Source organism: Coloeus monedula (genome assembly GCF_965178545.1).
Source record: "Coloeus monedula genome assembly, chromosome: 6".
Taxonomy (NCBI): Eukaryota; Metazoa; Chordata; class Aves; order Passeriformes; family Corvidae; genus Coloeus; species Coloeus monedula.
The window spans coordinates 26,921,802-26,993,890 of NC_138786.1; the positions used below are offsets into that span (position 1 = coordinate 26,921,802).

The window sequence follows — 72,089 nt, forward strand, 5'->3', positions numbered from 1 at the left end:
CCATACTTTTTATGGGGAGGTCTCAGTTCAAACATGACAAAGATAACTGATGTGTCAGAGCCTCATGAAGATATGTGCCAGGAAATCCTGTTTTCCTCAGAGAAAGCAGGGCTTTGGTCAGCATCTGCATATGCCTTCAGATCAGGCTGTATAGGAAAACATAAGGTTTATGTTTCTTATGTTTATGATCTTCATTTTCACTCTCCTCTACCACTATAAATTTGGAACCAGGTTTTTTTTGTTGTTGTTGTTGTTTTCTTTCCCCTCCTTTTAGCACAAATGGGTCAGTGAACTTCACAGCTTGAAACCTTGACAGAACCATCTGTTCTTCATTAAAAGCCATTAATGACAATGATAATGGGGCTAATTAGGCTGCATGCAAACATACACACGCTTCAAGGGCTCCAGGGCTACAAGCAATCAAAGATCCAAATTGAACCAGCTGCTGAACACTATTGATGAACACTAGGAACCCCCACCCCATCTTGTCCCAAAGAAGAGCAACAAGCAGTCAGCATTCCACTGGACATGTGGAGCAGGTTATTCTGATACACACATGGCTCAAGGTCTTTTGCCTTTGTTCCCATTGTCCTTCCACCATTTCCTCTTCACTGTGTGTTAAGAATGATTGGGAAACATCACCACAGCCTGGGAACACGTGTTCTCCATCACCATGGGCCAGTTTTAGTTCCCTGGTGGGCAGAGATGAGTGCGCATGCAGGGCTTGAAGAAGCCTGTCACCTGCAAACCATTCCCAACAAGTCCACTTGCTACTTCCTCCAAACCTGACTTCTGGAAGTCACTTTGTTATTACCTGCCTTGGTTTCTTAGTCTCTCAAAGTAGAGACAGAACCACTGCACAGGCACCTGCCACACCTGCATCAGAAAGGTTAGAGCTTGATGTGAACAGCATCTAGAACTTGGAGCTATACTAATAAGAGTCTCCTTTTAATGTAACAGCTCGATTACGATAACCAAATGATCCCCAAAAAACCTGATCCACAGAAACACCATCCATTGCAGCAAGGCCTGCTGGATCAAGTGGCATTCTTGCATGTGGAAAACTGAAAATCTAGAAAAGCAATGGCCAGGACTTGTTAACTCCAGTGAATCTTTAGCGTAAAGGACAGGGACTTCTTGGGAAAAAAATGGAGATTCTGTGAACATATCTGATAATGTCCCAGCTATGAAGACAAGAAGAACCTAGTCCCCTGTTTTAAAATATAAGAAAGGTTCTCTGACTTCTTGTATTACCATATTTATTTTACAATCTGGGGATTAACATCTCACCTACACCATCTTTCTGACAGAGGCCATTTCTTCAGCTTTTACTGCTTAGTCTGTAGTTTCACAGTCTTGCAACAGAAAGTCTCAAATAGGCTAATCCATTCCTACCACACTTGCATGATCATAATATCATATCAGCCAGGCTCACAACCCGCTCTTTTCAATTTCAGAGAATTCATGATTGGATAAGAAGTGGTTTCTTACCATTACAGTATCTGATAAGCAATGTTAGAAAGTTGTAAAAGACCACCAAGCTGGTTTGCAGAAATACCTAGTAATGAGATGTCTCTCCTGTGTACAAAACCCACTGACTGTAGAAAACCTGCAGTAGTACAGCCATAAAAAAAAAAAGAAGCTATGAAATTCCAAAAGCAATACACAGCTACATTACTGCTGCCTCATGGAAAGTAAAGTTTTGGTTTTACATTAGTCTTTTTTTTTTTTAAACACAAAATGTATCATAAACCACCTGAAAACTCAGCATGCACTGACTAGTGGTCTTAGAGGACAATATCGTATGAACTTTTCTCACAGCTGAGTACAACATATGTTTGCTAGAATCATTCCAAGTTAAATATGAAGCTGAAATAAAACTGATAAGTCAGTTTGAAAATCTTCATGTTCTGACCTCCGGGTAACACAAAATAGAATTTTTTTTTTTTAAACCAATTCTTTTAGAAAGCAGGAGCCAGGCACTGTCACTTTATCTATGTTTTAACAGCCTGGGTTTCCCAAAATGTATCAGTGTCATTTATTCCAGTGGTAATTTTGTATGCCCTCTGCTTCTTGGAAAGATACATCCATAAGCCTCCTGAATCTGTTTTCACCACACGCCATTGGCCCTGCTCTCCCTCAGCCCTGCCCCAACCCACAGCAATATTTCTTTTTAGTTGGACTTTAATAAAAATGTGTCCCTCCCTAGAAGCAACTCATTACCCAAGCAGGTTGAAGGAGGTTATCAGGAATTAGGTATTACTGCACAGTGACCTGTGAAAGTTATTACTCCAAGAGCAACCATGAGGAGCGGGTGCATGAGGAGGTGCATCAGCAGAGCCCTGTCACTATGCAGCCTATACCAGCTTTTGTACACTTCTGTTCCTCAATTCCCTTTCTTTCCTAGAGGGTCAGGATGAAGTTACCCATTGGCTTTTGGGGGATGTCTCCAAGCACACAGCAGCAGGGTACAAAAGGGCTAAATCCCCACAGGCAGCAAAAGGCAAGGTGTATGGCCAGAAAGACTGGCAGCACTCGCTGACAACATCAAGGATACAGGAGCAGTAGGGAACACCTGTGTGCCAGGTGAGCGGGGCTAAGCAAAGAGAGCTCTGCGACCAGACCACAAGCCACCATGATGCCTTGTGGTGAAAGGAACCAACCTCAGTTCTGTCCCTGTGGGCCTGGGGTCCCAGTTGTGAAAGGGCTGGGCTGGCTTAGGAGGAGGCTGGTGGGCTGGTATGTCAAAGGATGGTGATTCTGGGCCTGGGGAGCTGTCATAGGACAGGCTACACACAGATTGTACTGACGAGCTTTTCCTCTGGGTCCTGAGCTCTGTCTGGTATTGAGAGCACAAACAGAAAGAGCTGGAGAATAGAACTTACTGCCGTCATAGGACAACTGAGCTACCAGACAGGGGAGTGCTGAGGAACAAGCTCTCAGTCTCATCACTCTAATTTATTTGTGAATTTAGGGCTTTCAAACAACAAATCTAGTCAAAACACATCAGAAGATTCAAACTGACTAATGAAGATATTACAAAAGTTGCCTTCATTTTTTTTCAATTGACCCATTATACACAAAAAAGATTCCACACAGTTGAACTCAGGGCTTGGTTTCTCCCATTCCTTTTCTTTTTTGTTTGTCTTGACTACAAGAACTTCAGAACAAAAGTTTTCTTTTCCCAGCCTTCTCTGTAGTACTACATGCATTCAACACACTTAATCCGGAGAACTCCTGACTCTGACAGAAGTCCCCAGCCACCTCTGTAATCGAAGTATCTTTGTCAAGCAGCAGAAATTAAATGGAAGCAAAATCATACCCATTAATCTTGCAGAGGTTTGAACACACTGAAAGTACAGACCAGAAGGACCAGAAGGTGTTAAAATTCCTGTGGCACAACAGACTCAGTGATAGCCTCCTAAAATTTGTGTGTGGATTTAATATTTAACAGGAAAATTATGGATAGGAATCACTGCATAAGCATAGGATTCCTTTCAAGTGTGTAGGAAAGGGACTACCCTGCAACATTGGCCAGGGTTGCCATAAACTCAGGTGGCATTTGGAAACAGTTCACCCAGGGGAGCCTCCACTGAGTACAGCTGTCAGATGTTGAGCTCATTTTCACCTGTACTCTGAGACATTTCAACAATCTGGCAACTGCATTAGCATAGCACTGAGCTTGAATTAATTACCATCATTCTGGCTTTTAATTCAGGTTTTGGTTGGCAATACAGGAAACCTGAATTTTGGGTTCCTCATAGCAGGTTAGCAGTGGCACAACAGCATAATGCAAAATACTGAAGTGGTGTGGTATCATACTGCTGGTTCACATTTTATAGTGCTGAGACGCAGCAGGGTAAGAGATATAAACCACTCGAAGGGGAACCACAGATTCAGGCTCAGAACTGGCTAAGAGGGACATAATTCATTCAGCTTAGAGCACAGATAGTGTGTACTCATTTCAGGCCTAACAGAACACTGTACAGATATTCCCCAAAGTAGCAAAATGCCCATCCTGCTTGCATTGGAAAACTTTCCTCCTCCTGGAGGGACAGTGTAACCATCTACACAGAGTCTAATGAAACTAAGAAGGGAAGGCTCCTGGTAGGAGGAAGGATTCCAAAGCCTAATCTGCTGTAATGGATTAATGCTGTCCTGAAAATCTCGCTGGGCTGAGCTTTCAGACCCTTTCCCCTCAAATATCTAGGGCAGTGTTGAAAAATGCATGTGCCACCATCACTGAGACATGGACAACTTCTTTCCATTCCTCTTCCATTTGCTGGGTAAACAGGCCAATAGCAAAGTCAGCAGCCATGGCAATTTCTGAATCAATATTTATCAAGCCCTTCTCCAACTGCTATTTCATGCCTCATTGGTCAGAGAGCATCCTCTCCAAGTGAGCCAGAAAATCCTGACCTTGCAAATGACAGAGGAGCTGCTGCAGGATTACAAAGTAGAGCAGCTCCTCTAGCTAAAAAAAAAAAAAAAAAAAAAAGGACACTTCACATGAGTGTCCTCTTGGCATTATACATTCTTCTTCTGCCCTTTCCTTTCTCCCATCCCCTCTTTCAGCAGCAGCCCTTGAAGCTGAAGGTTCATTTAAGAGCCCTAAACAAACAACTCATTCATTAGCAAAATCAAGCTACATGTAAATGACATTAAAAGCCACAGATACCCTCAAGGGAATCTGGTTTGGATTGGGTTTTTTTGTCTGTACTTTTAATGACATAAAAGATGGATTTCTTCCAGTCCCTCCTCTAGGCATAGTAAGTGAGTTTGTAATTATTCCATCAAACAAAAGCAACTGCACCAATTAGGTGAAATAGACTGACAGAAATGTGTTTGGGGCACAAGGACACAATCCCTCCATCCTAGCACTCCACAGAGGAGGCTACAGAGAGCAGAGAAACCTGGGAGAGGCCAAGTGTTGTAAGATCACCTCTGGAAAAACAGATGGCTAAAAACTCAACCAAAAGCTCAGGGACATTTGAAAGGAAAGAAAGCATTGCCCTTCCTAGCCAGAGAAAATAACTTGTTAAGAAAACAAATATGTCCATGATCCTTTGAAGAGATGAAGTGGTGTTACTTACCAGCACAGCCTCTGAAGTGTATGGACTGCCTCCAGGAATCACTCAGGAAAATCAGCATGAACTGTGCACTTCAGTCCAGAGAGGACTTGCAGTGCCATGCAATCTGGTACCACAACATGTCCCTTTGCTGCAGCTTGACATGCCCGAGGTTTTCTGGGAAAATACATTTGTACCTGAACACCCCATCAAAATATAAACTGTAGGGGAGGTATTGTTCCAGCCAGAAAAGAATGAAAACAAACAAAAACCAAGTGCAAATGGGAGAGATCCAGGAGGAGTCACTGCTCTTCAAAGTTTTTTTATTCTCGAGTAGAAGCAAAGAATGCCTCCAAGCACATTCCACACAAGGAAATCGCATCTTTAAGTTTACTCCTAGTCTCAAGCTGATCAGTGAATTTCTGGAACTTTGGCTACTGTAGCATAAGATGCCTTAGGCCTTCTCAGTACAAACCCTTCATTCAAAACAAAACAACTAAAAGTAGGGATGGTTTCTGTGCACATTTTCCTACCATTAATCCCCACTACTCTTCTGGGAACACTTCTCCCCAGACAGTTTCTGTCTTTACTATTTCTCCTCTTCTTTTAGTTACAAGCTATTATAAAACTGCTCTTTTTATTTTATTATCATTATCTGTGTAGGGTCTAGCAATGACCTACTTTGTTCTTTTCAGCATTCCCAAATTGATCCTCACAGTTCTTCAGTATCTCTGACTCTTTTCTGAACTCTACCCAAAAGACCACATCACTGCATTTGAAATATTGCACTGGACTCCGAATTTGAAACTCTCTCTACTCATTCAGAGAGCAGCTTTTTTCAGGGGAGATTTGTCATGGAATGTCACTTGGGTGACAGCTCCAAATTTCATAAAATAACCCATCTTATTGGCACCTCAATCCCTTGGAAGAGACCACTGTGCACACCCAAACCCAACAACTTCAACTGGCACTTTGTTCCTAAGGAAGTCAAGCTGACCGTTCAACCTCTTTTTGTACAGGCTTATTTTTCTTAGTTAAGCCATGTTTCATATGATCTCTCTTGTTTGAATCCTGTTGTATTGACTTCTGTCCAGATTTCAACATTTTAGTTGCCTTTGTATTTATGTGGTATTCAACACCACTTTCCACATTAGCAGCATCAGTGAACTAATGGGCTATTTGCTGTTTCCCCAGTCATTATTCAAGGCCTTGCACACAGCAAGCCCTTCAGCAATACTCGTGCCTGCCCAGGACACTGCTCCTCAGCCTCATTGCTGCTATTTACCATTCCCTACATATGCATCCCTGACTTGGCAATTTCAGGCTGCCATGCCTTTCCTTGTTTTATGGAGGGGCACACCAGAAGAGCAGGATGCTCCTTGGCCAGTCTGGACTCACAGAGCCCCTGCCAGTAGGGATGCGTAACTGGCCAGCTGGCTCCAACCAGACTGAGCAGACACAGCAGAAATAGCAGAGCTGTTCTCTCAGCAGAGACACAAATAGATGCCCACTTCTCTTCTATTCACTTACCAGTTCCCACGGAACACATAGGTACTCCATACATTTGCTTTCTGTTCTGTTACATGGTTTCAGATTGACTGGATTGCAGGATTCCCCAAAACTCCCTCCTGAAGGAACAAGTCTATCAACATACTCGAGTTGGAATGCACTTGTGTGCACTTGCAGCAACAGTGACTTGGGAGTCAGTCATGGTGGCAGATTCACCTCATCAGGATCCTAAAGGCTGAGCAAGAGCAGTCCCTGCAGTCAGGCTCCATTAAAGGCCACGGATTTAAGTTTGAAAATACATTGGATTGAAAATATATATGAAAAAGCAAATTTTTGTTGAGGTGAGTATCAAATGATTTTTTTCAGGTATCTCAGCCTAAGAGTCACCAGAATGTCCAAAAGCTGTGAAGTCTGAACTTCCACAAAAGCAATGATGGGGCACTTGCACAGGGATTACTATCCCTCTGTCAATTGCTTCAGTGAGAGCTTAGGGAGCCACCTTGGCAGTTTTTGCTGTAGTTTCTCATCTGTCAAGCAGGAGAAAGAAGCAAACCATTTCAAACAGGCATCAAGTTACTCATTGCATTAGTGTTTATGGACTGCCTCGAGATACATTGGGCACAGTGGGAAACAAAAACTTGGCGAGGGTGGGCAAGTCAGTGATCAAATTTTGAAGCATCAACTTTAAAGGTGTTCCTCAGGGTTCAATTCCAGAAACACTTCTGTTCAATACATTTATCAAGAACATGGATGCAGGAGTTGAAGGCACTGTTAGCAGGTTTGCTGATGGTACCAAACTGGGAGGTGCTGTTGACTCCTGAAGGACAAGAGGCCTTGCAGGGGAATATACATAGATACCCTGCTGTATTCAGCACTGGTACAGACTCACCTTGAATTCTGTGCACAGTTCCAGGCTTCGTAATTTAAGAAGGAGGTGAAGGTCCTCAAATGTGTCCAGGACAGGGCAACAAAGTTGGTAAAGGGGCTGGAATGTCCTGAGGAGCAGCTGAGGACTTTGGGCTTATCTAGTTTGGAGAAGAACAGGCTGAAGGGTGACTGCATTGCTCTCTATAGCTTCCTGAGGAGGGGACACAGAGAGGAAGGTGCTAAGCACCTCTCCCTCTGATGCAGAGACAGGGACATGTGGGAATGGCTCAAAGCTGCACCAAAGGAGGCCTAGACCGGACATTAGAAAACACTGATTTATCAAGAGAGTTTGGTCAAACCCTGGAACAGCTTCCTAGAGAGGTGTTCAATGCCAAAAAGGCCTTTGGACAATGCCCTTAATAACCTGCTTTACTTTGGTCAACCCTGAATTGGCCAGGAAGTTGCATTACTCTGGTCTGTTCTAAACAGCAGAATGCACAGGTCACAGAATCTTGAAGCAAGCCTTTTCAAGTTTGTTGTGCCATCTCAGATCTGAGACAAGAAGTTTTCTCTAGACAAGTAGGCCTGGCTGACCTAATTTCCCCAGATGATTCAGAAACTCTGACAAATGTACAGTACCACCAGATATATTTTTATTTTGTGTACTTGGCTTCCTTCTCCACCCACCTCTTCATAAAGGACTGATTTGATGCTATATTTCACTACAAACTCATGCATCCCTTTTCACTGCTGGTGCCAACCAAGTCCCTCAAACAAGGCTGTTGCATTTGACCTTCAGAATCCATGAGTCAAACAGCATGGTGTGACCAACTCACCGTCTGCCATTCACAGGCACATCCGTGATGAGGCTACCCAGACTGCCAGCTAGCCATATAACTGCAGCATCCTAAATAGCTTCCAAATCAAATCAAAAGTAGTAATATATTGGGTGACTCGAGAGAGAAAAGCCTTTTGTTTCTCAACAGATTTATTTCTCTTTCAAATTAAGACCTTCTGATTTCAATTTCACCTCCTCTGCTGCTGCTTAAATGAAGCTGCTAAAAGCACGGATGACGCAGAGCCATGTCCTTTTTGGGCTAAGCAAAACTTCCTAATAAATAGATGGAAAGACTTGGCACAGCTCATTCATTGGGCACTCTGAAATAGGAGAGCATTTTCTGTTGTCCATTTTCTCCTGTCTCAGATAACATCTGGCAGGTTTCCTTGCTGCAGGCCAAACAGGCTGTTGACAGGAACCACAGGAATACACACTTTTGTGCTATCAAGCAGCACTACAGCAGGTGTGCTTTTGAGGGCAATGTGGAAATCTTCGGGCACATAAAAGGGTGTATGCAAGAGGGTGGGAATCAGATGGCCACACCACATAAACAATGAAGTTATGAGCCAGGTCCCAACTCTACCTCTGCTATAAAGGAGAAAACTGGCCAAGTTACATACAAGATGCCAAGAATAGTTGGGAAGGGGAGCTTCTTTAACCTGCTCACAAATGCCTTTTCAGAGCGCATCTACTGTGCCAGAAGGATTTTGCTTATACGAGGGTTTTACCAGAGTGGCTTTTAACATGGGTACACAAGCACACACAAACCAGCTACCTGTGACATGGTTAAAGCAGGACTGGCATGGTCTATGCACTCCTGCTACAGTTTGCTGTGGCTGCGGTTTTACAGTAAGGGGCAATGAGGGGCCCCACACGGAGGAGGCCATATAGCCAGAAAGATGAACTTACCCAGAAAAAATATTGAGAACTGAATACCCTCCTGATCAACCCAGGAATTAACTAATTTTCAGGCACAGATCAGTAAGCAGTTCTGTGCACAGCAGGAAATGAAAGATACACAAACTGCAAAATATTATTTACAGCTCCACTTTGGTCTGCCATGAAAAGGGAAAAACAAACCAAGATGATATTTCATAATAAAAACTTGTTAGAAACCTCCTCAGGCAAGGAATAGAGCAAGGACTAAAAGCTTTGATGGCATTTAGACTCCTGGCTACACAAATCTCTTCTAAAATAAAGCAGTCTCTAGAATAGATAGTCAGATCAGACAGTGACAGATCAGTAGTTTTAAGTTCATGGTCTTTCAGATGAGACATAAAACCAGGTCCTGACCTTGTATGATCATTAAAGATCTCATAAAGCTTTTTGCAAAAAGCGGGTTCTTAATCCCACTGGCCTGGAGACAATCCAATTTAGGTAACTACCTAAATCAATCTTGCAGATTTATCTAAATACAGCACTCTGTTCTCCAGGCTAAAATAGTGTGTGACATTTCTGTGTGCTGTAATACACTAAGAGAGTCCTCCCTATCTCAGCATTAGGTGAAGTGATCTTTTCATACACACTCACTGCCACTCCTACGTGGGGGTTGTGGACCTTGGTAGATGTTAAGGAACTTGGAGATGCAAAGTGCAGTGGTGTTCTAGTTTCAGCCAGAACAGTGTTAATTTTTTACAGCAGCCAGGAGTGTGGTGTGGCCAGACTCTACTGGTATTTGATACCAACTCATATAATTAGCAGGGTGGGAAAAGGGACTCTGGTTCACAGTAGGGAAGAGCCAGTTGTTATTTGTTGTTTCTTTGTCCTACCCCTTTTGTTATTAATATTGCCGCTGCTCGTGTTTGTTTTCTTATCTCATTGCAGTTTCTAGCATTGTTCTTATCTCAAACCATGATCTTTGCCTTTTGTGCTTTCAATCAGAGAGGGGAGGAAGGGGAACAAGCGGCATCTGGTTTGGGAAAGTCTTGGTGGGAGCACTAAATGGGGGAGTACCATTCCTAAACCACAACAAATGGAAAAGGCATTTATTACCATGTTTAACACAATTCAGTTTCCATTAAACCTTTTTCACACTAGAGTGGCTACTAGAGCTTCCCAGATTTTGAGAGCTAACAAAAAAATGAAAAAGCAGAAAAGCACAATGTTTATACCTGTGCCACTGAATAAGCCTGTGGGACAAAATTCAAAGAGAGACAGGGACAAGACTGGGACCGTTGGATATTGCCTGAATTATGACCACTGAATACACCAATGGTCAGCAGGTGAAAATAAAGGTGGTCCAAACCACTAAATTTTCAAAACATAAGGATAGAGTTCTTTGATCAGCATTTAAGGGAAACACACAGGTCCTTCCCAAGCAGAACTTCCAGCTTCCACCCAGAAGGATTCATAACATATCATGTTTTCAAAAGGTCTTTATAAACAGCAACACGAGATGTCCCAAAACTCCTTGGGGTGCATTCCATATGGATATCCATTAAAGTGGATGAGAGAGCAGACAAAACCAAACAAGAGGAGCATCAACTGTGCTGTTCAGTAAGGAGTTAGTCTCCCAAAACAGTCAATAATTACCTCTTAGATAATAAAGCAGCAATAAAACCCTGAAGGCATAGAGATCAAACCACAGAAGACTTAAAATATGGTTGTAGTAAAATAGTGTGGATTTTTACTGTAATAAAAATGTAAGAGGACAATCACATCTGTCACCAGAAAGATTAAGCTTTGAGAGACAGAGTGTCCTAACACGAGCATGCCTGCACACACATAACAGAGTGCCTGTGTCAGGGTGGGCCTCTGGGTACTAACAGTCAAGGTTTATTTTGAATTGAGCTCTCTGTTCACACCTATCTGTCAAGGCAAGTATGTTATTATTTTGCAGATGAAAAGGAAAGCTTCTTATCAAAGCAGCACTCAATTATGGTTACTTACAGCAGGTACCTCTCACAATCCTTGGGTTTACTAATCAGAGCCCATGATTCCATTCCCACTGAGATCTAAGAGTAGATTCCCTGGGAAAAAGATCAAGGCTAATATGCAGATGATTACAGAGATGTTCTCACCTGCATCTTGTCAAAGAAAAACATCTAAGTTTTCTTCACCAAAAAAGCCTACTAGGTTACCATTTTCCTGATCTTCATTATTTACTTGAGCAGTCTGACTACATAACCAAAAGCCAAATACAACTTATGAAAGAGGATCCAAGAAAAGTCATTTCTCATGGTGACACGTCTTTGATGAGCCTACAGAATAGGAGCACACAACAGCTTTTTTAATGCATGCAATGTTTTTCTGGTAAAACATTGTGCACTGGAGCTGAGAAAACACAACCCCAATAGGATTCATGGTCAGTCTTTCTTATTCCTCTCACCTTGGGGAAAAGTTAGCAAGCCAAAAAGGCACTGGTAAAGTTTAGCTTACAGGGTGCAGTAACGAGACTGTGCGAATATTCTCTAGTTACTGATTTAGTACAAGTTGTTGGAAGAGTATGTGGTTAACAAAAAAAGAAGCCTGAACTAAGCCACAAAATACATTTACCACACTCTAAAAACATTATTCCTATAAACAATTAGTTTTTCATAAATAGTCCGTTGAGGATGAACCAGAAAATAAGAATTCCATTTTGGATACAATTTTGTCAGTGACATGAGAAGTGAAAACCTCAGAAAATCTGGAAAAATTTTCACATTAGAAGAGCTGTTAACACAGTAATTGGGGTCTCCCACATAATGAAAAATTACCTTAACCTCGGGCTATTTGTCTTTCTGGAGTGCCTCATATTTTCTCCATGACCATCCAGGCAATTCCTTATCCACCAGATGGTCCATCCATCAAATCCATGCCTCTCCAGTTTAGAGACAAGGATGCCATGAGGGACAGTGTCAAATGTTTTGCACAAGTCCAAGTGGATGATGTCAGTTGCTCTTCTCTTAATCCACCAATGCTGTAACCACACCGTAGACCTCCAAGTTTGTTAGGCACCATCTGCCTTTAGTGAAGTTGTGTTGGCTGTCACTAATCATGCACTTAATATCCCACGTACCTTAACATTGCTCCCAGGAGGATCTGTTCCTGGAAAAGGTTTAGTCTGACTATAAAATAGCATTTTCTATTTAAATCGAGGCCAAGAATTCCATGCTAGCTGTAGAATTATTGCTTCTTTCTTCCATTTGCAGCTAGGATAGGAACTACCAAAGTAAGTAACTACAGAAAGCAGTAAGCAAAGACTGCTGGTTCAAAGGGAAAGCTAAGTAGCAAAATTCAGAAGTTTCCTAATCCCATGAGTATCTTGGAAGCAGAAGAGACTCATACAAGAAGACAATTTATTGTCCCTGAAGCAACATTGGCATTTATATACTGAATCTAGAGGAGCTCTGCAAGTGCAGGTGGGCACCTGCTAACTTTCCCAACAGCACAGTGGTTGGCCTTTGTGGCACCTGTGCATGCTGAGAATGAAAACCTCTGACCCGCATTGCACAGGAGCAGTTATTTAGTCACTGCTGAATACAAACACCCAAAGTTCTGCATCCTAATTTTAACTTGCAAATTGTACTGCTACCAAAAAAATATAAGCCCAGAGAAGGCTATAAAATGTAAAACTTGATGATAAGAGCTCATTGCAAGGAAGCATGGTCAGCAAGCCCACACTCTCCTCCATAAATATTTTAAGTGTTAATAAAACAGTACCAAAGAGAGAAAGACACGAAAAAGTATTTCTTACATCTCCCTTCCTCCCACTTCTTTTAACAGTGGACAGACAGGAGGAGAGCAATGGCAGCTCCTGCCCAAATAATTTCATCGATCCAAACATGATCAATCTTGCAGCAGACAAGAGGAACAAAAACGAGCCACCATCTGTGGTGTCTTCTGGGTGGCAGCACAACTAGCATTTTCTGAGTGAGCTGACACTCATGTCAGAGACAAGAGATACATGATGGTTTTAAGAAACTTTTGTATCATTCTAAATTTGTGTTTTATCATCTATATTGAAAGATACATTGATGCCAGGAGTAGCAAGCTGCTTTTTTCTGAACTATGCTAACAACATACCTTCACAGTGGCTGTCATTGTATCCTCATGGTGTGTTACACCCTCTGAAACTAAAATTCACCGCCAGCAATGCAATACCTGAACTTAATTCAGAGCTCTTTGCACTTCCTGCTGCTTGGAAGATATTAAAGAGCTGCCCTGAACATGCATTGTGCTGAAAGCTGCTAAGAAAAGTCCACGTGCAGTGAGGAAACTTGGAATACTGTTTTGGAGATAAGTTCATTCATTTTTGAGGCAAAAATTTACCATGGTTGAAGCAGTAACAGTAAATAGTCACTTGATACACAAGTGTCAGTCTCCCTTTCAGAAGACAGATCCAATACATTAATTGCTAAAGTGTCATCAAATATCCGACAGATCAGACCCAAATGGTGTGGTGTGCTTACACCAGACGGCAATCTGAGTCTTAAAAGTAAAGTTACAGTCTTCTTTGCTGTAAGGTTTCCAAATAGACATGTTGTACATGTTATTTATGGACATCTGCCCAGACCCTCAGATGAACAACTCAAGAGATGTGAGCTTCCACCTCAAACTCTCAGCTCTCCAGTTTAACTGTTGAATTACCAATTGCTTCTGCAAACAGCCAAAACACTGAACTTTTAATAAAAATAAAAATAAAAGTAAAAAGGCAAACAGAGGGAAGGAGTCTAGTGAAGAACATGAAAGACATGGAACACATGGAGTCCTGAAGAAAGGGAGGAAGAAGAGAGGGGAGGAACCACAAAATTCCTCTCAACCTGAGAGACCCAGAAGCAAAAGCTGAGCTACCCTCCGAGCCCATTGGCTCACTCAGTCCTTCCCTTTGTCCCTTTGCAAAGCTTCAGACTCGTCACTATGGTCAGGGAACAAGGTTGTGCTGTACCTCCAGCACCTGCACTCCTGTTCCCTCAGTTACCACAAAGATTGGGTTTCTCCAACCTCCTGTTTCCACAGCAAGCAGTCCTGCCAGAGCCCCCTCATTGCATCCAGGGCCTCACAAACCACCCCAAAGCGCGGCCTTGCTGAGGGCAGGATGGCCACGAGGCTCAAGACTCGGGCAGCCCTCCCTCTTTCCCGGGGATAAACCTGACGCAGTGCTGTCAGCAGAGACCCAAAAAGAGAGCAAGCACATCAGTCCCAGCACAAGAAACACATGGATACTCTACCAACCTGATCTGTGTCCTCAACAGCCCTTAGGCAGACACCCCCGCTCCAGAGAAGCAGATAAAAGGCATGAAACGCAGTGTTTGCCTCCCGCTGCTGTTGCCGCCCCTCCCCGCGCTCCATGAGGGCCGGTGCTGGGCCCAGGTGTTCCCTGTTACCTGTACAGCCCCTGAGCTGCTGCCCCTCAGGACGGGCTCCCAGCACCCAGATGGTTCCACAAAACTTCCCTCCAGCCTTAGTCATCAACTAATGCCTCAGATTTCAGCATACACTGACACCTATGTGGCTGTGCTTTGACATCAGTGGTATTTCTACATCACAGACCTCCTGTTTTCGTTGTGGCCAGGACAAGCTGCTGCTTTGTAATGAGCAGTAACATCACTGCTCTGGTTTGTCATCCATCCGCAGATCAGGGCAGGGTGATGCAGAGGGTGGGTGACTCAAGCCTTCTCCATATGCCTTAGACTGCATTCTAATGTCCATATACAGTACTTTCTGGGAATATTCATCACCCTGACTGGGCTTATGAGCTGGATGCTCAACAGACAGCAACATACTGCAGAAAAGTCGCCCAGAGACAGCTTAGAGGACATTCATCTGTCTCTGGAGCCACAGGTGTCTGCTGGTATGTGCCGATTACAGCCCACCTACAAATAAAGAACTGAACCTGAAGATGGGCCAAGTGTCACTCTGTCTAAAATATCCTCTGTTCACTTAACCTGCAAAGAGCTGCTGCTGGGGCCAGGGGTGGCTGGAGGTTCACAACACAGCTGGTGCAATGCCTGCTCCTTTAGCACAGTCCTCAGGTTGAGCTGGAGATCTTTATGCTGGGGCTGGCTAGAAGCCTAAACACAGCATTGCTGAGCTGTTTTGAGACTCAAAATTATAAAGGGACGGAGGGGAAAGCACTGTGGCAAATTTACCTCTGCTTACAACCACCACTCACCATGCAAAACACAGCAGTTCTGTGAGCAGGGCTTCACAGCACATTCTCCATTAAAAGGGCAGGATGGAAGCCAGTTTTTAAAAACTAGGGCAAAGGCCAGTAAATTACCACAACGTTATTTAAACAAGGAACACCAGAAAGCCAGCTTTGTGAACGTAAAGCTTATGTGAGCTTCTGTAAACTGAGGAGAATAAACATGATTTGCCTCCCAAATATGACCATCAGCTGGAGGCAGCAGCACTTCATCAGTGAGAAGTTTCCAAAAACTTTGTAAAACTAGGAAGAAGCAAAAGCAATGATTAACATGCCTTTCTGCTCTTCTTTATGTCTGACACCAAAAGAAACGTGTTTGTCTGACCCACAGTATATTTATACATCCCCATCTTATGGCTTGCTCTGTCCATGACTTCATCAGCAAAAGGTGTTTAGGGTTTGCCTGGCATTAAGTGGCCAGACAGAATGCATTAGTCTAGAAATGGATTATTAAATTCCACTGTCAAGCTGAAGTAGTCAATAAATACAGTGGAATTAGTCCTTCAATTATATAATGCTCTGTGTGAACTGTTAAAAAGTTCCCATACAGTATGATTTCAGTCCTGTTTTGATTTCTTCCTTGCCTAACCCTTTACTTTCTTTGGTCAGGTCTTATCCTACCTCAGTGTGTAGTACTGCCAGCTACTGAGTTGCCTACATCTTTTTGGGAACCGTCCCTACTCAGCAAAGTGAGCCAAGTCACCACATTTGGATTCTAAACTCCAGGACTTCAAACCACTCACGCAGTTGAGGGATCACAAACCCCATTTCTTCCTGGCAGACAAGAATGAGCTTCCAAGCTGATGGAAGAGCTCTCTGTTCCCTTTCAAAATGCAAAGGAAAATTCAGTAGAATGCCATCAAAGTCATAGGATGCAAAACTGTGACAGCCCCACCCTCCCACTTGCCTACTCAACAGCAATGCTAAAAGGATTATCTTCAACTCATCTTCAGTCCAATCAACCATTTGTTTTTAAAACCACATTGCTCCTGCCTTTCAGCACACTCCATGCTAAATTTGTATCAACAGAGATCCCACTGTTATCCACATGGGACATCATCACTAACTTGGATGAAAAGAAGCATATTCTAGCCACAAAGGACCAGAAGATGGGGTGCTCTTTTTAAGAATTAGAAGACAGGCAGGAATTGTTGTAGCTGGTTTTGTTGACTTCTGATGAGAGTTATCAGAAAACGTATGTTCTTCTGAGTTAGAATCCCTTCAACACCAGAAACCTATCTGAGGGTCTTATTACAGCAGAATTATTTTCTTCTCAAAGAAATATTAAGGCTTCAGTAAGAAGTTAAGAAGTCATTCCCACTTTTTTGGACAGTTTTAATTTTCTTCATCTCCTCACTTACCCTGACCAGGATTAAACTGGATTAACAGAATGGGCATGCTTTGGTCCTGCCTCAGACTGCATTCAGCTTAAGTTTAAATCTTACGTTCAATGTACTATAATTTTTCAAAATTGCTCCTGCTGGCAAAACACTGTATGGTTCTTAGCAACCCATCAATAAAATATTTAATTCTCCACACTTGCCTCAAAAGTATATGCAAAAATAAAAAATGCAGAAAATTCAAACGATGTATAAGGGTTGGTTAGTTTTTTGTTTGTTTGTTTTTCAGGTCCCAATAGCACTGAAGCTGAGAAATCTTGCATTTAAACTAGATAAAGCAATGCCCTCTAGCGTTCTGTGGAGAAATCCCATACAAGGCTGCCAAAAGCCTTAAAAAATTCATGTACCATCTCAAGTGACAGTCAACGTTTTGAAATCTTACAGCTCACACGCAGCATCCTTTGAATTTTCTACTTATGACTGTGGCCTGCAGAACTACTTGGGATCCTTTCTTTTCCTTCCCTCCACTGCTGATACTTGCATTATAATTTCAAATACCATCTGTGGACAGTCTTCCACCCGGGGCATGTGTCAAATCACATCACACCACCCTGCACCTTCCCACACAGCATTTGGTACCCTGTATTACTGACCCATCACACAAGCAGGCTGTTATTTTTGGCTTGAGGAGCTTTCTTACAGAGCTCCAAAATTTAGTAGATTTCTTTAAGGTGGCAGCTGTTCCAAGATATTGATAAACTGCAAACAGAACTATGCAAATACAAGAAAGACTCAAAGGACAGCATTCTCATAGTTCAAAAAAACTCCTGCAGAACTATCAAAATATTTATTTACATCCTGTACACATTACAAAACTCAACTTTGCATCCCACAAAGGATTGGAAGAGATTTTATAAGTAGAGGTCTGAAAAGCAAAATGTAAAGTCCTTGATGAAGGCTGCTCTTAAATGGCCAGCTAGGGGTCCTTAAATTTTACTATCCATTGCTCTTGAAAGACAACTGCTGGGCTCTCACTATCTAGACAAATTAAAACTAGAATGACTTTGATTAAATTTTTAATCACATCAAATACTTTTAAAATAATTAGCAACAATAAAAAAATCCTGTTAGACTACCGTGCTTTTGTTATTTTGCGTGCCATTGATCTGCTGCAGACAGAAATCAGAGATCAAAAGGGAAGGAAAAAAAAAAAGAGAGATTGGAAGGAAACACCAGTTCTGCCCACATCCTCTCTGAAATAAAGGGGGAAAAAGATGAAACTGACTATTTTTTGGCAACCTAAGGGGACTGGTACACTTAGAAAACTGCCAATACAAAGACAGCATCAGCCACAAATGCCCTAAGCCCTATGTGATTGTGCGGGCATTTGAGGGGGCAGCAACACTTGACTGTCAGGTGAAAGAAAGATACTGTATTAGGGTTGGCCACAAGGTCTTTTCTTCTCCTAACTAAATGATTCTTTGATGCTATTAAGTTGCTGTCTGGAATTTGTTTCTTGTCTGAACAATTTCAGTAATTACAAGTAGGCCTATTAACAGTGATTCACACGCCTGTTGGGACATTCACTGGAGCAAGGCTAATACAGGCGTGGTCTCTTCAGAGGGAAGCTAGCTTGGCCTGCTTGACAGGTAAAGACAGGGGCTTAGGTCTTCAGACCAGGCATCACCCTGCGCCTTCCAGAGGAATTTATTCCTAAGAACAAAACATCAGAAATTTCTTTAAAAAGTTTTCTTCATGAAAGTCAATTTCTCCAAACAAAAGCCTGCCAGAGTGACCACACAAAAATTACTGGATATAAAGAAAACATCTGGTGAGATCATACACCTAGAGTAAATTCTGGGCTTGATGTGGCACTTGCGATGAGCCTTTTAGGCGCCTGTATTTGCAGCCCTTGTGTCTGAGGCTGCAATTCAGAATTTGGATATAGAAGTGGAATCAAATTAGACATTTTAAAAATTATGTTTGAGCTAGGAAACTCCACTTCCAAATTTAAATTGCATTCTCCTGAGAGGGCAACCAATACATACACTAGCTAAACAAGCAGATACTTTTTTTTTTTTTCTCTAATGAGGGGTGGTTACTGCTAAGCATTCTGGCCTGCAAAGAAATTATTTTTAATCTTGTTATACATGTAACCAAATTAAGGGAGAAAAGAAAGCAGTTTAGAGACCATCCAAAAGACAGCCAAGAGAGGATATTCACTGTTTGTACCTCTGCACTAGGAACTCGTATTTCTTAGAGGTCTGATACAATACATCTGTGTTACTGAGTGTATGCACAGAACACCATCTTTCAGAAACTTCTTGTATGTATGCTTATACATAAAAAAAAAAGACTCTCAGGATCAGATTCCTCCCTGTCGCACCGTCATTCTATTTGCAGGGTACAGTGTGAGGAAAGGACCATTCAAAATCCAAGGTACAAAAAAAGCAATGGAAGGATCTGGGGAAAACAGACACTATCTGGAGAACCCAGTTTCCAGCCTGACTGACCAAAACAGCTTTTCCACTTCCTTCAGTTTATTCAACAGTCCAGGGCCTTGCAGACACATTCTCACCTTCTCTGGGAAGAAGCAGAACAACTTGAAGGAGAATGAAGGAAAATGCTCCAGCATCCATCACAGAGAGGCCACACACACACATGCTGTTATATCTTGACAACATGTCTGTTGTTCTGCAGGGCTGGGAGCATTCTACTAGTGCTTCACTAGGCAAAGATGCCAAGAATGTCCAGGTAAGACATTAAATCATCTGAACTGCAAGTAGTTTCATCAGTGAAGTACAAACTGAGCTCTTCCATTCTTCACCTTGGCCCTCTTCTTGCACAAGTGCTCTGCTATGAGTCTACTGCTGGTGCATTCTCCATAATTTCCTTCTGTGTCACTATCTGGAGGTACTTCAGTCGCATGGGAGGGAGCTGCTCATAAAGGTCAAATCCCAAAGGACTCTCTGCATTCAGTAGTCTGTAGTACAGCAGGTGCTTTTTCAAGTTCTGAAGAAAGAAAGGTATCCAATCTTTTCCACTGTCTCAAACACAACACAGCAAATCCGCAAATAGTACAATTCCATCATGCCCATGATATTTAATCATATCATCTTCAATAGAAGAGCTATAAAAGGCAAATTTCTTCCAATAAAATTCACCTTTTTTGGAATGAGAATTCCTCTTCTAAACACAGCTCCATTGTCTCAACAGCCCCTCCAAGGACTTCTTGCCAGAAACCCAAGTGGATTTTTGAGTGTGATCTAATAATTTACCCTGGACACTAATCACCCAGGGCCAAATGATCCAGCTCTGTCCCACAAAGGATAGATCTTGGCAAGCTCCTTGAAAAAAAGAGAAACCTTACATCTGTCCTGTTCTTTTCAGGGGTAGCATCCAACTAAGATTTAAGACAGATCACTGCTAGCCACCTATTCATAACTGTGCTATAATCATTCCTCTAGTATTGCTAGCTATCCAGATATAATGCTGCTTGGACAAGAGGCATGGACAACACAGTACAGGAGATTAATCTAGGTTCCAATGGGCTCAGTGTTCTGAGGTCAATTACTACAAGAACTGGTTAAGTGTATTTATAGTTATTGCAGGCCGAAATCCTGCTGCTAATCTCCTCTCATTCTCAAATTAGCAAGGTAATTAAACACAAATTTCAAAAGCCAAATGTAAGTCTGTAAAAGCACCATGTATGGAAAACTTAATTCCCAGAGACACAAACTGAATCTTACAAATCCTACCTCATCCACCAACAGCCATGTCTTCCGCAGCATGCTTTTCCGAGCAGCATCTGTCTCCTGGGAACAAAACACGTACTTTCCTTAATATGGTGCAGTAATACCTTTGCCCAGGGGCATACAGCAGTCCAGGATGATTTGTTCATTATATTGATGAGCAGCTTGTTCCAGCAGAAAGTGCTTGAGATGTCTTATCACTTAAATCCTGCCTCTCTGCTCCTTTCCCTGATCTGAATCTCAGCTGACTTCTCAACCTCCAGGTAGAACTGCAGATCAGATGTGAAGTGTTGTTAGCACAACTATTCACTGATAGAGGCCCCAAGGCCATAGAGAGGCTTCTGCTTGGTTACTCAAGCAAAGTCAAAGAAAAAAGTCCTTTGCACCTTAAGATTGCTACGGCAGAGGCCAAATCTGTTACGAGCTCTCTCTGCCTGATCACCTTCCTTATGCTTTCTGTTTATTCTTCCCCCCACACCACAGAACGCATAATTGCTGACCTCCAAGATTTCAGTAGAACTGGCTACCATTAATGCAAGTGCTTTAGGGTATAATGAACAAAAGCTGCTGCCTCATATGTGGGTTCTCAAGCAGCTGACCAGTCCTCAATGCATTTGCTTACAATTTTTGTTTTCAAGTCCCAAAGGTCAGTGATTCATCAGAAGCCACACTGGATTCACAGGGAGAGCAAATGCAGAACCCAGACTGCAGCCCTGAAGCTCTGCTATCCATTACCCACCTGTGCTGTGCTTTCTTGGGAGAAAATAAAACTGTTCACATGAGCCACAGCCACCACGTACAGAACAGGGCACCAGGTGTGGCGCAGCGCACCAGTGACCAGCGTTCGGAAGTAGAGTCGCAGGAGGTTCAGGTTATCCTCAGGAGGGGAAGTGTAGCGCTCAAGAGGCACAGGAAACTGCAACAAACCCATCCAGAGGCAACATTACAACTTTTGTCAGGGTCTAAGCAGTGAGAGGAAGTTCATGACTTCTAGGGTGCCCTTCCTTGTGCATGCCCACCTATACAATGCGATGTACCCCACTGGCATGAATCCCATTTGCAGCAGAGCTGCTATGGCCCACCCGGACTGATGCGACCTGCCTTGACAAAGTGTTGTCAGGACCTCTTCAGCTTCATGGAGAGATGTTTTACTGGTCCTACCACTGCAGCTGATTTTTGGCACAGATGAGTACATATAAAGTAAGAAGACAGGGTACTTCCGACAGCACCACTAAATTCTATCTCTTGTGCTCTGCTCACTCAAATGAAACGCAGTCCTACACTTGACACACCAAATTTTCTTGCAGAGTTATTCAGCAGAGCACAACTCCAGTATATGTGGAAAGATCGTTGAGAGAGAAAATGACTATTTGTCTATGCATGGGCAAGGAAAAAGTTCTTACCAAGGTGTGAAAACACTTATATAAGGGAAAGGTAGCAGAACACAGGGTACGACCAGCCCTTCAAACACACAACCTATAAATTAAAAGGTTCTCAATGGTTAGACTAAGCAAGGTTTGGGACAGTTTCCACTGAAGGCTGAGCTATTTCACAGCTCCTGCCCTCCACATATACACACAAATCAAAGTTGGAGAATCACAAGCAAGAGCCCAGTGAGCCAGAAATACGTAGTGACAGGCAATTACCATAAGCTAGGATTACCTGCTGTAACGGCACTCCCAGCGCCCGCAGGACATTTGTGTGCTCCCCAAAAACAGAGAGACGCAAATGAACACTGAAACACTTCTGTAGAGGTAGAAGAACAAAGACTCCAAAGAGTGGATCTCCGAAGGAGACACCCTCAAATTGCTCCAGGAGATTCATATAGAGATCGTGGAAGGATGCCAAACCAGGGAGAGGAGCATCCAAGTTCAGGGAGTCCAGGGCCTTGGGCTGGCAATACACAGAGAGAAGGGCAGCTGTGTAGCGGTGGATAGGTGCTTCTAGAAAGAGGTCACTGCCTGTGAGGAAGACACACATGAGCCGTGCAAGTTTGGCAGCAGTCGGGATGCTCTGAAGGATTTTAGATCGCCAGGTTTCCAGCAACAAGACCCACTGCAGGTTCAAGGTCACAGTGTTGATGAGATCAAGTGGGAGAGAGTTCAGTATAGTCCCACGTGTCTCTGCATTAGTCACTTTGTTGTAGAGGCTGATAAGTGGAAAGAATGGCCAGTCCGAAGGCAGGATGGGCCCTTTGGCCTCAGGAAGCAGCATTGACTGGATGAGGTAATTCCGCCCTTGGTAGGACGCCTGAGAACGTATAAGGGCGGGCTGCAAGTGGGCAAAGTGAGAGAGGTAGCAGGAACGAATGGAAGGCAGATTCTGGTAGGATTCTCTCAGTAGGGCACCACGAGTAACCTTTGGAACAAATGCTGCTGCAGAGCCAGGCTGTGCCAGTTTGGCACTGGTGCCCAGATGCAGAATATCAGAGAAGTCAGCTGCTTCTGGCCCTCCAGCTTTCCCTTCACTGTAAGGTAAAGACAACAAACAGTTTAAGAAACAAATGAACAAACAAAAACCTGAAATGCCAAACAAACAACACACCACATAAATTCATCTCTACAGTCTTCCTGGAACAGGAGGAGTAGTATATGCAGATCACTCAGCACTTTCAACATCATCAAGCTATTCTAATACAGAGGGCCTGTAAAGCATCAGCTACCTTGGCATTTACAGGGAATTCAGAGAACCACATTTGGAGTCAACAACACAGGCTGTGCCATGAAAACTCTCCACACAATGCCAGTCTAGTGTGAAGGCTGAAACCCCTTGTCCAGAGAGGCAGCCTACTTACCAACACAGACAGGAGAGTGCTGAGATTAAATACTGCATTTCAGATAAGGCCTACACGAACCACTAAGACAATGCTCAAAACAGTAGCTTTGCAGCTGGCAGTGGCAAGGTCAGGGGAACCATACGAACTGACAGAAACTGTGCATGTGAAAGGTGTTTGTCAAATCCATATGCCACAATCTCAGACCAAAGACTCCCCATTTTGTTGACCCAAAAAGAAGAACAAAACACCACCACACAAACAAATCCACAAACAAATTTTCCTTCTTTCTGAAAAAACATAGTATCTCCTTATAGCACCTTGGTTCAACCTCCTTCAGGGATACACCATGGCTAATTTCAAATAGATTGAAATGAACAAGATAAACTGCTACCATTTCTCGCCCAGATATGAGAGGATTCATATTTGAGATGCTCATGATTTCTTCCAGTGTAAGGTGGAAGACATGGCATTTGTCAAATCAGCAAATACTTGTGTAAGAACTTGAATAATAAGGGTTTGAGGAAGATTCATTAAGCTTTTCAGGCTATGACAAATTCTCATTTATTTTCTAGACTCACTACTCTCAGGATGGCAGATGCTAGGCCTTAGAGAGGATCAGTTCTATCAGGAATCACACAAGCCTTGTCACAGAGGAAATCAAAAGAAACTCATCACATTTCTCAACACCAGTACATCAGAGAAAAATATGCAACCACATTGCTTGCCTGATTAGAAGGCTCTGTGCCTGGAGAATATGCCAATGAGTAAGTGAAACTTAACCACAGGCCCTGTTACAGGCCAAAAATTATGACAAAATTGCAGTGCCAACGTGTTTTTTCTATTTTCCCCATGTCTTCCCACATATCAGACTAGAGAAAGGAAAAAATGCAAAGCTTACGGAAGAAACTCTGGATTAAAGGCAAGATCCAGTAGGACCTCGTGAGCCAGATGCTCACTCCCTGGCAACAGACGGCTTAGCAATGCCATGGCAACACAGTGATGAAGTGAGGCATGCTGGGTGTAATCCGGACAAGTGCCTGCCTGCACAGGAAACAAAACAACAGATAAAAGCACTGTATCATTTGTCAACAAGACATTCAGCAAGGACAGGAGGGTCAAACAAGACATAGATCTCACTGGAAAGTGAAAGACTGAGGCAGACTGCAAGAGCTGTCAGCATTCATACCAAGATATATTTCTGCTTCCCCTGACTGCCTTAGATAGTCGACAATTTTTTAGCAACACACTTGAAAACTTTGTTCCTACTCTATCCCAAAGAAAGGCAAAAGCAGATTTTTTTCATCCAAAGTATTTTGGAACTAAATCCCCACATCAGTAACTGGAAAGACATTATTTGCTAATGGGGCACAAAAGTCAGCAGAAGAGTCACCAGACCTAAGTCAGATACAAGAAAGATCAGCTGCCAGTGAAGTCAATTCCTCAGGGGAAAGAAATGAAAGGACTAATAAGAATACCATTCTCCGAGCCAACGCTAACACAAAGTACTGCAGGTGATACTCATGGCGTAAGATCCACGCAGATGAGGGAGTCACAGAGGGAAGTCCAGTCTGCCAGCTCTGATGCAGATAATCCTTCAAGCCTCTGAAACCCAGCACAGAGCTGTACTGTAAAGGAATCACAAGTGGAGAAAAATAGTATTAAGACAGTTTGTGTTTGGAAGAAAGCAAAACACAGCCTTCTCCAAGGCCCACCCCCTACCTCCTCCCATGAGAGAATTCCTGTTGGCTACTCCAAAAGGCATATTTAAAAACAGCCTTATAAATATCTGCTTTTCTGCCTCAGGGCTCACCTGCAGCCATCATGATCATCCGCATCACAGATAACCGACAGTCACTGCCTACATTTTCCATAGTGCTTTGTAAGGCAGAAACCTGGCCAGTGGCTTAAAGTGTTTCTCCCTCATCTGGCCAGATATTTCCATCAGTAGCCAATCAGCTAATTCAACATGAGGTGACACAGGAAGGCTTTGAGAAAGTTCATGCTAGGTATTCCATCTTTCAAGGGCTCAGCCATTTGCTCTTTAGGGTCTGCAATCTTCCATTACTCACTTATTCTAAAAATTCAGAACAAACTGAAGTAGGAAGGACCCTCTTCTGTAGCACTGTAGCACTCATTCTCTTCTTTAATATTACACCATTTTTCTCTGTTACATATGCTTCAACTATGCTTTTCCTCCACTGACACTCAAGTTTTATATTTTGCTCAGTCAAACAACAGTTATTCAACTCTTCTCAACATTCTTTATAAATCCATCCTTTAAGCATCATCTGCTCTGTAATTCCAGCTTCCTGGTGCCAACTGCATATTGCAACTCAAAGACAAGATATTTTTCTGATCTTCATCCCACTTGTTCTGAAAGTGGGGCTGTTTCTCTCTATAATACTTTAATATTTTTAAAATAAAAATGCACAACAATTTGCTTTTAACAGTCCTTCTAACATCTCTTTGATGCCTGGGCAGGTACAAATACTAACCTCACTCACAAGTATTATCATCATTTACCTAGAATTTATAGTGAAAAAGTCTATTCTCACCTTGCTGGTCAGGCCTTTGTGAATGTGAGTGATGTTATTGATGAGAAACAGGAGGGCAGTGAGGAAGGGGAAAGGTGACTTCGAGCCAACCAGGCTCAAAGGAGGTTTGCCACCAGTGCAACTCAGAGATGCAATGCTGACGACAGATTCTGGTGCTGGGGAACAGGACAGAGGGTTACACAAAGCAGAACATGGCCTGTGTGAACAAATAAACAGAGAGGAGTTAAGCCAAAAGCATTCACACTGCTGAGGAATTATCTTGTTGAAACGTTGCTATCTATCTGAACTGTACCACACACTGCAGTAAAATGGAAGCCCTGAAGACAGTGAAAGCAAAAAGCCACTGTCACAGCTGGTACACTAAGCACTACTGCCATACACACTAATGCCAGCGAGCTGTCAGGAACTCTTCTCTTCAGCTGAATTGGTCATGATGAGCAGAAATACCGATGCAGTGACGCATCTCTGATGTCAGATACTTGAAAGCATTGGATGTTTGATTTTTAAAAAATACGCCTTTCCCCACATACATACACACACCAGGCTAATAGGGCTGCCCAGCCACTCAAGACATTTCAATAATAAACTTGTAGGCAAAGCCAAAAAGCCAGATTATACCTAAAATTGACATTGCAAAAATGCTGCCCTTCATGTACTACTGAAATGATTTTTAAATTGTATTCAGAAAGAACCTAGCTTTAATGTACACATGAACATGACTGTGCAAATCACTCTTGGTGTGTGTGCTCTCTGCAGGTGGAACTATGAATTCCCACACCAGCAGTGCTTGCGGGGCCCACAGTAGATACATAATGTCTGTACAGGTAAGACCACCACAAGGAAAAGTGACCACAAGCAAGTTGCTCACTGGTAATGGGGTAATAGGGCAAACCCTGTCAAAGATCCATATCACTACTCTATGGGAGAAAAGTAATTGCTTAAATGCATTGCTCTTTCTACCACTGGTATTACATGTACGAGATGCATAAACACATGTGGGGCTCATGAAGTACCCTGAACTCCTGGACCTAAACTGCCCAGAAAGTTTAGACAAAATAGCAAAAATATTAGAGTAGAGATTAGCTGACCGTGGTTTTTACCAGCCAGTGTTAAGAACAGCCTGGGAGAATTCTTGCTGATGAGCTTTTATAGCCTGACCAAACCCATTGTTTTCAGACCTCAAGGACAGATGGAGAAGGCTCAAATGAGTGCTCTTGTGTTGGAAGCTTTGCTGCCAAAGATTCAGATCTCAGTTTCAGTCATGAAAGAACATGGGCTAAACTGGTGACCATTCAAATACCACTTGAAACCAAAAATTTCAAGTGCCCTTTGTATCAGATGTTCTTAGAGGCAGATGGATGCCTCCCTGACTGTAAGTTAGGCCTTTTAGAATCCCCGCTCCAGAAGATTAATCACAACCTAGTAAGGAGGCTCCCTCTACAGCAGAAAGACAGAATATCTGCAGTTCTTAACTGTTCCCAGAGCCAGAGCTTATGTTATCCAAATGTCTGCAAGAACAGTTTGGTATCTGTTCTTGCACTTCTCTGCAGGGGTTTTCACAGCCCTAATGAAGCTCTGCAGGAGCTTAAAGATGTGAATCTAGTTACATTCCTTTATATAAGCAGCACCACACAGAGCACATAAACAGTACATGCACACACACACTCACCTCATCATGTAAGAGGGACTCAACTAATGTTAGTCGTGTTGCTTTTTTTTTTTTTTTTAGACCAGTGAAACCAAAGAAGAATCAAAGCCAAGAGTGATTAAAATAATCTGAAATTGATATGAAAACCCCAACTACAAGGCAAAGCAGAGATGCAGCAGCACCAGGAGAAAAGGAGGAGATGCAGAACCTCTGCAGCCATCATGCATTTTCTTTAAGGGGGGAGAGGACAAAGCAGGGTGTAGACAGAGCCCTACTCTACTCCAATTCCCATATGTGGGGCACATTGCACAGGGAGAAGAAGAGGGAGGGGGGAGAGCTGTAACACAGTACAGTATAGAAATGGGGCTCCCTTAGCTTCTGACAACAGCATCTTAGCAGGGGAATGGTTTTACCTGAGCAAGTCCCACATGCTGTCTATGGCTGGCTGGCTGAGAAGGGGCTGCAGCACCTCTGATGTCAAACGTTCCAGTTCCTCTAAGCAGTCAATTGGATTGACTGATGGCTGTAAAAGACATGAAGAATGACAGAAAAAGAGAGTGAATGACCACAGCATCCAGTGATAACAAAAAGACAGACTGATTTATTTGCTTCCTCTGTGTTTATTATCTTTTTGCCAGACCCCATCACGTACATAGTGGTACTGCTCTAGGTTAGAGCTGGCCTCACTGCTCATAGTGTGGAAGCTGACAGCTGGCACCTCAAGGTGTTCTCACACTCAAATATTAAAATGCATGCCAGAGATTCTTAATTGGTTGGAAGCAAGATATGGGATCCCTGGAATCAAGATTCCCCCTAAATGAAAACTTGGCTAAACCCCCTCCCCATACCATCTACATGTTTCTATTTAAATTGAAGATGACACAAAGGTGATCAGAACTACCTTGAGAAAGCTGAGTGGTACCATAAGGGTCTCCAAAAAAAAAAAAATTTTTTTTAAAATAAGCTGCATAAAGTGTGATTGACCTACCCACCAAAGCATGACTGTGGATGAACACTGCACAGAGGAGGAACTGTGGCTTTTAGAGAATCATCCAAATTCTTTTGGCCCTAGTAAGCAATATTCCAGGTTGAAGGAACATGCTGGCAAATTTTAACACCTTTTATCTTCATTCGAATGCTGCTTTGGGATACAGAAATACTCATTTCTATTACGTAAAATATGATTTTCCCCCAGGTGAAATCCACCTCCAGAAATCAGTAAAACCTTTGTGAAGGCGTTAACCTTAGTTTTTGATAGTCTAACAAAAATATTCCAAGAAGGTCCCAGTATACACTAATCTAATTACTATACAGGTTAATTTTTTTTGCACTAATCTATTCAAACATGCTATGTACAATTTTTTTTTAATCATCTAACCACAGGTAGATGACTGAACTCCTTTTTAAGTGGAAACTAAAAAACCCAGCACAATTCAAGAACTCAAGAAATTGTTTCCTCAGTCACTCTTCTGGGATATCTGTAGATGTTAAAAATGAGCATTAACCTCTTGGCTGTCCTGGTTCTCTAATGCTCAGGACATAATCACAGTATGTGAAAGGTACACCAACCTTTGGGGCACTGAAGACATCTTTGAGAGATACTGGCAGTTTCCACCCCAGCCATAGCTAATAAACTCAGTTGCTTTTGTCAAGTTTCAGAGGAGTTGCACAAGTGTGAATAACTACAGCCATTAAATTACCCCAACACCTTCAACACAGCTCTCCCAAGTTGGAACTCAGACATGTCAGTTGGGCAGTAAAGAGGAAAATTGCATTTATCCTTAGAACATGAATCTTTAAGGTAGCTAAAATGTAAGACATTATTCTTCAACAGCATCACACTGATGTGTCACCTTCAGAAAACTCACTTTAAACGATGATCACATACTACAGCTGTGTGTTACAGAATCTGACCTTGAACGTCAGTGAGGCAACAAATAAATTTATCTTTATTATTTCCTATCCAAAGTTCATACGGCACGACCCTTAATGCTCAATCTTCCACCCAGATGATTGCAGTGTAGGTGTCCACATGTAAGCTCTCAGACCAAAGCAAATGCAAAAATGCATGACTTGATTTATCCCACTAGGAAAAAGGACTGCCAAATTAAATTAGGTTGTATTTGCTTCATGCTTTGGATCTCTGTGGTAAATCAGAACAATCGTGGCACTACCACATACCTTGATTGAGACTCTGATCGCAAAGGATGAAAGGACAAAAAAGGAAGACAGGTATTTGGCACTGCTAACATATAGGGTCAGCAGACTTATGTAACCCTGAATGTCATGCAGCCTAGATATGAGCTGTGGTAAACAAAATCTTTGCTCGGCTAGATGCCTCAATATCGGTCTTTTTCAGCACTGCCTGTAAGTTCAAGTTTTCAGAGGTAATACACGAGCTGATGCTGGTGAGATGAGAAGACAACCTGTATTTTCAGGCCTTACCTGCTGGCTGTAAGCACTGTAATAAACTCCCAAGAAGATCACACAAGTTGTGGTCAGAGGCTGAAGAGTTTGCCAAGCTTCTGTCTGGGATATCTCCTGAAGGATTTTTTTCAGACTTGTCTCAAGGAAGGGCTGTAAGCCTGACACTTGATTCCATGCTAGTGGAGGAGGTGGAATAGGTTCACTACCTTCTGAGTTATTGCTGAAACACAATGGAAGAATGACATAGGATAGCAAATAAATGTCAAACAACTGTCTCTCTATCAATATTAATAGAAAGATGTAGTCTGGAAAATGATATCCAACAGCATAAATAGGGGGGAAATGTCTTTCCATAATCCCACAACCCAGACTAAATAATTTAGGCAGAAAGGATAAATGTAGAATGTACTTACAAAAGATGAAGATTCTTGTGCACTACTCTCTCCTGAGCCATGCTCTAGCTTTACCAGAAATGCTATCTCAGTACTCAGCTTTAGTTAAAGAGTTTATTGCCTTCTAGAAAAAGTACCTGTGTCTGCAGCAAATCCTACTGCTTCGAGGTCTATCAAAACCAATCACTTCTTAATCCTGACCCATCTTAGCTTCTGCAGAGAGGTTCTTTCCTCCAAACCTCAGGGCATTTACTTTCTTTACTCCCAAGAGAAAGTCAAAGCAGCTTCCTAGCTCCCTTCAGCAGGGCATCTGGCTAACAGCACCGTTTCTGCCCTTTCTAGCTTCATGTAGATTTTGACTCCTGCCTCTGGCCAGGCCAGCAGGCATACAGCTGTCAGACCAGACACTACTTCTGAGCTTGTGTCAGAGGGAATACACTCCACCATGCAGGGGCTCACATGTGAGACAGTAAATGATTCCAAATGAGGGGTGGGGGAAAAAGGTGACAGCCAGGTCTCCAAACCAAGAAAGGAAAGACAGGATGCCAACAACTGAGGTGCACAGAATGGTGACAGAGAGCGCCTACCTGCTCAACTTGGCCTGCAGCTCTGCCGTGTAGCCTGCTGTTTGTGTCACATGTGTCAACAGAGTAACCACTGCCGCAGCTCGCTGCACAGACAACTCAACCCCAGGGCTCTTCCTGCTGAGCAACTCCGGCAGGGACTGCAGAATCCTCACCAGCACAGGGTAGAGATCACTGTAGTATGAATTACAGAACATACACGGTTGGAAAGGGTCTCTGGAGATCATTTGTACCTCAATTCCCTGTTCAAGCCAGGTCAGCAAGAGCAAGATTGCCCAGGGATATGTCCAGTCAGATTTTGAATATCTGCAAGAATGGAGTTCAGTATTTTGCTGTGCAGCAATGCTCCAGTGTTTGATCACTTTTACAGTAAAGTTAGTAAAGATTACAGTAAAAACACTTCAGTGCAATTTCCTGTGTTTCCATTTGCGCCCATTGGTTCTTCACTTTCCACTGGCAGAATCTGGCTCTATCTTCTTTACACTCTCAAATCATTTATTTATAAAGATTGCTAAAATGTGATTATGAGAACCATCACCACCACCACCACAATAACAAAATTAAACCAATGCAGAAAAAAGATGACAAAGGAAGACCACTGCTATTCCAATTTCATCTGAATGGGACCTACCTAATACACTGCTTCCAAGCACTCTGATTATCTCTTGAAAAAACTACTTTTATTTTATTCTTGCTGGGGAGTAGTTCTCAGATTCTCAGTCACACTTATAATCTTGCAACTTTAAGAAATCTTTTGCTGTTTCTTTCCTCAACATTCACAGTGCTAAAATAGTATATACAGTTTTTACTCTTTTTAAGTCATACACCAGATTGTGCCAAAGAAAACAAAATGCTGTTGTGGATGAGTATCTCCCTTCTGAAACTCAATACTGGCCTCCCTTTTACTCTACTTCAGAGCAACTCCATAGCCATCCCTCTTCTTCCAATTCAATGTAACTACAGGAAGAAGGTTTAATGCTTGAGCTAGGTCAGACTTACACCAGTGCAGACCTTGGCAGTCAAGCACAAGCACTTGTCCTGAACTGGAAGTCAGTGTATTGTGCAGTTTGTCTGCACCAGTCTGCCCCACTCAGCATGATGACTGCTGCCCACAGACTGCCCCTAGGTCAAGCAGATTCAGTCCTGCGTGCACTGCAAACCATGTGTTTTGACGTCATATAAGCATAGATTATTCATCCCTTCAAGGGGAAAAAGATGCAGCCCTAAAAAGCTACAGTGGTCTCCCACTGTAAAGAAGAAACAACAAAATAGAAGTGCTTAAACACAGGAGATAGTGAACAACCAGAAAAAGGGAATACTCAGCATAAATACCTTTAGAAACTGAGTTTTACTGCAGGAGGCAAGAGAAGGTCAAGTAAGACACCCTGAAGGGGAATAGAGACTGAGCCTGGAGATGCCTCTCTTTGCCCCTTTGGAGCAGGATGACCATTATCTCTGTTGTGCCCTCCACCCGCACTTCTCCAGCTTTGAGCTGTACCTGTAGAGGTCGCAGGCCTGCCCATAGCCAGCAGCCACAGCCCACAGCCGGAAGGCTTCGGTGCTCAGCCTGATGGCTTCCTCCCTCGGCAGGAGCAGATCCACAGGGTCTTCAGCAATAAAGCGACTTAACCGACTCTTCATTTCAAATTTGTTAAGCTGTAAAACAAACAAAGCAAAAGAAAAGGATGAAGAACAAAAAAGACAAAGGGACAAGGGGCATCAGCTGCATGCACCATTACCTCATTGCTCTGACACACACAAAGAGCTGCAGAATTCAGTTCAGTTCATTCTGAACTCTTTCTTGCACTGCTCAAACCTGCTTTCGTTTTGTGCAATCTCAAGGAGCAGACTACAAAGGATCACTAAATGGTCAATGGCTATTTAGAGAGAAGTATTCCTGGAAGGGATGCCTAGCGGTACCTAGTACACTCCTAACACAAATCAACTACACCTAAATAATTTCTGATGGAGGTTTGTCTATCCCCCACACACTCCTGTTTTGGATGCTCTCTGCAGCATTTAACTGATTTTTTAAAAAAATATATGATTATCCTTCTTTAAATAGTCATAAATACAACTCTCTTAGTCAAGATTACATGTAAAGATACACTTTGTGTAAAACGATGTCTACAAAAGTACTGAACTGATGCTGACATTCTTTTGGGGAGGTCACACTAGATGGGTTTCAGAGGTTCTACAACCTAAGTCTCTCTATAATTCAGTGTTTATTTTATGCAGAGGGTACCTCCTGCCTATTACTTTCATAAGGTTATAGAATTTTGATGCCTTAGAAATGTTCTGAGGTTATTTTGGTATTCAATTAAGCATGACATGACTCATTTGCAGTTCTCTAGAAATAATTTTTATCCTCCCCTACATCTGGGTATTTTTACTTAACCATAAAAAAGAGCTTCACTTTCCTTCTCCCACACATACAAAAGCTTCTATGTGCTCTGTCTAAACAAATGAGGTAACAAGGTCTTTTTCACAGCACAAGGACATATTATAGGTAATTTAAATTTCAAATGCTTTAGAGACATCTTGTAGGGAAATCAATGCACACCAGCAAGAAAGCAAAGGAGCTGATGAGTCAAAACTATAAATTCTGACACCTCTCCTACAGAACAGAGGACAAAGTCAAATTTACTTCCAGGAGGAAGATGGAAGAACTTTGTTGTTAGCTAAAATAAATTCCTACATTGATGGTTCTGATTTAGTTTTTTATGATTTTCCACTCCCACATTTAAGTGCATGTAACAGAACATATGAGAGTGTAACAGCAGCAAAGCCTGAGTGTCAGGAACCGTCTAAGCAATTTTTGCATGCCTTGAAATACCTGGAGTACACAAAGCCTGAAGCAGAAAAACATCTGAATTTTACTCTGTTATGTTCCTAGTACCACTTACAGTCTTTAAATATCCCACTATCCATCATTATTCCCTATATTTTATAGCACAGGCTGGTGTTCTGTTGATACGAGCAATTTCCTGGACATCAATTTGTTAGGTGCTATTAACAATACCGAAGCAAAAACCTTAAGAAGTGCTCTTTGCACTGTAATGAGTGCTGCTCTTGGTAGATTTCATGCACTTATAGTATCAGCATGACAACCTATATGAGGAAATGCAATTATCTCTGAAGTGGAAAACCTGTCCAGAAGCTAAGAGGAGCTGAAAACACTGACAAATTATCTCAGAGTTAATTAGTGTCAAATTAATGTCAGAAAAGTTCAACCAGGGTTGTAAAACAAAAGGATAGTTGATTATGTCCCTGGTTTATACAGTCTTATGCTGCCTATCACTGAAACATGGAAGAGTACAGAGCAGCACACATCAATACATGCTCTAAACATCTGCTCCTGGTCAGTATTACCATGCTAGGCTCTGTGACTTTTGCATGAGTGCACTATGCAAACCATAAAAAAGCAGAGTAAAGCTTGACACAGTTCTTCTACCATTATTTAGGAGAAGCATCATTATCATGACGCTGTCAACAATTCCTTCAAAACACACTGATGCACCTTCCTCACACTGATTTCTTCAGCTTCAGCTCAGAGTCACCTCCAGTTAGTCTTCTGTATTTACTTAGAAAGTAAGGCATAAAGAACAAAGGCCTTTGCAAGCAGAAGAGCTCTTCCAAGAACCACTCACCAGCCTGGCTGTTGCATTTCGGCCTCCAGATGCCAACACCCTGATGAACTTCATAGCACTGGCGCAAGCAACTCCATGGAGACTGGTAAGTAAAAACCCTGGTTCAGCCACTTTGGGATCCCACTGAGTAGGGAGAAATTCCCTGACAATGGTCTCAATCAACCGAGGACAGTCAAGCAGCTGGAGAGAAATGGAAGGGAGCACAAATAACTAAAGGTATGGAGTTATGCAGACATGCAGAAGACATGCAAAACAGACATGTTTGTCTGATCTCCGTGCCATAACTTCACCTGATCTTTCTTCCCTTTTCCAAACCTTTCTCTATCATTCCCAAGCTCCTATAAAGTGGGAGATTTACCTGGCTGCATGCCTCAGAGGAGTGCCTTGCTATATGGATGAGGATGTGCAGTATATCCAGAACTACTGTTGGAACAGGTCGCACCACCTCTAGGATGTACCTCAGCCGGTGCTGGATCCGTGTTTTCAAAAGTCCCTGAAAGATGTTAAAAAAAAACCCAACCTATTATGCTCTAAACAAGTACTCTCTGCACTTCAGTTGCTGGAAGCCAAAAGCAGATTACATCTTCTGCAGAGACTGTTTTAAAATTAGCAGTCATGAAATAAATAAGTTTCTGTGGATTTGCAACTATGCTGGCAAATGAGCAAGAGTTATCTGAACAGAGCAGGAACAACTGAACTTCTGTTCTGAATCAGACCAATGGAGAGTTTGGATACTTGTGTTTCCCAGAGTATAAAACTCTAAATGACAGGGAAATAACCTTCCCTATAAAAGACTGTTAAAACCTACTGCTGGTGAAGAAGGTTCTCATGCTCCTGAATAATTTTGGCTAGACACCACCTCCAGCTAATGCAGCACTCCGTCTGATAGTACCTGTCATGTCAGAGGAAGTTGACAGAAACAGAGAACAGACAGGAATTTATTTTGCAGTAAGAAAAGAGATGCATAGGGATGATGTGATTTTTTTTTTATCATCAGCGGCGGTGGCAGGAAAAAATCATCAGTTTACGTAACAAACAGTGTGATGCATTCCTGGTTCTGGGAAAAGGCAAATCCATAATACCCGAGTTCGCATTACTGATACTTTTAAAAATTTGCAGCCAAGCAAGTTGTAACTCTAGGCCTGACCATGTTCAGCAGCTAGTTTAAATACTCCTTTTCCAACTGTGTGGAACAATTGGGTAGTAACAGCCAATAAGCAGATGTGAAATGGAACTGCACAGTAACGGGAACAGAGGGGAATTTTATCTCAAATACCTTCTGAGCTCAGGCCACTTGGAACAAGCTGAATTATGCTGAACCATGCAACTGTTTACAGAATCACTAACTGATCTCCTGTCTATCTACGACTCTTTCATTACATTTTTTAAAAAGTGCCCCACACCTAGCAGAACACATCTGAAATCATGAAGCCTCTAAACAAGACCAAATGCCCAAGTACAGGAATTCATTCACCCAGTGATGCTTTTAGACCACATGCCACTCAAACACAAGCTCAAGCACAAGGAATAAGTGATGTGATCACATATTTTAATGATTGCAGCAGGGTGCATTCACTCCACCAAGGCTGAGTTTGAGATAACAAAGTTTGCTATTTTTAGATCTCATATCAAAAATATGGGATTAGGCTTAAAATGTGGGAGGAATTCCTTCTGAATGCTGTAAAACTCTTAATCTGAGAAATGCAAATATGACATTTAGGGAAATGGTAAGTAGCCACCTTATGTCAAATAAAAAAAGAGTATCACTGTACAAATCTGCTAGTTCTGAACTATCTAGCTGTAATATTCTTGTTTAACTTTAAGAAAGTGCATACAGACATTTTAATAACGGCTGGAACGTTTTCGTTTTTAACCCAAGTAAATGAGCCTGAAAGTCATGTCTCTGTGCAGCCTTTCAGCAAGTCTTATCAGTGCGTTTGTTGCTGAACTCCCGAGAGGAAATTAAGAGATATTAATTACACTGAAATCCCACAAGTCAAGTCTCAACATTTTTAGAGACCGATAAAATTATCCTCCTGGTTAATATATAGCAGAAACATAAGAACGAAGAGCCAGGCAAGAGTTCTAATTCTTGTTCAGAATGTTCTTGTCCAGCATGCACAGGAGAGTAGGTGTTTCAACAGCACACACTGCACTGTGCTGAGCCTACCTTCATAAAAAGAAACTAACTCTGTGCTTACCTTTACAACATCGTATCGGGCCACATCTGGGTCTGGCTTGTTTTCATCCTTTAATTTTTTATCTTGAGATTTCTCTGTTCCATTTAACTCTTCCTCCTCCTCCTCTTCTTCCTCCTCATTGTTAGGGACAAAGGGGAATGCAGCCATCCCTTGGTACCATGAGAAAGTCCAATCAAGATATTTCTATAGGGAATGTTGAAGCATATAAAATAAAATTCTCACAAAGAATAACAAAAAGACAAGGACAAAATCTTTTTGGGGATGCTTTTGAATATGGAATACTTTATTGATTCCCATATAATCCCAAGAAAATGTGAACACAATAAAAGGTATTCTAAACATGTACAAGTGGAATTCAATGCTTTTTCAGGGAAATTATTTTAGCCTGACACACACAGACTTGGAACACCATTATAAAGAATTACCGCGATGTGAATTAAATTCATTACACAGATAACAGAAATTTAGTTTAGCTGGAAAAAAAATTAAGATTATAAATAAGTAAATAAATAAATAAATAAATAAACCAACCACCAAGGCTTTAGGCATTAAACTGAAATTTGGTATTTATTGGCTCTATTCCCATTTCTGAACCTGTGTGGAACTTAGGTCACAAGTAATACAGAAAGATCACGCAAAAATTCATATGATAAAATAAAGACTGCTTGGTGTATTTGTTCATGTTTGCTTCACTTTTGTTTGAACATTCCTCAGCTTAAGCAAATAGAAAGCCCTCTTTTTTTGTTCACAGCTAATGACACTGTCAGGTACTCTCAAGTTCTATGGTAATAGCCCAACTACGATAATAGTTTCAATTCTTCAGAGGGGATTGCTCCCATAACAGACCTACTTCCCCCAAAATGTTTTAGAATATGAAAGATAGCCAAATCAAATGCTTGCATTGCTTAATAACTGCCATAATTTTCCATTTCCTGCACCCACAATCAGAAACAAATACCACATTAGTCAGAAAAGTAGTGGTAGACTTCAATTGCCAAGTACCAAGGAAGCACAAGCTATTATTAGACACTAAAAAAAAACCAAAGAAACCCCATCACAATATTAACTAAAGATGGTGGGTGAATGGCATGGTCAGAAGAGGCCTAACTTGAGGGGGTGAAGCCATGAGTCTATCTGGAATACAGTTTGGGACTATAGTCTTCCTTCCACCAAGAGAAGGAAAAGAACTAAGATGAAGTAGATGGATCTTCAGAGGAAACAAAAAGAAAGTTGCTTCCTTCCCATAGCCATTGATGGATGAACAAAACTTTCAGAGAGCACGATTTTTATGTGTGCTGATCTTCTGTGCTTATAGTGCAGAAAAATCCTATTTGTCTTACAAATCCTGGAGCAGAAGGCCAGGCTTCCAACCCCGTCGCTTTCTCAGAGACCTTTTGAAACTCAGCAAAACAAGACTCTAGGAAGGACTCTATGAGTTAGAGAACATACTGACACAGCATTCCGAGTGCTGCTTCTGACAGCAAGAGTCAGCAAGCCCTGCTTACACAAGACATCACGCCATAAGCTTTGACCTGAAAAATCAGAGCATTGCCAACACTTACAAACCAGAGTAACACCAGAAGAGAGAAAAGTACATTAAGAAGCTGATTCATAGTACTAATTACCTACAATGGGTGGGCAGGCCTCATGTAGCAGAACTTCATTAGGCTCATAGATAGAAGAGCAGCAAAATGTGGAGAAAGCTACCTACTGCTTCATTTCTCTTGCCTCCCACTAGGGATAGCTCTACAGGCCTGGTAGAAGTCACAGGGGGCTCCTACCCCATCTCTTCTATCACCAGCCCCTTTGCAGTCAAGCACAAAAGCAGCTCTCAAGGAAGGAACTTGCAACACAGTCCACAGCATGCTCTGCCAATAACAGACTATAACAGCTTCTGTCCAACCAGGAGTACATCTTAATCTGGCTGCTCCAGACTGTCTAGCAGCCTTGAACATCTAAAAGAAGTCTTAATCTTCTAACAGGTGGAAAGCATCAATGAGAAAATAAACACATGAAAAGGCAAAATTATGTATGTATCATTATTACAAAAACACATGGGAACAGCAGAAAATGGACAATGAGAAAAAAAGAAAAGAGCATTATTATGAGGGATAAGGGAAAGTGTGGAGAATATTTAATCTGTTAAGAAGCAGAAAAACTATTAAATAAGAAACAACATAAAAGACCATATTAAAAAAAAAAACCTCGGCACACACATTAATAGTGGCCTGATCCAGATTGCAAAGATACCAAAAGAAGAAGAAACTTAGCAGCATGCACTGAATTTAATCATAGGACAGAGCTAATTCAAACAGGAGGGAAAAAAGATACCTGAATCTCTCAAACTGGGATAACACACTCCATGATCTGTCTCAAAGCACAGCAATGGCACTCTATTCACCATTAAGCTAACACATCCAGTAAACCTTTGTTCAAGCTACTTACCATGTCTTCTCATTGTGATTCCTGTAAACAGCTCAGCATGAAATCAAACCCAAGCTCTTAATGATTATTTTACCTCATCATCAAGTGACACCAGCAGAGCCCGGAGAGCACCAACAGACGCTGCCATGACATTATCCACTGCATCATCCAGGGAGAAGCGCAGCAAGAAGAGAAAGCCAGCATCAAGCAGCAGACGCAGAACGCTACCCTTCAGTGAGGAAGCAAACTCTCCAGCCCTGGCCTGGAAAGTGTGCCAAACAGAGCCAGGGTTAAGGCTGTCTCATCTCAGCTGGATACATCTCTGGGCTGTCACATCTCAACATTCTGCATCTTTGCCTCCTTCCACTTCGACTGTAAAGCTGCTAAGCTGTGTGGAGGTTATTCTTCCTCTTATTTTATCCTCCATTCATTCTACAGAGGCACACAGCTACAGTTCCTTAATGCAAGAAACCCTTCTTACTAAAGTCTAAACCCATCTTTTGACTTCATCCCGTTCTGCCCCATCACCCTTCTCAAAACCACCATGTTTCTTCTTCTCTGCTGCCAGTGCCATTAGGGCGAATGTTAGCACTTCCCCCAAAAGTTAGGTGGAAATGTGCACAGAAGCATTCATTTTGCTTTCTGCTCTTGGAACATTGCTCTGTGAGTAGGCTTAGTTCTTTCTCACCTCCTACAGAAAATGCACATCATGAAGCTGGCTCAGACAACAGGAGTGAAAGGGTCAATGCCAAGAATAGGTCTGTCACAAAAGTAACATTAAAAAAAACCCAACTGCATCCAAATTAACAAGAGAACTGAAGTCGCACCACTGCTGTTGAACAGCACTTGAAACAACTTGTTGGAAGAACAACACTCTGGAACCATCCAGAGAAACCTGCATCTCTGTTATATCCCAACATTTAGCTTATCTAGCAGTGAGGATCCTCAGTGAAAAAGAATGCCCTTGTGGTGACTTTGCTCATCTTCACTGAACAGCAAAAACCAAACAACTAGTACCAGAGAATCTGGACCCTGACTCACCAGAAACTTGAATTATGGGGAGGAATTCCATAAAGTGACTTACCCTTTGAACAATACGACCTAAGACCTGTAGAGCCAGTGTCCTCTGTTGTGTAACTTGGCTGCGAGACAAATGAAAGAGCTCTTGCAGAGAATAACCAGCCCTCTAAACGGCAGGGGGAAACAAAACAAAGAAACCAAAAACACCCATCAGCTACAGGTAAAAACAGGCCCCTTAAAATAAGATTAACTGTAACATACTGTGTAACAGAAGATAAAGTGCAAGCCAAGGTTGTTTGTCACTTTGTGGCAATTGCAAAAGAGATTCTAATCTTAGATGTCACAGGAGAAAATTGAACTTCTTAAGGAAAGGAAGTACGTGCACCTTTTTCCAACACCACAGAACTTTAACAGCATTAAAGAGAAAAAACATCAACAGTTTTCTGGAAGTAATGCAGTTAATGCATGCAGACACAACTTGTCTTCAGGAGTTTGTTTCTCAAGAAAAATGCACTTTTCAAAGGGGTTTTTTTGTCACTAAAAAGCTTGACACAAAAGGAATCTACGAATCAAACACAGGAACCAGAAATGTGTGTACCTTTTCTATTACATTACACCCACCTACCTCTGCCTCTTCTCCATGGTGGTGCAAACCTAGATGTGTTGGCAAATCAGCATCTGCGGGAATCAATTCTCCTTTTAAACTGAATCGAGCTTGCATTCCCTACAGCAAAAGGGTGGAGGGAGAAAACTATTATTTCTATTGCTGTCCACTCCATTCATCTCTTAAAATAACACTTTTTACATCACCTGCTGGAAGATGGCAGTTCAAAAACTCCTCAGGCCTCAAATGCTTCAAAAAAAAAGCACTCCTATCTTTCCTTTTTTCTCAGTTTTACCTGTTTCATCCCAGATTACAATGGCTAGACTCTCACTTCCTAGCTCTCTTGAGTGCTACAGACTGAACTGATCATGTATCATCCCATCTTGTGAAAGAAAATGGGGAATCTTTCAACCTGATGAAATCCTACAGACTGAGTAGCCAGAGGACTCATTTTTGAAGCCTTCAAAAGTGTTACGGCTGAGAAGCATAATCCAGACACTAACACGCCAAGTATCAGTTTTTGCTTTCCAACCTTTTTGGTTTTCTTCTGCCGAGGTGAGGGCAAATCTTTCATCCATTCCAGCTTCTCAAACTCTACATTGTCCATGTGAATCCACTCCTTCCTGGGCTTCACAGGCAGATCATCATCTTTTTGTGGGGAGAAAGAAATGTCAGTGCTACCTTCCAAGGCAGTGATGAAGGAAATACTACTTCTTTGCCAAGCCACTTGGCTTAAAGGCTCAAATACAAGATTATGTAAAATAAAAAGAAAACAATTTGCAAACTGACTGTTGTCTGATGCATGAACATCAAAGGTTTAAAGCTATTTTCATCTTTCATGAGAGCAGGAAGAGGAAGTAAACAGCACTGTAATGAAATTCACAGACAAGGCTAATTTAGGAGAAGTTGAACAGAAGTCAGGACACAAATAAGGCAAAATCATCAGAACTAGTGCAGAAAAAATATCAGCCCTACTTTTGAAAAAGCAAACTAATATCATCCAAGGAAGAGAGTGTCACGGGGGGTCATGAAATGATTGAAAAGTATTAACACAAAGTCCCAGCAAATTATCAGAAGCCAGTATGATTTCAGCCTAGATACACTGAAGGCAACACAATATTTGTGCTTTGGTTGCATTTGTGATGCTGCTCTTAGTTTCCCTCCCGAAAGGCTTGAGAAGATCAGCTTGGGAAGAGAAGATCAAAACAGCTGAAAAATTGCACAGCTTTCCAGAGACAGCTCAGTGGGAAAACTGGACAGCTCAACAAGAATTTCAAAGGTGCAAGTAATACAGGAAGACATTACTAATTTAACTTTATAAAGAGCTTCGACTACAAGAATTTGAGAAACAAGACATTTGTGCCTGACATCACAAGAGTTGCCCTAGGAAAGAGACAAATCAGCACATAGAAGAATCTCACAAGAGACTGAAGAAATATGACCAGGAAAGGTAAGGCTTTGCTACTAGGATACTACCCCAAACCAGAATGAGATGAGCTAAGAAGTCTTTGCTATCTCAAAAAAAAGCACATGTAAGGACAACAACAGGCAGTCTTACAGCATAAAAAGCATTAGCATCACTCCTGCTGGAGCAGCCCAGAACTCATCTGCATTGCAGCTATTAATCCTGGTACTCTGGTCTTCTCTTGCAAGGAACAACAAGTCCCACTGAGATGCTCTTCTTTCATCAGATCTTTTCCTGCTGATAACTGGCCTGAAACCTAACCTTTTACTTTCCTCCAATCAGCAGATAAACTTTCAAGAAGGGCACTCATCCTCTCCAGAATGAAGCTTCACCCTTATGATCAATGTGGTATTGAATCAGGCAAGGAACCAAGCACAGAGTTATCTTGCTCAGCCAGAAAGCTGTTCTGCAGAATTTCAGCCAAAGGCTCAGCATGCATTTTAATTGAAGAGAAGGAAAAAGCATCTGAAATGTACGAAAGTGGAATGTTTGTGGGTGGTAGATGCAACATGAGAGGAAATAAAATCAGCAGAAAAACAAAATATATCGACATTTGTAATTTAACAAAATGTTTTCTCTATTAATCACTAAATTGATAGGGTTGAGCTAATCACTCTGTGAATAAGGTTATGCATGTTACTACCAGCCCTTAGTACTATGATCTTGTCAACAAAAAAAGATGGATATGTATTTCAAGACATCAGCAGTCTGTTACTGAGAAAACCCTTTAGAGAAGCACAAGCTGGCAGTGTGAATGCAACATTCACACTGAACTTTTTCAGACTTGGGCTACATTAAAGGCTACCACCCAACCTCTTCACTTTTTGCTTTGCTTCCCCTTTTCTCTCAGTGACAGAATTTACTTTTCCATTTGATAAGGTTACAAGTTGCTGGATAAATGCTTCACCATCTTGTTTCTAATAAACAGTAGCCTTTTATCTCATTAGAGAGGGAGGTCTGACTTTTGAGCAATCCTATTGCTTTGTGTCATCACTGGAAATTCGGCGTGACCATTTCTGCTGGGCTATTCATGATTAGTTTACCTCTGAGTATAAACAGATGCTGAAATCCCAACAGTAAGCGCTAATGTTAAATTCATTTTTACATCTCCTGCTGGCCAGGATGGGCTGCAGGCATAAACTAAAGTACTGGAAAAGCTTCCCTTGGTTTTTTAACTGTGTTTCAGCTCACCCTTTCTTTGTTGTTTCAAATATCCTGGGAGAACTTCTCTTTTTTCCTGTGCTGTCTTCTATAGGAGGCAAAAGATGTCAGCACACAACCTTCTAAACACGGAGCTATTCTCAAGAGCATTGCTATTATTACCATTACAGGCTGAACAACATGTTTCTATTGCTCCCAGAAGAGGAAGAGATGTCACTTGACCTGGTGCTACTTGTGCACTCACTTGCTCTGGGACTAAAAAGAACTGAAAATAGTCCTTTTGACTAGAGAAACTGCAAAAGGACTGTTCAGTGAAGTGTCTTCCTCAAAAAGAGGCTGAGCTTTACTTCTTCTGCACGTGTACACACAACATACACTGACAGACTCATCCCTCTCAGCAAAAAAATGCTAAATGCTTGTAATCTCTTGCAAACATCAAGCTGAAATCCCAAAATGATTCAGAGACTTCTTTAATCAGTCTGCAGGTTATACTGGAATACAAACAACGCATTAAAAGAGAGAATCTAGAGATGGAGGAAGGCAAAAATTGGCATGAAATTGGGGGAGAAGTATGTTAGGAACAAAAGTGTGAGGAAAACAACAATAAGAGCTTAAAAATCACAACAGAGAAAAAGAAATTGCTAAAGAAAAAACGCAGTGAGAAAAGCAACAATAAGAGCAGAAGCCTAAAGGGGAAACTCTTCCTTTCTCTGCCATGAGAATGTATGGGGTTGGTTACTCTAGTTACTGGAGATAAAGCAGCTTTCTCCTCATACAGACATATATAGAGCATTAAAGGGTTCTGTCATAAGAGGCAACCGCTCCATAGCACTCCACAAGAAGCAGGACATTCTACATCTTGATACTTCCCCCTCCGTCCAAAGCACAAAGAAAATAATTCTACCCTGTGAAAATCACTGTGTGGCTTCTGAGATACAAGACACAGAGTAGGGCCTTCAGGAGCAGTGTCATGCTAAGACATACATGCTCTATGTGAGCAATTTCCCTAACAGGAGAGTGATTGTCATCTCTGTGCTATCCTGTGAACAAATCACCCACCCAACACTCTCTTGTCCCCAGCCAGTACCAGTTAGAACAAATTATCCAGGCACCAGCTGAATCTCATTACTACACTCTTCTGTTTTCCTGTTCACAGGACTGAACAGAAGAGCAATGATACCTAGTTTAACACACATTTTCCCTTCAGAGGCCTCAGAACTTCAATTTCAAAAAGCAAGACCTCCCAATGAACAGCTCACTTCCTTTACATAGTGTATCACCTTTCTAATCTGTGGAGCCCATCTAGAGATGTTCTTTTCTGAACTCAAAATACATATTTTTTAATTATCATGATAAAATTCAGATTAGGATGACTACAAAGTAGCACAACCATCAATGTGGATTGATGTAAACACCATACAAATATTTCTGTTCAGAAAATTAACAATATGCACTTTGTTTCTTACCTGTAATTTCTACCTTCATATTTTCTTCCTTCCTTACAGGTTCCAGACCTGACTCCTGCATGGAAAGAGATGATCTTACACCATGCTGAGCCACAGGCAGAGATTCCATAAACTCCTCCGGTCTGTTCAGTTCCATTTTTAATTCCTTTTTCTGGCCTTCATTGTTACCACGCTGTGATTTCAAGAAAGCAACCAAACTGGGATCTGCAAGTATTGACAAAGAGACAGACAGATATGTGACAGAAAGTCTCAAAATAGTTCATATGCCTATAGCTCCTGCTATTTATGTTTCAGTCTTCTCCACATGTCTCTTTCTCCTACCAACTGTCACTTCTCTTCAAACTGAGGCACTTCACTGCTTTATGACCTCTTAGGCACATCAGCTGGGTGCAACTGACTGGTGAGGAGACACCAGAGAAAGAACTGACAAATGTCTTTCAGGGTAAAGCAACCACAAAAACTCTGTTTTCCCAGTTTACAAATAAAGATAATTGCTTCTTTTTCTCTCACTGCCACTCAAATGGCGCATCCAAACAAGACTATTAACTGTGGAGAGAATTCTGGTCTGTGTCCCTACCTGTGGACCACTCAGTGGCATCAATCTGAACACTAGGAGAACACACAGGACAGACACCACAAAAAGAATTACCTGGTCTTTATTGAACTGCAGTAGAACCGCAAGTCATAGCTCAGATATTATGTTACAAGGTGACCTTTGTTCTGAACTGACTCCCCATTCCAATTATGGTCTGACAACACCCAGAAAAAAGACATAGCCATTCCCTTCATGCTTTGAAGAGAAACATTTGGGAGGGAGATGTATTTTGAAGGATAGATTATATTCATATGGCTCTAAGATCATCATTTTACTTTCAGATTTGCTACAGATATCCCACATCATTTTGGATGGAGTGCGCTGTCTCTGAATACTCTTCATCTAGAATATGGTGTTGGGATGCTTATGCCAGAGGTGAACAGTAAGAGCTTGTGTACTGTGCCTCAACAAGGTACAGAAATACTCCAGTAAGCCGTGTCAGAGATATATAAAGTAGAAGAACATAACACCTACAGTGGTTATTTATTCTTTGAGGACAAAGGACAAGTAGTTGAAAAATGCTCTGTACCTGAGATAAGTCATCTCAAAAATTACTTCCATGTCTCTGAAACATCTATCCCACACTTATGATTGCTGCATGCTCTCCTCAATGATGCAGTTTAAACTGTCCTTGGTGAAGGACAGGCATTTAGCCCAGTCTCATTAAAGTATTCCTATTTTTTCTGAATGCAAGCAGAGCTCTCACTTTCTCACACTTCACTGTACACAGCAAGGAAAGACTGTATTCATTATTTCATCATTTCACACAGTGACAAAAAAGTCACTGATGTCAATCTGTGTATGGTATGTCAGAAACTAAGTCTACTTTTGTCCAGAGTCTCCATGAACAAGACCAGAACAGTACCAACAATAAGATGCTGCCCAGCACAGAACTGTGTACCCATTCTCATACTTCACACCATGGAGTATCATCTGCTTCATAACTAAGCAGTTAATTCAGGGACCGGACAGTATTTAACACCCACAAATCATTCACACTCCTGAATATGGAGAAAAAGTCTCCTTAATTCACAGCTCTATGCCTGTCCGGTTCCTAAATCCATCTGTAAGTCAGCAATTTAGTTTAGGAGTTGCTTCATCATGTATAATTCTCTAGTCACAGATATTCTGGGAATTCCAAAATTACTCCCAGTTTCTTTAAGGCCTCAAAAGACTAAAATATCTACAATTTTAATCTATAAGGTATATAAAAATACGTTGCTTCAGAAAATATTGTTCAAAACTACTTAAAATGCACCCCCTCCTTTTTAAATTCCTTAAGTATTCCCTTCACTAATATCCCAAAGGACGGAGTGGTGGGGACAAGGAGCAAAGATCACAAATCGGTCACAAGAAGCAAGTGCATAAACAGGGTATTTTTCATACACATGCCATTGTTATAAGCCGTGAAGCCAAATAAAATACTCGGGTCTCTGAAGGATGTACCTAAACAATCAGGCTGCAATTATTTTGTGTAGTTCTTTGCCACCTTTCCAATTATACCCATGCTGCTTGCAATGAAGTCAAGATCATTAATACGATCTTTAAAGCTGAACCCACAAGAGACTTATGCATCTAAAATGCCTCTCACAGCTAAATTTGATGCTAGAGAACCTGAAATCATGAGAACTTAAAAAAATCCTTGTCTGCCACCTACATCTGTACATCTGCTCTTCCTGAGCATATAAATTCATCAAACCAACACCAACAAGTGTTGCAGTACCCCAGATCACACAAAGTCTTATCAAACATACCACATTCAGTGTTCTCCTCTACCTTGTCATCAGCTGCCAGTGACAGGCATTCCCAGAGCACCACTGTGGACAGGGCTCCAAACCAGAGACCAGACTCCTGCCAGAATATGCCTGCACCCAACAGCCTGATAATTAAAACACTTCTTCAAAAAGTCAAGGCTAATTGCAAAGTTTTCTGCTCTACCAAGTATAGGTTTAAACTGAAATCTCCCACATGCCCATATGTTCTCCTTAACTGGGTACTGATAGTTCTGGCCTGAGTTTTAGGTATTTTGGAGGGGAAGACCAAGGGTTCTCTCTCACCTCAGCACTGCTATGACACCGCTTTCTTATCAGCTTCAGAGAATCACATTTTAGGACCTTAAACATTTATGTGCAACCATGTATTTGGAGTGCAAGGCATTAAGTGCATGGATCATCTTAATCCACAGCACAGAGGGGTGACGAGAAAGACTTAAGCCAAACCAACCCTCACCAAGAAATAAACAGTCTTCAGTTCCTCCATAGTTAGGTCTTACTCATAAGCTACTGACACGACATGGAAGTAAGATTACCCACACATGGATATTCCAAGCAGGAATTCCAAGCTCCCATCGTTGCCCCATGAATTTGCTAAGACTTCAGGACACCTACACATCCAATAAATTGCCTCATCTCTAGAGCTGACCCTGGGAAGCACATACCCAGCTGAGCCAGAAGCTTTGCCTGTTCCTGCAGGATCTCTTCCTCAGACATGGACTGCAGCTTCTCCAAGTTCTCTTTGTGAATAGCTTGAGCTTCCTGCTCACTCTTTTGGCTTCCAAGACCCTCTCCCGTTATGAGACAAGGACGCTGAGAGGTCAAAAAGTCACCATCTTTATCTATAAGAAGCAGCAGAAAAACCAGTTAGTAATTTATGTCTACAGCATCACAAATAAATCTCAATTCTGTCATTAACAGGCTTGAATAATTTCTCTTTTTATTTTTTTTTTGCCTTGGTAGTAAAGTTAGAATAGGAGTAAAGAAGTTTAGTTTAGCTTCAAACAAAACTAAAACATTTGTGCTTTAATCCCCATGTCACAACAAATATGTTGACATAACTTCCAGCTTGTTTCTTAGGGAGCTTGAGGAGGGATGGCAGGGGAAAGGAATTACGTTTCTTTAATGCAAAGCAACAGCAAGAAAATGTAAACTGGAGCATAATTCACAAGTGATGCATCAGAGTATTCTTCCAAGCTAGTGAATATTAGATTCTTTCTCTGCCCAAGAATGCCCGAACCCACATCTCTATGTCAGCTCAACCATGACCTAGTAAATATCTGCTGAGTAAGACAGGAAATTAAAATTATTAGGTAAACCAGCTTCCAGAGTGATACAGGATCAATTCTCAACACAGGCATGTTTACCTCTAACAATGTCCTGTACTCACCTTTAAGGGTTAAACACATTAGAAGTTACAGCAAGGGGCATTTTTCACACCCTGAACAAAACTGAGTCCCCTTTACCATCTGATCTAAACCCATTTTAAATGTCCATATCATTTAACCATAGTGCCAGCTAACACGCTCCCTTGGTCACCGTGACACCGTCCAGCTCTCCTGTAACCCACTAGACACGGATGTGTGGCTTTATTGCTTATGTTTTATTCATATGCTCCATATATTGACTTGGAACATCGCTATGCCCCTAAACCAGCCAACCCTGAAAGCATCAAATCCCTGTTCAAACAGCAGCAATGACTCTCAACATAACACCAGGAAGATTTGATGTCATTTCCACAGCAGTTGTTTTGCACATTGAGCAGAAAGAGGTAAGACAGAGTGACCTGGCAAAAGCTTCAGTAAGCTTCTCACCACCAGCAACTAAACTAAAGGTTACCTGGGACAAACATGTTGTTACAACAAGAAATTAAGCTCCCCCTCTCCTCTTGCTTCTAGTGATCCTGCCACAACAGTCTGGCTGAAGGGGCCAAGCCATTTTGTAATCTCTCTGTCGTGCTACTACATTTCAGAAGCATTCATGTTCAAGAGGATCACAGCTATAAGGCTTCTCTATTTCCCTTTCAGCTTTCTCAGACAGAATTACACATGCCCAATGTAATAGGACATAAAGTAAGCACAGTATAGTGACCTGGATGGTGGATTTGTGCATGCACAGCACAGCACAGCTGGCAGTTCTCTTACCAATTCTCTGACAGAGAGCAGGGCTGACACAAACTTAAGACAAATGGTGATAATCTTCAAATGACATCTGGCCTCTATTTCAATGTGAAAATATTGTGTCAGGGTAAAACCCAGACACAGGGTGGTCCTAAGAAAATTGGACTGCCCAAGACAACACAAATTAAAAATAAAAAGCCTGGAAATGCTGGTAACAGTGGAACTGGCTTCATCTTGCCTTGTCACGTTGCTGTCAGACAAGTAACTGCTGGAGGTAGCACTGACTCATCAGCACTGCCTCACAGCACTCCTTATGGAGCAAAGCCACAGTCTCATGGCAGCAGATCTGGTGACAGAAAACGGAGCTTTCAAACATTTAAGTAGGAGTGAGAACCCACATCACAGTGGTCTCAAACGCTTTCAACACAGAACCACCCTCTTCCTAAAATTGTGGAAATCAGTGATGAAACAAGAAAAACTTTACATATAACAAACAGAAGGGAAAAGGAGGACAAGAACCTTGAAAAATAAATCTATTTCCCTGTGTGAAGCAAAAAGGAAATCAGTGAGAAAGCTAACCCAATTTTCAGAATGCATCTTGGAATTTTCTCTTTAGAATTTTTAGTTGCATCTCAGACCATTTCAAATCATTGTCACAATATAGACATTCCAACTGACCTTGAGATTCCTAAACTGAGGACAACAATGCTACCCTAATTTAAAAATATGGAGCACTGATGTTATGGTTACTAAGGCTATGTAAATATGGTCGGCGGGATAGGCAGAACCTTCTCCACTTACCTCTCCTGCTGCTGGGGAGAGGTGGCTCTTCCACGGATCTCTCAGGATCCAAGGCATCCGGAGCAGCTGATTTTACTTGCACGCACTCGGCAGCAGAGGGAGCCGTCGCTGCCTTTTCAGCAGTTCTTTTCGCTGCCATCTTTTGTGCAAAGATGCTTTTTCTTCCAGCTCCCAGCTGCACCTACAAACAGGGAAGCCATGTGTCCACTTTCCTCTCCAGAGCCTCTCTGCACACCTGCCACTAACAAATGTATTGATCTGATCCTAAAGACACCCTCAGACCAGACTTTGGGACACGATACAGGGAGGCTGCTGACCTTTTCTGTGCATGTGTGACTCCTTTTTAACATACAGTTTACTGCTACGACAAAAACATGGATGTTTTTGGCACCTAGAGAAGGAAGATGATTAATTGTAAGTGAATTCAAGCAAGGCAAATACACCCAAAATGTCACCAAACACAACAATTCCAGCTTTCCTGCTGTGTGGAAGCTCTGCATAGCTGAAAACCTTGGATTTCTGAGTATAAATGGGGCTGTACTTCACTGTGCTCACCACATGCTTGGAACAGACTTCTTATAAGATGATTAGTGAGCAGCAGGGTGAAGAGATTTACACAGTAAGAAGTGGGCAAGTGGTGCTAAAATAATCCTGGCTAAATTGCTGTGTTGCCTGCCTAGGTGATGGAAGGGCATGGCTCTGAACAGCCTTGCACAGGGGATACACAAGAAATCCAAAGGAGACTAAGCTAAAAATCGCCTGTATGTCCCCAGTCCAGAGAAGCAACTTAAAAGGCAGTCTGAACATTTGGTAGCTGCTTTATGCACTTCTGCATCAGATAAACAAAACTGGTAGTTTAAAACTTTCAAAAAAGCTGTCCTTCAAAATAAGCTACCTCCTCAAAGCAACCACAGCTGTCAATCACATATCAGTTCCCAGCATCTGACTCCCACTCAGCTAGCAGTCCTTGCTACTACAGCAGCAACTGATAATAGCAACCACAGCTTCCAGTTTTACAGCCTCAGAAAAAAATTATGTCAAAATCAAAAAAGCTGCAGAAGACAACCTGAGTGACCATACTCAAATGTCAAGCCAGGAGAAATCAGGTGCAACTTCAGTAAGAACCTGCTGGACAAATTAACAGAGATTGCTCCTCAGGGAAAAACAAGCAGAACAGGAGCAATTATTACAGCACTGCAGATTTGATTCACCTTAGTGAAGTCAGCTGAAGGAGGCTAAACCAAGAAGATTCCAATGTTATTTAACTGCAAGGTATGGAGTACCTACTTGATGGCAGCTTGGTAGAAGAATTCTCTCCTACACACAGGTGGCAATGCCAGAAATACATTAAGCTAGTTCATAATCTCCAGCATACCAAGTTGGTTTTTTTGAGCCCTACCAAGCCCCATTAAGCATTAGGCTTTACTGGGAGAAAGTTTAATTGTTAATGAAGGTAGCATAAAACATCTGCTCCTAATCTTACCTCACTTTTTATCTCAGAGCGGTGAAATGTCCTTGGAAATGGGTCTCCTGTGGGCACTGGCATGGTCACTGCCATTGCACTTGTGTCTCGTTCCTGAAGAAAAAAATTCAAACCCTGTAAAACCATTGCAACAGCCAGACATGTTTGTATCATTTAGCTGAAAGCAGACTCAAAATCTCTCAGCTCTGCAGCTCACATCGTCAGCAGGCTCAGAATACCTTGCACTTTTTTAGAGACAAAGTAAGGCTATTTTCCAAAAGACCGGGCTGCCAAACTCTACACATCACTCAAAGAATCAGATAAAGGAAAACCTAGGCCAGTGCAAAGCAATGAGAACATCCCCATTAGAGTCCCGAAATTCACCCAAATCCACACTATAGCACATGCCTGCACACAAGCAGTGTGACCAGTAGACAGCTGGGGCTGGAGAGCAGATCTGAATCTATATTTAACTGAGAGCAAAAATACACCCAAAGAGCTTTTTTCTTTCAAGGTGCTCCAGGACACTGGTCTATGGTGCTGCTTCATTACACTGTAGAAATAAAAAGCAGCAACAGAGCCCTTCATCCCTGCTTAGTTCACAGCATTCAAAAAAACAAACACTAGATCATGACACAAAAAACAGGCATACAATAATTTTGCTGAAAACTGCTGTAATGTGTCGATCATGACTCTCCAATCTTTCCTCTGGATCTTCATCCTCGAAGTGGACATTAGCACTTTTGATCTTGGACTTTTTTGGAGGAGCTGGAGTTAGAGGTGGGAGAGTATCAGGAAAACCTGAGGAGGGGAAGCAACAAGAAGAAAAACAAAGCAGTCAAGTTACTGCTGTATAACCACTGTGCAACAGGTACCAGACCAAGGCTTCCTAACAGCACCTTTTATTCCTCTGATGAGAAACAAAGATGAGGAAGCAATAAGACAATTAAGAGTCCCCGTCTCTTAACTTGAAGTGTGTAGTGGAGAGAAACATGCTTGAAGATTTTATTATTTATGTATTGGCACAAGGTCCTTCCAAAGAGCTCCATAAGCAGGAAAGGATAATGAGGTCTGACTGCAAGTATTAAGGGAAGAAGCAAGGCTGTACAGAAACAAATACCTCCTTGCAGGTTGTGTTGAGGCGTAGAAAAGCACATTTCCACTGCAAACTGTTAAAAGTGAGGGATTTGTATGATCACAAACAAACTTGTTTCCACCTACTATGAACAGATCATATTTCCTCTACCTGGAACAAAGTACTGCAAGATTTACATTATTGCTTTTAAAAAACACCTTGTGCTTCTGAGATAAAGCACATGACAGAAGTGTTACAGCTACTACTGATGGAGAAAACAAAAGCAAGCCAGATCTGCTGGCTGAAAACTGGAGCTGCTAGGAGAGGTAAATCTCAAAGACACTGAGGACAAGGTCTGGATAGACAGCAAAATAAGCAATGTCCAAACAGTACAAATTACAGAAAACACCTCCTGCTGGCAAGGTACCACAGCTTATAAATATGGACTAAGGCAACAAAGGTGGTTCTGTTGGATGCTACTAAGATTGGACAAGCTAATTTTCCAAGGCTAAGGAATAAATAATACTGCAAGAAGGGCACAAATGCAAGGGAAAAGTAGCATTGGATTGAAAGGGAGGTGAAAGGCAAGCAGTGAGGAACAGTGAAAGGTGCAGAGAATCTTAGTAGCTCAAAGAAACAAACAAATTTACCATCCAACATGACTACATCTTTGCTGTCCTGTAGCGGGGGTCTCTCAGCATCTGTGCTCCCTTCCTTCCCTTTCCTCTTGTCTGCTTTCTTCACAATCTTCACTGCAGGAGAAGCTCTGGCTGCCAGGAACTGGTTTTGAAAGTGCAGCAGGTCTGCCTCAGACTCCCCAGGCTTTGGTCTCGACAACATCCTGCCTTCTTGCTCTTGCAGCCCAGCCACACGTGCTTTTCACATAGAACCCAAACACACAGAAAACTGGTAACAGAACCGGATTTCCTGGAGATAGAATGGGGACAGCATGGGAAAATTATGCAATCTTGTCCCACTCTTATGTTTCTGTACATATTACAGATCCCCAACTTCAGGATCACCCAAAGACACATCCACTTGAACTGGAGTCCCACACGAACAAAACATTGTTCTTCATCGCTGAACAACAGACTACTAGACAAGCCTACACGAGGTCTGTCAGCCAGCTAGGAGCAGAATGGCATCCAGCCAGCAAACAGCCAGACAAAAAGTGCATCACTGCCAGAATGCCAACAACATGGCCTTGGATTTGCAAAGTCAGAATAACATCTTGTCCAAGACAACAGATTTGACTTGCTCAATTATCAAAGCCATACAAGAATCTCTGAGCCACAGTATCACATAAACCTCCCCCTCCAGCATACCACCTTCTCCAGATCCCAGCATTAACATCCCTGGCAGGATGCAAGAGCCAGTCCACACAGATTTGGACAATGCACTCGCTGACTCTGTTTGCTCTCCTCCTCACTCAGATCTCCCAAGTGAAAAATGTCTTTCTTCCTGATGTGGACCTCCTGCTTCAGTTCTCTTTCACTGCCCTCTTACTGGCAGAAGCTGGGCTATTTCCAAGCATCTTCATTCACTGCCCAGGCCAGTTTGGGGTTGAAAAACAAGGGTGAGATTTATACAGACTTTTACCTCTCTGCACATGACAACTCACCAGGAAGACAACTATTCCACCTCCCATCTACCAGGCACGAAAATATTTGTGGCTCTTACTCCCCACCTCTGATTCCCAGAGCCTGGGACCAGCAATCCATTTCTCACAAGCAGCAAGTAAACTGTTTGCAAATACACTTCATTGTACTCCTAGCAAAAGCACACACCTACTTGCTGTTTATTTATGGAGCTTGCTGCCACAACGGGGCTCCCACAGCCAGACTTCACTTGCTTGCTCCCTCTTTGAGATCCATAACAAGTGGAACACGCATCCCAAGCCAAGTGTTCCATGTCCTGTCATCACAGGCTTCAAAGCCCAAAAGAGGAGGATGCCAGAGTTAACAGGCACAAAACACACAGTTGGAAGCAAAGGCTGCTGCTAAGCTTTCTGCAAGAAGCTTCCTCCACACAGACCTCTACATAAACTTCTCCAAGTCTCTCCCTATCAAAACACTTAATCAAGGAATACAGCGGGTCTTGAAACTGCCTTTGTTTCTCTGGGAAACTGGCAGCACAAGAACACAACTAAGCAGCCATTCTTCACGAGGTTGGGTGTTCCTCCAGGAAGCCTCTCCTCAAAGCCTTTGCTTCAACACACATGGGACCTGCACACAGAATAAATGTAGGGAAAACACCTTGCTTTCTAAGAGGACCTTTTTCCATGTCCCATGGAAGCCAACAAAGCACATTAGCAACACTCCCTTGGCTGTCAGCAGGAGTCATTCCTACCCACCAGAGCTCAGAGAAAACATGCAGGACAACTACAAACTCCTGAGAATCAGCACTAACCCCAGCATCCTGCAGCCTGCTTACTTCCAGCCTTGCATCTGCCTATTAAAAGCTCACCATACACAACCTGTTTGCCCAGAGGGACTGCCAGCCAGCCAGCATAAGCACCACACTGAGATACTGTCCTAGGAACCCAGGTAAGGGGTCAGGAATGCTGTCCAAGGACTACAAGCAGTCACATAGTGATTGCTATGTGGACACACTATCAACTTACTTGATAAAATCCAATACTGGTAGGCTTTTTAATTTCTTCTGGCTCATCTGCATTTACAGTGCATTTTTCTTCCTACAGCAGCAGAGCCCAACACGCAAAGGGAGACTTTTACATCACAGTAACTAACATGTATGAACTAGAAATAGTCAAAAGAGAAAAGATGCATCTGTTGAAGCAAAAAAATAATCTCTGACTGCTACTGTCATTTTTGAGCCCTGGGGAAGGTCTTTTTGCCCATTCACAAGTCTACAACTTTGCATTACTGTAATAAAATTATCAGATTTGGGTGAAAGAGGAATACAAGGTCCTGCTGTCACAATTAGTGCCTCAAATTAACCTATTTCTTCAGACCTTGTTGGCTGTGGTAAGAATTTAAAAGGAGAAGCAGAGAGTCAAATCTCAGTCCCTCCTGGGCAGCCCAGCAGCCAGGGGAAAAGTACAATTTCCCCACTTGAGATCAGCAGGCAATGAAAGCCTCACTCAGGATTACTGGCTCCTTTGCAAAATGGTGATGTGCAATCTCTGCTCTGTCACAAAAATGCTTTCTGCACACAATGCTGTAATGGCCAACAGTCTTCTTGAGACTTTTAGTTGCCACAGAGAAGGCAGAAACTGGAAAAACACTCCTCCCAGAAGCAAAACCCCAGCCACATGAGTCAACAGCTGCAAGAAATTCTCCTCAAAGAGGCTCCACATCTCATGCTGGTCACATAAGACTCAGTGACTCTGCGTGTCGGGCACACACCGTGTGCATGCACGCAGCACCTTGCCAACAGAAACGCTGCTGTCCCCAGCTTGTCTCGAGAGTCTCTGTAATAAACAGGAACCAAAACAGCACAAAATAAAATGAAAAGCAACAACCTGCCATTAACACATTGAAGAACTGATGCGTTCCCACCGCGTTCACAGCCGTCATGGACTTTCACAAACGACTCTGAATCAAGTCTTAAACAGGCAACGGCGACACGGCCTGGCAAGGCCTCTCTGACGGGGGGAATGAGGGAGAGAGGGAGGAACACAGCGGCACAGATCCCGCAGCATCTCCGTGCACAGGGGGCACTGCCACGGGACCGGGGACCGCGCGGCGCCTGTAGCCGTACTCCTCTTTACACCAGGGTAAAGGCGAAGTGCTGGGCCCCTGCCGGCTACACCGAGAGAGGCGAGGCGAGGCCAAGCATGGCCCGGGCCGAGGCCGCCCCGCCGCCGCCCCGGGGCTCCCGCGGGCCGGAGAGGCCCCGCTGCCGCCACAGCCCAGGCCGCCACTCACCTGCGCGGCACCGCCGCTGCCGCCGGCGCTTCCGCCCTGCCCCGGCCGCGCTTCCGCCCGGCCGCCGTCACTTCCGCCCGGCCCGGCCCCCGCCCCGCCCCCGCCGGGCGCCCCCCGGCTCCCGGCGCCAAGGCCCGCCGCGAGGCCGCCCTGGGCTTGTGCGGCCCAAGGCAGCTGCCCTCGTTCAAACACAGGGCATCAGCATCCCACAGCGACTGTCTGCACACACAGAAATGCGTTCATGTAAAGGCAGGAGCTGTGCCTTGTCATCATCGGCACAGTTGCCAGAGACCGGAGGTGTTTTGGGAGAGCAGATACATAAAGCTCTACGAACATGGCTGTAATTTATTATTCATATCTGATCGCTCATTTGTAATACGTGCCAAGATTTATTAGAAACTGTGAGAGAACTGTTGGAACTTGCAGGGGCTTTGATTTTAATGCTGGTTATTGATTTTAGTGCTTGGTCAACTCTCAGCGTTTTTACAGAAAGAATCAGGCTGGAAGGGACCACAGCGGGTCATCTGGTCCAACCTCCCTCCTCAAGCAGGGTCATTCCAGAGCACATGACACAGGATTGCATCAAGGTTTTTGAGTATCTCCAGTGAGGGAGATTCCACAACCCTCTGGACAACCTGTTCCAGTGCTTGGTCACAGGCACAACACAGAAGTTCTCCTTCATGTGCAGGTGGAACTTCCTGTGCATTAGTTTCTGCCCTTTCTTTTTTGTCCTATTGTTTGGCAGCACGAAGTAGAGCCTGGCTCCTTCCTCTGGCATCCCCTCTTCAGACACCGGTAGACACTGGTGAGATGGATAAAGGTGACAGACCTACGAAAAGAATTCTCTGAGCATGAGAACAGGTACAGGTTCTCACTATGGCTTGGACTGGAACAGGTGGGCTGGGAAGGACTCACCACAAGTGCCCTAATGCTGTAAAAACTGAAGCACTTTTTAATTGGTTTTTTTTTCATACCTTTAGAAAGCTGCAATACTACTGAAAAATTACAGCCAGAAACAAATTTTATGCATTATGACCACTGAAAGCACTTAAATCTCTAGATTTCTGTTCCCCTTCAGACCGAGCATCAGAGGACCACTGGTTTTACAAAAGCGTGGGGCAGATGCAGTGGTGCGAGTAGAAGACTCTCTCCCGCTTCGAGGCTTCCCTGGGACTGAAGTTGGGAATGGTTTCTCATGGACCCCATGAACACAGTTCAGTTCTCCCACCTGGACAGTAAGGCAGGGAGGCCGTGGCAGTGCTTGTGTTGGAATGTGTTTGGGTGAAGCACTGGGACTGCTTAGACTGTCTGACAACTGCTTATGGTTCTGATTCCAGGGAATTTAACAACTGGTTGTAAGGTCACTTTCACCTCACTAACGTTGTTAGCATGGAAATGGTGTAAATAAATGACTCTCCATCCAGTGGGAAAGGATACCCTAAAGGTGTCACAGGATATTTGACCCTCCCTGTCTTTAACTGAGTCAGTTCGCTAAACAAGATGGCCTGAGTCATGAAAGAGCCTGCTTTGAGCCCATCTTTTCCTCTCAAAGCCAGGAAAAATGTTTATGGAGACCATAACCAACTGCTAGCTGAATTTTGCTTTGCTTGAGTAGTCCTCTGATTCTAATCATAAACCACTAACTTTGTCTCTTGCTTGCTGCTGAATCCAGCCTGTACCTTTCTGAAATGCTTCTCATGGGCATGGCAGCATTGAACCTGGCAAAACTAACACGTGTTCTTTGAGTTACACCTTGTCTGAAACTACTCTGAGGGTCAACCAGACAGAACTGGTCAACACCATGGACAGTAATCCTACCCTGAGTGGGGGGTGGCATTCAAGCCTGACAGCCAGAAGCATTTTCCTCCCCTGACTCCTCTCACACTGGCTGCACAGCTTCTGCAGCCACACACAGTGTCTCTTAGCATGCAGGTGAAATGAGGAAATAATCTTTTTTGCCAGAAAGACTTAACAAATATACTCTGAATATATTCAATTTTAATTACCGCAAGACAGGAATGCTGCCCATCAAAACTGCCAGAGCTGTATGTATCTTTCCTTCATTCCATTAATTATTTACCTTCAGTTTTAATAATACAGTTAAGGGCACTATATATAGCTTATGCTCTATCAATAAATCATGCTTGTGTGTCTTCATATTTATCCTGTAAAATTACAAGTACCAACACATTTGCATGGATTTGCTAAGCAATTCTAGCAACGAAATTCCCAGCAGGGCATCTCTTGGAGTCTTTGGAGGTGAACTCAAATATTCCTCACTCAATGAGAGCTATTTTATGAGGCTTTTTATGAGATTTTTTTTGTTTGATGAGGTCACCAGTCTTTTCACAAGTCCCAACAATCTCCTTCATCCCCTTCTTATAGCTCTGTGCTGATTTAAAACCCTGCAGGAATATTAAACCTACTTGAGCGGCCCCCTTTCCCCTGCCCCCTTCTGGTAGTGGAGTAAACACTAGGAGAGATTATAAATTGGAATCACAATTTACTGAAAAATTGCAATAACCACAACAATATTAATAAAAGAGTATACAAAAGAGAGTGTTTTACCCACAAAAGGGTATTCACTACTGAACCAACAAAAACACTTCCCAAAGACCACATCCAGAGTGGTTTTCCCAGACAAAGGTAAAACACTGACTGGCCCTGCACTGGCAACATGGTATATGTGGGAAAACAAAAGCAGAATGTCAGGGAGGCTTGCAATTTAACTTTCCCCCCTCAGACCAAAAACAAGAGAAGAACAGGGACAAGACAAAACCTGGTGGGACCTGACAGGGCTCTGAAGCAGGTCAGAGGACCCTCCTCCTGGGCCTGACTTTGTGGGAGTGGGCCTGGAGAGCTCAGTGGTTCCCGTGGCAGCTCCAGTGGCTGCTGCAGTCACAGCAGCTGCGGCTTGGGCTCCACGTGGCTCAGCTGGGCTCTGCAGTGCTGCTGCTTTCTCTCTTTTCTTTCTCTTGGAGCAGTTCACCAGCTCTTGGGCTCACCAGCGCTGTCTTTGAGCACCAAACCAGAAAAGCCACGGCTCAGAGGAACAGGGAAGGGACTGCCAGCAGCAGACAGGGGCTAGGTCCGTCAGGCTGCCCCTGAATCCTGCACACCCCCAAGCATGGCAAAAGATGGCCAGCCTTCCACTTCCAGCCCCTGGCTTCCTCCTGCTGCAGCCACATCCCTGCCATGACGTGAATGGTGTGGAACTATACAGTGCTAGAAACTCTATCCCTTTCCTCTATAACCGTAATAAACTCATCACAAGCAAACAGTTTGACATGACTTTTCAACCTATCATCAAACCCAAGAATCCACACAGTATCATAACGGCAATGTACACAAGCCACCTTCGCCATCCCCTAAATCCAAGGCACTTTAGTATTCATGTGATCCACAATCCAGGCTCAGTCCATCAAACTAGTCCTTCGGTTGCATTGCTTGAAACAGTTCTCCCGTTTGTTCAGCAATCTCCTTCATCTTCTGACGCGCCTCTTCTATGGTGGTGGTGGCGTTATGGACAGTGACACAGCATTCTCCATCTGTTAGGTTTAGCATCCCACACACTCCATTCTCTTTCAACAACAACATATCTAGGGCTAATCGGTTCTGCAAAGCCATTTTCGATGACTGCTGGACCTGTGAACTTGGTTCCCCGAGCAAACGTCCGGTCCAGTTGCTTAACACATGGACTTGCCTTGTTAAGTTCTCCAAGACATATTTGTGCTGTTGGATAACTCCACTGGACACAAAAAATGATTCTAAGTCTAACGCAACATTTTGTCTCCAGGTATAATAGTCAGGGACTTGAATCCCCCCAATCCACCCTTTTGCATCTGTTGGATTGTGGATTTCTCTCTGCACTTTGTTGTTACGATAAAGTGTATAATTGAATGTTTTAGATGGACACATGGTAGGAAACCCAATAGTACACTGGAGTCCAGCCATATCATACATGTTCAAGTGGGAATACATTTTCCCATCTGAACATGCCCATACCGTTCCCCGTGGAGCTGGATATTTGGCTTGTGAGCACTGATACAGGTCACCTTGGGGAACTTCCTGTGCTTCGCTACTTGAATTCCAGACCCTTCTTCGGTCAGGGCCATGTGTAACGGGAATGCCACAGGATAGTGCTGTCTCCGAATTTTCATAAGACCCATTGCATCGGGTGTCTTGGTTTAGATAGCCGTAGTTGGGATAATCCCAACAGGTACACATGTCCCGGATAAAAGTTCTCAGCTCTGAGATGTACCAGGTTTCTATAGGCTCACCTGCTCCTGTGGTACAATCTAATATACGGGAACAATTCAGAAAGGAGGTCTCTGATTTACTTTGGATAATGCTTCTATGGTTCCTCACTTTCCAGCAGATGCTCTCCCCATTAGGTAGTGTGGTCTGATGGTCCTTACAGTCTGATTTCTCCACTTCCCATTCTATTATTTTCCCTGTGGGGGCCCTGGAGGCCCACTGTAGGGTAGATATAGGGTCAAAGATTTGTTTCAGAGACCAGGCCCACTCATAATTTGTTCGGTTAACTTGGTGTGCGGTTCCTGGGTTATCAGGGATTTGTATACACCATCCTGCATCCCAATGTAAATTGTACTCATGTTCGAAAAACCCACCCTCAGCCGGAGAATCCCACCATGGTACCACTGTGCAAGGGATAGAAGTGACATTGTGCAAGGTCTCAGTAGGGTGGGTGTCTAATGACCGATAGCATGTCTGATTCCATAAATGGCTCCAGGTAGAGTCGCGTGGGAGCTGGTAAAAGGCTTTCTTGTATTCTACCCATGTCCCATTTGCATCCCATTGTTGTCCTTCTTTCTGCTCTAGGAACGGGGACTCGACTGTTCCCCAGGTAATATTTCCTCCTGTTTTTTTAAGATTATCCAGTTCTCTTGTTAATATCTCTGAAAAATTTAACCAAATCATCATAAATCTAAACCCCTCTGATGCAGAGTTGGGGAGGTTAATGCATATTCCTTGATTTGTATGATTCCAAATATGCATAAATCCTTGTATCAACTCCCAAGCTAAATTTGGTTCAGTACTCTGATTCTCAGTCACTTGAGACAAAATCATACATCCATAACATAAGAGTAAAAACTTTCCCCACACCATTTTTTTTCTAGTAAAAAGGAAAAATAGGCTTAGAAAAATCAAACTAAAAAATACACAAAATGATCTGTTCACTCAACAGTCGAAAGCGTAGGTCCACCAGTGGATTCCAGATAATCTGCAAAACATATACATGCATAAAAACAAAACATGATTAAAAGGAGGGAACAATCCACCACCCAGGCACACAAGTTAAGTGGCTTTTTTAAGGTCAGGGGTACTAATCCCACTCTTGGTAATTCTGCCTAAACCAGTTGTTCTAGGTAATGGAGAGGATTTGCAGGGTCTTTGGCCTCTTTTGTTCCAGGGAGTATGGGTGGGGATTGAACAGAAAAGGCTGTGAGTTATGGGCACCCATTAACTCCCCAGCATACCCTCTTGCCCATGCAGGTTCATGAGGTTTCAGGGTCCTCTTCAAGAGTCCATTCCTGCATTCAGCAATATCATTTGCCTGGGGGTAGTATGGAGTGTGAAAGATCCACTGTATTCCTTCATCCCATGCCCAGTCTGGAACCACCCTGGCAGTAAAGTAACTACCATTGTAGGATTGGAGGGACTGAGGCCATGGCAAATAATTAAAACCACAGCTTCAGTCCCTTTACAGTGCTGTGCCCTGCTGCTCTTGCTACTCCCTCAGCTTGAGTGAGCGCTGACATTACTTCCACCCTGACAAGAACATACTGCTTTCCTTCTGACTTCAGGCAAGGCTCTATACAGTCCACCTGCCAGGTCTCCCCAAGGCCTTTTCCATGTCATTAGTGAAGGGGTGCCTCCTACAAGGGGTGTTGTTTCTCTAGTCCCGTAGAACACGGGCTGCAGACTCAGATGACAGTGTTACACAGTTCCCAAGTGACAGGCCACCCTGTGTTACCAGGTCCCTTAAAAAGGTCCTTAAATCCTGAGTGGTCTCCCCTGACACGTGACCACTCTAGCAGATGTTCCCATTTTTCTTCTCCCTTTACTGCCATACCTGCCACACAGCTCAGTGAATCTACCTGATTATTCAACAGGTCGGCAGGAATCCATCCCACCAAGGAACTCTTCTGCTTAGCCAAGTTTAGGGTATCTTCCCATTTCTCTCACTGCCACACTGGCACCCCAACTGATCGCCCACTGGTTTTGTTCGCAAAATGGGAGCCACTTGGGGCATCCCTTAAAACAGCAGAGGGGTCCATATAAATAAACACTGGTTCTTTAGTGTCAGCCTCTCTAACAATCACCCTGCACATGGATAGCAATTCTCCAATCTGAGCACTTTCTTCTCCCCTTGCACAGTTCTGCTCCCTGAAACAACACGCAGGAACACTGCTCAGTATTTCCCTCTCTTTTGGAGGATATATCAGGGAATCACACACTTTTCAGGTGGGGCTCAACTTGAGGGGTAGGTTTTATATAAGTGAGGCTCCTGCTCCAGTAGACAGACAGGCATTTCTTGTATTTGGAGCACTCTGGTTGTTCCCTCACCTATCTGAGGCATATGGCAGTGATGCTGTAACTGTTCATACCACCTTCTTACTGCTTCTCCCTGTGCAACCCCCACACCAGGTGGGGTTCTGGCCAGAATGGGTTTCAAAACCTTGAAAGGTCCCACTAGAATAACTGATTCTTGCCATATGACTTTTTCAGCTCCCTGTAGAGCTAGACTAGCCACAGACACTGCTACCAAACTGAATAAAGTTATTTTGCATCTTTAAAGCTGTGCAAATAAAACCTGAGAAGGCAAATCAGACCCTCAGGTCCCCATTGCCACATATGCATTGATAATCTATGAATTACAAAGCCCCATTTGATATGAAGTGGATCTGTTGGATGTATTGGCCCTAAAACCTGATATAACCTGGCCTCAAATATTAACAATTTTAGAACTTCTGCATGGACAGGGGTCCTGTCCCAGGTGGTCCTCTGGTGTGTTAAATCATGATGAGGGCAGGCTATGATGGAGAAAGCCAGGATGTGTTTTTCCCCAAATTACCAGCAGGGAAAGGGCATGTTATAGCTCCTTCTTCGATCCAGGAATTTTAATTTGCTCAAAGGAAGTCAAGAATTTGGGGTGAACACACACTGTTCCTCCCCTCCACCATGCTCCCAGGAACTTTACCTCAGAAGAGGGGGGTTGCACCTTTTCTGCTGAAATTTGAAAACCTAAATTTTCAGGGTGAATAATTATCTCTGTTTGGGTTTGTCCTACTGTTGTGGCGCTGGGGCTGCCCACCACTATATTGTGAATGCATCGATCTGCTTTAACTCACTCCACAGGCATCACTACAGAGCATGCCATCTTCAGATCCCAGCATTAACATCCCTGTTGTTATGGATGCAGTAACCTGGATGCAAGAGCCAGTCCACACAGATTTGGACAATGCACTCGCTGACTCTGTTTGCTCTCCTCCTCACTCAGATCTCCCAAGTGAAAAATGTCTTTCTTCCTGATGTGGACCTCCTGCTTCAGTTCTCTTTCACTGCACTCTTACTGGCAGAAGCTGGGCTATTTCCAAGCATCTTCATTCACTGCCCAGGCCAGTTTGGGGTTGAAAAACAAGGGTGAGATTTATACAGACTTTTACCTCTCTGCACATGACAACTCACCAGGAAGACAACTATTCCACCTCCCATCTACCAGGCAGGAAAATATTTGTGGCTCTTACTCCCCACCTCTGATTCCCAGAGCCTGGGACCAGCACTCCATTTCTCACAGGCAGCAAGTAAAGTGTTTGCAAATACATTTCACACTCATTTCAATCACTGATCAGCACTAGCACTGCAGACTTGGCACCCTCCCACCCTCAGTATGTTGAAATAGTTTGTACATATTTGATCTCTTCCACTTTTAAAAGCTCAGCAGGACTCAGGCATATTTATTGTGAAGTTGGAAAGTGAACTTGGATTTTTAAAACTACAGTTATCTGCCATAGGGATAGGCAGAACACATGAGAAAATGCAAAGCATTTGCATTTGTTTGTCCTAATCTCAGACAAAAACAAAGTTCAATAATTGTGCAGGCACAGCCACTGTGCTGAAGCCATGGTTTCTCTTATACTATTACCATACTCGATTGTAAAATATGTGGGGAGAAACCTTGGGGGAAAGATGCTCACAGACACAAGAGTTATTGCCTGCAGAATTCATGACCTACACTTGGAATATTTATACTGTTTGCAGGGGTCTCATTCTTGACCAAGTTTGGTTGAGTAGAGAAAAAAGGGAGCCAGGAAGTTTTACATTTGTTGATTGGTTTTCTGCAAGGTATTGGTGTAAAACCATCAACCAAAGGCCACTTCAGGGCAGGAAGGCAGGAAGGAGCACCCTGCTGTGGTACCTTGCTACTGTCAGGGAAGGGCCTAACACAAAAGTACCTGGGATCTCACTGCGGCTCTGACTGATGCTGAGAATGTGAAACGTTCCCTTCCAGCCCACTCCCCTTGCAACTGCACAGCAAAAACTGCAACCCCCACAGACAGCTCCTTTTTTATTTGTGTACTCCTAGCAAAAGCATACACCTACTTGCTGTTTATTTATGGAGCTTGCTGCCACAACGGGGCTCCCACAGCCAGACTTCACTTGCTTGCTCCCTCTTTGAGATCCATAACAAGTGGAACACGCATCCCATGCCAAGTGTTCCATGTCCTGTCATCACAGGCTTCAAAGCCCAAAAGAGGAGGATGCCAGAGTTAACAGGCACAAAACACACAGTTGGAAGCAAAGGCTGCTGCTAAGCTTTCTGCAAGAAGCCTCCTCCACACAGACCTCTACATAAACTTCTCCAAGTCTCTCCCTATCAAAACACTTAATCAAGGAATACAGCGGGTCTTGAAACTGCCTTTGTTTCTCTGGGAAACTGGCAGCACAAGAACACAACTAAGCAGCCATTCTTCACGAGGTTGGGTGTTCCTCCAGGAAGCCTTTCCTCAAAGCCTTTGCTTCAACACACATGGGACCTGCACACAGAATAAATGTAGGGAAAACACCTTGCTTTCTAAGGGGACCTTTTTCCATGTCCCATGGAAGCCAACAAAGCACATTAGCAACACTCCCTTGGCTGTCAGCAGGAGTCATTCCTACCCACCAGAGCTCAGAGAAAACATGCAGGACAACTACAAACTCCTGAGGATCAGCACTAACCCCAGCATCCTGCAGCCTGCTTACTTCCAGCCTTGCATCTGCCTATTAAAAGCTCACCATACACAACCTGTTTGCCCAGAGGGACTGCCAGCCAGCCAGCATAAGCACCACACTGAGATACTGTCTTAGGAACCCCGGTAAGGGGTCAGGAATGCTGTCCAAGGTCCGTGAGCACTTCTACACTGCACAACATAATGACTGTTATGTGGCCACACTATCACCTGCTGTTGTGCACCCTGTCTATACTAGAAGTCTCAAAAAAGAGCTTTCTGTCATGCTCTGGACCTGCCGTGGATACTGTCTGAAAAACCCATCAGCTCTGCAGGAAGTTTTACAGGCATGGTTGGGACAAGAGATCTCAGTCAGACTAAAAGAAAACACAAGAGCACAGAAGGCAATAAAGCCACAGGTTGCTTCAAGGGCCAAGATCCACTTCTGAATCCCAACTTCAGTCCAAGTGTGAGCCTGGGCAGGAAGGTCAGTCATGACAGTGAGAGACCCTAAGCACCAGGGCAGCACCAGTGTGTCACAGCGAACGGCGTTTACTTTACACCGTAAAGTACGGAGCTCCACAGTGCTCTCCCAAATGCTTTCCAGAAGCAGCGTTTAAGCTTTGCGGCAAACGTTGCCCCGCTGGGCCGCTGCCCTCGGCAGCCCAGGCCGCCACTCACCTGCGCCGGCACCGCGCCGCTCCCGCCGGCACTTCCGCCCTGCCCCGCCGGCACTTCCGCCCGGCCGCCGTCACTTCCGCCCGCGCGGCCCCGGCCCTCGCCGCCGCGGGGAGTTGGACGGGGTGAGCTGGGTTCGCCTTTCGGCTCCGGACGCGTTAATCGCGGCCCTGTTTCTCGGCACTGTGGTTACGGCTGCCCGCTGCTTCCGCCCGGCCCGGGGCTCCTGGAGGGACGTCCCGCCGCCGAGCCGCGGCTGTGAGTTCGCCCTGGGCTTGTGCGGCCCAAGGCAGCTTCCCCAGGGCGTTTTCCTGGGGTCCAAACACAGGCCAGCTGCATCCCACAACCCCATTTCTGCACACACAGAAATGCATTTGTGTAAAGGCAGGAGCTGTGCCTTGTCATCATCGGCACAGTTGCCAGAGACCGGAGGTGTTTTGGGGGAGCAGATACATAAAGCTCTACGAACATGGCTGTAATTTATTATTCATATCTGATCGCTCATTTGTAATACGTGCCAAGCTTTATTAGAAACTATGAGAGAGCTGTTGGAACTTGCAGGAGCTTTGATTTTAATGCTGGTTATTGATTTTAGTGCTTGGTCAACTTTTAGCGTTTTTACCTGGGAAATGAATTCTCTCAGGATGAGAACAGGCACAGACCCTCACTGGGGCTTGGGCTGGAGCAGGTAGTCTCACTGTTTGGGAAGGACTCACCACAAGGTCTCTGATGCCATAACAAATGAAGCACCGGGGGGTTTTATCCCTTCAGAAAGCTGTGCTACTAAAGCAGAATTACAGTCAGGAACAAGTTTTATCCATTATGGTCATTGAAAGCACTTATATCTATAGAAACTAAGATAATCTTTCATCCTGTCAGCAGACAGCCAGCCTTAACTACATTGTGAGGGAACAGGGCTGTGATTAACTCATAAAAATTGTAACGAAAATTTCAGTTTTTAAAATGCTGAGCAGCAAACATCTCCCTCAGCTTCGTGTCTTCTGATGAGCAACCATGTTCCTGACATGGTAAAGTGGACAACACTATTTTAGGTCGTTGAGCATTCCTTGAAGTAGGAAGCAACTTGAAGATGCCCCATTAGGCTTACTAAATAACAAGAGTGACCATGATTCTAACCTTATGGTCAGACATATGATTCTGGCAGAGGTGTTTGAGCAGTTACTGCTGTTACATCTGGTGCACTTAGAGATGCTCCTAGCAGGAGAAATAAATAGATCTGCTCTTAATTACATTTGGAGTTCTGCAGAAGGGAACCTCGAGAGTGTTAGGAGTGCTTATCCAATGCTGCCCTGCCAGACTGCAGTTCATCAGCTGGTGGAGCTCTGCTTTGCACTCCCTAAAGCAAAAGGAATCATATTAAAGTCAAACCTAGTTCAGGAATAGCAGTGCCTGCTGAGAACTGGGGTGTCAAATTCTCCGTCTCACTGAAAATAACTGCTACCCTACCACCACCATCTGCCACTTAATATTGTTGTTCCCAATTTATGCTGGTTTGGGATGCAAGAAACACTTTGAAATAATTGTGCAGACTTCTTGCAGTTAAACATCAAGAGCGGAAGCTTCTCATCCTTTTTATGTGGAACCACCCACCATGCTGATGGCTCCAGGACTGTTGCTACCACAGGTCTGGCTGACTGAAGTGGGAAGTTTAATGTGTCCTTTGGCACTGTGTTGGCTTTTGTGTATCATTGCTTCTGGGGCAGTGGAAGTCGTGTAGGGCTGCTCCAAAATCTATTGAAATCAACAGATTGTGCCTCTGGTTGCAGCAAAATGAGAAACCAAGGTTTTAGTTTTTGCACTACTCATCTTCAGACCAAGCATCAGAGGACCACTGGTTTTACAAAAGCATGGGGCAGATGCAGTGGTGCGAGTAGAAGACTCTCTCCCGCTTCGAGGCTTCCCTGGGGCTGAAGTTGGGAATGGTTTCCCATGGACCCCATGAACACAGTTCAGTTCTCCCACCTGGACAGTAAGACAGGGAGGCCGTGGCAGTGCTTGTGTTGGAATGTGTTTGGGTGAAGCACTGGGACTGCTTAGACTGTCTGACAACTGCTTATGGTTCTGATTCCAGGGAATTTAACAACTGGTTGTAAGGTCACTTTCACCTCACTAACGTTGTTAGCATGGAAATGGTGTAAATAAATGACTCTCCATCCAGTGGGAAAGGATACCCTAAAGGTGTCACAGGATATTTGACCCTCCCTGTCTTTAACTGAGTCAGTTCACTAAACAAGATGGCCTGAGTCATGAAAGAGCCTGCTTTGAGCCCATCTTTTCCTCTCAAAGCCAGGAAAAATGTTTATGGAGACCATAACCAACTGCTAGCTGAATTTTGCTTTGCTTGAGTAGTCCTCTGATTCTAATCATAAACCACTAACTTTGTCTCTTGCTTGCTGCTGAATCCAGCCTGTACCTTTCTGAAATGCTTCTCATGGGCATGGCAGCATTGAACCTGGCAAAACTAACACGTATTCTTTGAGTTACACCTTGTCTGAAACTACTCTGAGGGTCAACCAGACAGAACTGGTCAACACCATGGACAGTAATCCTACCCTGAGTGGGGGGTGGCATTCAAGCCTGACAGCCAGAAGCATTTTCCTCCCCTGACTTCTCTCACACTGGCTGCACAGCTTCTGCAGCCACACACAGTGTCTCTTAGCATGCAGGTGAAATGAGGAAATAATCTTTTTTGCCAGAAAGACTTAACAAATATACTCTGAATATATTCAATTTTAATTACCGCAAGACAGGAATGCTTCCCATCAAAACTGCCAGAGCTGTATGTATCTTTCCTTCATTCCATTAATTATTTACCTTCAGTTTTAATAATACAGTTAAGGGCACTATATATAGCTTATGCTCTATCAATAAATCATGCTTGTGTGTCTTCATATCTTCATATCTTTATCCTGTAAAATTATAAGTACCAACACATTTGCGTGGATTTGCTAAGCAATTCTAGCAACGGAATTCCCAGCAGGGCATCTCTTGGAGTCTTTGGAGGTGAACTCAAATATTCCTCACTCAACGAGGGCTATTTTATGAGATTTTAGAAGATCATCAGTCTTTTCACAAGCCTTGAAAATTTCTCTCGTCCCCTTCTTCTAGCTTGCCACAAGTCAGTTTCACATGACTTTCTAAAACATGGTTTTGGTCTTCCAAAGCAGAGAGAAGCAGGAGTGCCTACAGCTGAATGCTTTCTCATTGGATTATAACAGGGAAGGGATCAGAACAAGGAAAACAATATGGCAATGACCTTGGTGGGATTAAAAAGGTAAATCTGCAAATGTAGCAGTATTATCTGTGTTGCAGAGATGATAAATATTAAGGTGAGTTGTTTAAAAAGCAGGTGACCATGGAAGCAGATCGTTCTTCTGCCCAGAAGACAGAAACTGAAGTTGAGAACAGAGCAGCTGGAGAGCAGTGTGGTGAGCAGCTGCTGGTGAATGGAAAACAAATTATCAGTCCAAGATACAAACCTTACTTGTGTTAGCTTTTGTTAAAGAAATTTTTGACACTAGGCTCCTACCTTCATCAGATAGATTTATTGGCACAGATCAGTCACTATATCTGGTAACCTGAGCTAGGTGCCTTAAAAGAGGGACCCCGAACAAAGAAATCCTTGGACAGTTATACCCGTACAATCTAAACTCCTCGTCCCTCACATGACAGTCTGGACCAATTGCAATATTGGGGTCTGGGGTCTTCCTGCTTTTCATGGGTTCACTGTTTTGTTACCCAGTGGTTGCCATGTGGTCACCTTCACACCCTCTTAGGTCAGGTTGTGTGGGGGCTTCAGTCAGTTATGTAGTTCATGTTTTAACATGATTTTTATTGTTCATGTACCTGATCTATGGGCTGTCCACTCTAGCTATTCATTTTGTAGTCCTTGTAAAAAAGAGTTGAGTCTGGTAGGACAAAATGCTCAGTAGTAAGTTGTCACCTGTGCTATTCTGTGACAGCAACACCCCACTGAGTAAAGGACATCCCTGGGACTAGGTGAAGCAGGGATATTTTAAATGAAATCTCTGCTTGTTCACTAATAAAAAGCATACATCCATGTTTAATGTGAAGTGATTTAACCATGTAAGTGAGAGGGAAGGATCGTGTATTTTAAAAACCCAAAACAGCAGAGTATTTACTCATCACTAGTAATGCATCTGCCGAGCATTATGTTGCCTTTAGAGAGTTAGCATGGGATTTCCTCTTTGTTGTTTTTTTCATCAGTTGTTTCTATAGAAATACCATTTTTATCAGACTAGATGAAAATATCCTGAAATAACACACCTCTTCAGCAAATACAGATATTTCTTGCTCTGTCTATATATTGTATCCCTATCATACTGGGTTTTCCTCTCCTCATTAGAACATGCAAATAAAACCCAGTTAAAAGCAAGTCACTGTACAACTGGGACTCCAGAGGATAGACTCTTGTGGAAATTAGAATGGGTGGTCAAGCAAATGTATTTCTTAGGTCATTCAGACACTGCCACTGGGAAGTGTGTTGCAGGTGAAAATCTGTATTTGCACAGATGGTGAATGTGTTGTCATTGACAGTCACTGCTTCACAGAAGGCTTAAATGAAAATGGTCTTGAGCTGACCCTGCCTGACAATGCCCTCTGCCCCTGCTATCGGTGAGGAAAACAACATTCCTGAAATCCAGCTTCTCTCAGCTGACAAGTGTCTCCCTTGGCTGCTGCTGTGGGATCTATCTGACAAAATTTGAGTGATGTAGTCAATGCATTCAAATCCACTGTCATAGATTTTAAGGGAAGCCTGTCAAAGTGCCTAAGCCTGAGATTTCAAGCAATTGAGACAGTTTAAAGCACTGGATATGCTCACATGATTACTCTCCATGGCAAATCTCCTGAAGAACTGGCTGTTTTGTTGGCATTAGAATTTGTTCCTTTCTTCTTTTCAGATTATTTACTGTTGTATCATGGGGCAAACCTTATACTTTTGCATCTGAACAGGATGAGAGTGATGTGTACATGCTTTATCTGAAACCCATCTGTACTAGTGAGCGTATACACTGAAAGGAGTGCCATGGGAAGCTCACCTCTCCCAGGCTTCAACTCTCACACCTTGGGAACAGAAAGCATGGCCTCTGCCATGCTCTTGATTTAGGGAGGGACTTTTATGAGGGCAGGTAGTGATAGGACAAAGGGAAATGGCTTTAAACTGACAGGGGATATGTTTAGATCAGATATTAGGAAAAAATTATTCACTATGAGAGTGGCGAGGCACTGAAACAGGTTGCCCAGAGAAGATGTGGGTGTCCCATCCCTGGAAGTATTCCAGGCCAGATTGGATGAGGCTTTGAGCAACCTGGTCTTGTGGAAGGTCAGGTGGAACTAGATGGTCTTTAAAGTCCCTTCCAGCCCAAAGCGTTCAATGATCCTGTGAATATTTGATGTAGATGCCTGCACAGCAGCAGTTCCTACTGCCAGTGGACCCAAGCCTGAAGTATTTGACTCTAAATAGCTGTACTAGTGCAGCTAGATCTGCCAAGAGTTTTTAACCGTGATGATCACAATATCCTGATGATTTAAGTGATCTGG

General features: G+C 43.1%; 1 protein-coding gene across 3 annotated transcripts; it reads right to left on the reverse strand.

The window, feature by feature from the left end:
- Window positions 1-17,586: 17,586 nt before the first annotated feature.
- On the reverse strand, window positions 17,587-56,632 carry RPAP1 (RNA polymerase II associated protein 1). Of its 3 annotated transcripts, none has more exons than XM_082282811.1 (25): window positions 56,593-56,632; window positions 53,353-53,629; window positions 52,280-52,428; window positions 51,649-51,741; window positions 50,166-50,346; window positions 47,910-48,086; window positions 44,878-45,081; window positions 41,318-41,433; window positions 40,807-40,905; window positions 40,246-40,347; window positions 39,256-39,423; window positions 36,738-36,920; window positions 34,895-35,029; window positions 34,537-34,716; window positions 32,385-32,542; window positions 30,890-31,060; window positions 29,929-30,130; window positions 27,897-28,006; window positions 25,836-26,031; window positions 24,756-24,905; window positions 24,179-24,321; window positions 22,167-22,971; window positions 21,244-21,420; window positions 20,511-20,567; window positions 17,587-19,764 (listed from the first exon to the last, which is right to left on the reverse strand). In XM_082282811.1, the coding sequence occupies exons 2-25, from the start codon at window positions 53,540-53,542 to the stop codon at window positions 19,609-19,611; spliced, it is 4,302 nt and encodes a 1,433-aa protein (XP_082138937.1). In that variant the 5' UTR covers window positions 53,543-53,629; window positions 56,593-56,632; the 3' UTR covers window positions 17,587-19,608. The 3 variants fall into 3 exon arrangements, with proteins under 3 accessions (XP_082138937.1, XP_082138939.1, XP_082138938.1); XM_082282812.1 differs by lacking the exon at window positions 17,587-19,764 and adding an exon at window positions 20,008-20,099; XM_082282813.1 differs by lacking the exons at window positions 52,280-52,428; window positions 53,353-53,629; window positions 56,593-56,632 and adding an exon at window positions 50,483-50,556.
- Between the last annotated feature and the right edge of the window lie 15,457 nt (window positions 56,633-72,089).

Bases quoted from the DNA above. Each gene is read 5' to 3' on its own strand.
- RPAP1 (XM_082282811.1), bottom strand. From the start codon at position 53,542: ATGTTGTCGAGACCAAAGCCTGGGGAGTCTGAGGCAGACCTGCTGCAC. The intron at 41,434-44,877 runs GTAAGAAACAAA...CCCCACAAAAAG, and splicing joins TATGAAGGTAGAAATTACAG to ATGATGATCTGCCTGTGAAG. The intron at 24,906-25,835 runs GTGAGAATAGAC...ATTCCTTTACAG, and splicing joins ACAAAGGCCTGACCAGCAAG to TACAGCTCTGTGCTGGGTTT.